We start from the raw sequence: 53,063 nt of genomic DNA, 5'->3' as shown, positions 1-53,063 counted from the left end.
TGGATGGTTTGATTTGCTACTGTTTTTCTGCCCGATTCCGAATCTGTGTTTCTTTCGATTTTGATATGTAGGTGTTCATTGTTACCTCGCATTTTGTTCACAAAAAAAAAAACTTGTCTAATATATGTTCGGTTTCATTGTTCTTTTTTATATGCTTTATAATATTAAAGTATTAAATTTATATTTTTTTAATTATGTTAAATTTAAATGAACAAAATGAATTTATTGAGTCAAACAAAATAATTTATTTCTTAAACAAGTTATTATAATCTTTTCATTTCAATGCATATGTAATATTTTTAATCAAAATAATTGATAATCCAATGGGAGAATCTAAATTTTGAAAACCCAAAACAAGCACACACTTAAAAAATAAATATGAAACATGCTTTAATTATTATTTAATTAAAATAAAATATAAATATATATCTTTCTCTCTTGTTGTTTCCCGGATTAGAATGGATTATTTCCTTTTGTTTAGTTTTTGGTACAAATATCCTTTTGTTTTTGTTAACTTAGCCAAAATACTTTCTTTACTGTTTATCATTTAATTTTATCCATATATAACAAGAAGAAAAAAATGCATGGGAACTACTTTTGAAGATAAAACATGAATTGAGCAGATAGCAAGCGTAAGAATCCTACATTGTCACCTAATTTAGAAGTATTTTATTAATACCGACCAAATAATAGCTGAATGTAACAATAGGGATAAATTTGGAAGCCGTCACACGAGTGTCACGATGGTCGAATGTCATCCTTTTTAAAATTTGACCTCATTTATCTCATGTACGTAATTTAATGCCACCACCAAGTTGCTTTCTACCAAATTCAGCTAATAATTAAATTCAATCAATTTTATTTTATAATTTTTTTCAGTGGTGTAAATTTATTAATTCAAGAAAAATAATAATAACATTCGTAGTAGATTCTGAAGAACAAACTCTATCAACACAACAAAGATTTTAGCCTTAACATTAATAGAATATTTAACATGTTGCAATTGGCTTTGTCACAACTCAAGTACGACATTTCTGGAGTAATTGCAAGTACTTAATACGATAAGAAAATCAGTTCTGGATAATCCAAAGCGACAACAAAAGAATTAAGCATTCGCTAAACTTGAGAGGATGATAATAAAATCATCCCTAAAATTACTTGCAAAATGAAACGTACTATAAGAGCAAACAAAAACTTCTAAAACTGGAGATTTATTAAACAATCGAGAAATAAATAATATATATACAAAACTTAAGACAATACGAGTCCAAATCGACTTGTGAAATCATTTATTATTCTGAAATACTTTCAAAACAGAAACAGATTAAAAAGTTGACGAAGAGTCACCCACATTTCTAGCCAATGAAATTTTAGCGAATGATAGACACCGTTATCTGTCCATCACAACTTGTGAAGACAATAAAGATACCCACAAAATAAATCTACCAACTGAAAAAATAGAAGATATGTGGAGTGAATAAAAAGAAGAAAGAAAGAAATGATTGATGGGAGGGAAAAAAAAGACAGACAATAACCAGCCCGAAAGATGGCACCGTCACTAGGTAAAACAAAATATAAGAAACAAATGATTTGGAGAAAAAATAATAATTTTTTTTAAGATTTTTAATTTTATATTTTACAATTTTAATTTTTGTCATAGTTGTTTCTCTTAAATAATAATCATAAAAAGTTTTAAAAGAATATAATTTATTGATGGTAAATATTGATATTATTTTAATTTAAATATTTTAATCATTATAAATATTAAATTTAATAAAAATATGAAATTAAAAGAATCAATTCAACAAACAGTTTAATTAATTTAAATATATAAATTCAAATAATAATTTTCAAATTTAATATTAAAAATAAATGAAGAGAGAGGTCACTCTCATTCATAAATACAGTTTGTGTTATATATTGCAGAGTGCAGCAGGCAAATTGTGTTGAAAACTGATGGAACCTTGTACTCGAAATCGACAAAGGCCTAACGAGTTCCATGAGGCCGGTGCCGACTTGGGATTGGGAGGCAAGCTGGTCCATAAACACTGCTTCATATTCATCCCCTATTCCTTTTAGCCCAGGAGGAAGCCAGAGCTCGTTAGTTTTGGCCCGTTAAAGTTGGGGTTTTCAAGTTAATATGCCGGACCAACGGAGCATGTTTTGTTTGTTTCGCTTCACCACCCACCAAGTCACCATTACTTTTTCGTGGTTCACGATAAAGGTAGGTATTATAACCAGCAATTGATAGAATTTTCTGACTTTCTGATATAGTTTTAATTGGTACAACAAACGTTGGAAACGTTTAGAATTTCTTTCAATATTTTCTCATCTTCTTCATTTTTACTTTATGTACCACAAAGCAGAGGCGAAATTAGAAAATATTTTAGGAGTCAAAATTAAATTTATAATTTTTACGATGATAAAAATATAATTTTATTATTTTAATAGCATATGTATTTATAATTTTAAATGAATAAATTAAATTTTTATCATTTTTAGAAGTGTCAAAATATAATTTTATCTTTGGACAATTTATACAAAAAAGCCCCTTTTTTTTGAAAAATTACCGAAATGGGCCCATTACTTAATTATTTACCGGAATGGTCCATTTTCCGGCAAATCACATCCACGTCACCGCGATGTCAGGGGACGCGCCAGCAAATCGCGGCCACGTCAGCAAAGCGTGCTGATGTGGCCACGATTTCATGCCACGTAGCGCGTTCCTGGGGACGCGATTTTGTCGTTTTTCCCACGTTAAATTTTTTTGGCTTTTAGGGTTTAGGGTTCAGGATTTTTAGGATTTTTAGGTCCTGGAAGAAATAATTTCGAGTTGACGTTTCTGATCAAATAGTATAAAATCGCTTCTAGCTAGATGCTATTTGAGAAGAATTTGTGAAATTGCGCCCTCTTGGACGCGCTTTTGCTACAGTAGGTCATGGAAGAAATAATTTTTTTTTGACATTTCTGAGGAAATAGTATAAAATCGCTTCTAGCTGGATGCTATTTAAGAAGAATTTGTGAAATCGCACCCTCGTGGACGCGCTTTTGCTACAGTAGGTCATGGAATAAATAATTTTTTTTGACGTTTCGGAGCAAATAGTATAAAATCGCTTCTAGCAGGATGCTATTTAAGAAGAATTTGTGAAATCGCGCCCTCGTGGACGCTCTTTTGCTACTGTAGCATGTTTGGGCTGAGGTTATAAATTAGGCAAAAAATGTTCTCAAAATGCATAAGTCACAGCAGAAACAATTTAGAGAGGCTATGAAGGTTAAAGTTTCGACTATGAGTGAACGTATTAGTGCTGTTATTTACTACGATGGTGAGGTTTGCCACACTGAGAATGGTGTTTTTGTCGAGAATACAAGTCTGATTGGTTTTAACGAACATAAATTTGACAGAACTTCGTAAAAGAATTAGGCGTAAAATTTTCGGAACGACGCCAATGAAAGTTCTGTCTATTACGTACCGATTATGTTCTTCTGTTGATCCGGTGACATATGACTCGTTCGACATAAAAGGTGCTCGTAGCTTGGAGGCAATGGTGCAGACTAGAGGTGCTCATGGGCCAGGCGGCCCGTCGGGCCGAAATATGGGAAGGTTTAGGTAAAAATATAGGCCCAAAATATGGGCTTGGGCAAAAAAACGAGGCCAGTTTAGAAAGTGGGTTGGGCCTCGGGCACCACTTTTTTGACTGCCCTACCAAACCGATATAATAAATATATTTATTTTAAATTTTTTTAATTTTAAAATATTTTAAAATACTTTTTATTTTAAATTTTAAAATATTTTTAATTTTAAAATATTTTAAAATATTTTTAAATTTTAAAATAAATTTTGGTATTTATTAAAATGGGTTAATGTAGGTGCCTGAAGCTTATGATTTTTTTCGGGCGGGCACAGGCAAAATTTCAGGCCCATATTTCGGGCCGAGCTAAAAAAATTTTATGGGCTCGGCCCGAACCCGGCCCGATCCGGCCCATGAGCACCTCTAGTGCAGACTCATCTTGCTAGTGGAGTACCTTATATTGAGTTATATGTACAATTTACATCGCCAAGTGATGTACTTGCGACCGGTGTTCGCGATGTATACAGGACCCCTGGCCGACATTCGGTTGGCGGGTTACAAAACACGGAACAACCCATGTTTGGTAGCGGTGTTGAATCCACATCCCCCGCAAGACACTCTGTCTGTGGATGGGACATGTACGTCGGTGGCTCGATGTTTGATGCTGGAAATACGTACTAGGGAATGGCATCAAGTTCTAGTGGTTGGCAATCTACATCCAATTGGGGACGTTATGAAATCCCAGAAGAAGGGATGATGTACTCCCTACGACGTCAACCGGTGAGGGGACCTCGTACGCTGCCGATGATTGTGGGTTAGAAGATGACTTCGATGTGGATCCACCTCGAGATCCCGGGCCCGATGGTGCAGAAGTTGGCTTATTTTTTGAACCGGAGCCTATTCCAACAGAACCTAAAGATGCTGAAATGAGTTCAGATGAAGAAGAAAATCTACGATTCAGAGCATACTCACCTCCAGCCCACATGCATAATGTCAATCTGTCAATAGATGATGCGTTAGAGTTTCCAGATCTACCACACCGGTTGCGCGATCGTACAAGTTCGGGGGGTAGATTTCGGTGAACTTGAAGTTGGTAATTAGTTTACCAACAATGATAGTTTTATTGGTGCTTTGAAACAACATAGCATCAAAAACGGCGTTAACTACCATGTCGTTAAATCCAAATCTGATAAGTTTGAGGCGAAGTGTGCGGTCCAATACAGCACCTGTTCATGGAAAATCTACGCCTCGTTAAGGAAAAGGACAGGGTTGTGGGAGATTAAAAAGTACAAAGGTCCACATACATGTGCTGCAGGTACAGTATTAACGGTTTTTAAATAATACTTTTATTATGCAATATTGCATTATTTAATGTACTCGGTTTATAGGTGTTTCACAAGATCATCCCAAGATGGATTCAGCTATGTTAGCTAGCTTGATACTGCCCACGGTTAAAGCAGATCCCAAGACTTCAGTGCCGGTATTAATTGCCAATATTCGTAGCCAAATGGGGTACACGCCCTCTTACTGCAAGGCTTATATAGCTAAGCAAAAGGCGTTGGAGAATATGCATAGTGGGTGGGACGCCTCATATAATGAAATATGGCAGTGGTGTCAGGTGCTAGAGAGATACGTCCCAAGTGCCATCACAGACCTTGAAACGGAACATGCGTACTACAACGGCCGATTGCTACGTGGATGCCAAGTGTTCAAACGCTTGTTTTGGACCTTTAAGTAATGCTAAGACGCATTTCCATACTGCGGACCAGTATCTCGGCCAATCCGTATTCAATTGCCGAAGGTTGACTTTGTGTTGATCGTCAAATACCTCAGGATCCACCGGAATTGGTTGTCTACATCCAAACTGTCGTAGCACTCTGTCTGACTGGTACGGCTCAACGGTTGCGTAGTTGATCAACACGACTTTCACATGCCAAGCTTGTGGGTTTTGTAAGAACTGTTTCAGAATTATTACCCGAATTGCCGGATCCTCGTATGGTGTCCATTGAAACTATATGAACATGATAGAAATATTAGTTATATACATAATACTAAATACTAAATACTAAATACTAAATACCAATCGACTAGCGAATGTATGGAAATATCTATTTTATTTAATACTTACTTGTGCTTCCGATCGTTGGTCCAATAGAAGCCGTATATCTTCAAGAGAGGTAGGTAATCAAGCATGACTTGCCGAATGGTTCCACCTAATTAAATAAATTTTTAGCATACTTTTATTTTTAAAAATCTACATAATAATTGTAAAATCTAATATAAAATTTACCTCGTTATGAGTGGGAATGTATATGGGTGGTCCACTCGAGGACGTATAAATAGAAAGCGAAACCGTGCCCATGACTGCAGTAGTGACAGGCAACCTCCGATTTTCACTCTCCTCGGTATCGTCGCCCCGTACATCTCCCGATATAACGTTGCCAAGACGGCAGACCCCCAACTCAATTCACCAGCTGCTATAAAATCAACGGGTTTCAGCAGCCATCTTAGATGTACGAGGCTCCGTGACGTGTCGGGCATCAGATAACCTCCAATTAATTGAAGAATGTATGCCTGAGCATATTAGATTCTTTTAATTTCGGTTGAATCTTCATCCGGATCAGGGAATGTGTCACGTAACCAGCCCATCTCGATCTTACCTCCCTCCATTTTCTCCGGAATAGCGCCCAAAAACTCGTAGCACACCGCCCCCAATCGCTAGATTGGGCAGAACCGGTGACTGGATACCCGTCCACCGGCAATCCCAATTGTAGACTGACATCTTCTAGAGTGATAGTGCACTCTCCACATGGAAGATGGAATGTGTGCGTCTCGGGTCTCCACCTCTCGATCAACGCACTAATTAGTTTCGGGTCCACCTTGCATCCCCGGCCTACCGTCGCCACGTGTCAAAAACCCACTTCCCGCAGGTAGTTCTCTACCAACGGTGATGGAGGAGCATGCATATTCCGGATATTGCATTCCAACACCCGATCTACAGACTTTTATAACAAATAATAAATTAATAATTATCTAAAAATGCATAAATAAAAAATTCTTAAATAATATTTAAAAATTATATTTAAAGCTTATCATTTTCATTTGTTCCACCGATATGTGATGATTATCAAGACGAGTCAATTCTCTGGCTATTGCTGAAATCGTACAAAATTTTACAGTATAAAAAAATTTTAAAAAATAATTTTTTTAAAAATTATTTAAAAATAGAGATTTAAGAGAAATTTAAGAAGAACTTGAGAGTAAATTGAAATTAAATATAGATTTGAGAGAAATTTTGAATGAATTTGAGAGGAAATTTGAGAGAGGATTAGTTTGTGAAAAAAAAAGGGTGGGGTATTTATAGTTTTTTTTTACGGTTGGGGGGCAACGGTCAAATTTTTTACCGTTGCAGCATTGTTCATGCGCGGGACAAATCACGGCCACGTCAGCATGTTTTGCTGACGTGGCACCAAAGCGCGTCCTAGAGGGAGCGATTTGTTGCCATGTCAGCATAGCGCGCTGATGTGGCTGCGATTTGTCTTGCGTCCCCTGACATCGTACTGACGTGGACGCGATTTGCTGGAAAATAGACCATTCCGGTAAATAATTAAATAATGGGTCTATTTCGGTAATTTTCAAAAAAAGGGCTTATATTGGTAAATTTCCCTTTATCATTATTAATTTAAAATTTTAAAAGTTTTAAAAGTCCTAATTTAAAATTTTAAAAGTTTTAAAATTCCTAAATAAGAAAAATCATTTTAAGAGAGGGTCGTGCCTGCAAACCACCCCTAACTAACCCTGCGACAGAGGAAGCAATTGCAATGGTGTTCTGAGTATGAAAATGATTAAATTGTTTGGTTTAAAATTGTGCATGATACGATTCTAACATTCTGTGAACCGGTGCAATTGTGAACAGAGCAAACATTGCCTCTATAGACTGAAAAAAAAAATTGAAGCGGATCACATAGTAGATAGTGGTGAGCAAAACTCGATTCGACTCGAAAAAATCGAAAAAAAATTTGAATTTCGAGTTATTCGAATCAACTCGAATTTTTTTTTCGAATTTCGAGTTCGAATCGAGTTGAATTTTCGAATTCGTATAACTCGAATAATTCGAATAATTCGAATATCAAACTATAATATTTTACATTTTTACCCTAAACTCCCAAACTTTTTTACTTTTCCCTCAAAACTTTTACTCCTTCCCACTTTCCCCCCAAAACTTTTACTCCCCTCCCCTCCCAATCTACCCAAAATTCATTTCCCACCAAAATTTTACTCTTCCATTTACTTTTGCTCAAAATTTTACTCCCAAAAACCCTCAAAACCTTTTATTTTCCCCCAAAATTTTTACTCCCTCCCACTTTTCCCCTAAAACTTTTATTCTCTTCCCATCTCACCTCCCATCTACCCCAAACCCTCCCCCATCTAATTTTTTATTATTATTTTCCCTCCAAAATTTTACTCTCCCTATTTACTTTCCCTCAAACTTTTATTCTCCAAAACTTTTTATTTTTCCCCTAAGCTTTTACTTCTCACCCTTTACTCTCAAATAAAAAAATCAAAATTATCCAAAAAAAATCACTAAAAATAAATAGTAATAATTTTATTTATATATAATATTTATATTATTAAATTAAATTTCACATTTTATATTATTTATATTATTGAATTGTTTAGTCATATTGAATATTTATATTAAAATTGAATTCTTAATTATGCCATAAAATATTCGTGTTAAAATTTTATATTGGTATCAATTTCACATTTTATTTTTAAAATAACTTTTATTAAAAATCATATTTTTATATTTAATATATTTTTAATTCCAAAATACATAGTGACAAGAATATTCGAAGATAATTGAAACAACTAAATAAACAAATAAGCTAACCAGTATATAAAAATTAATAAATAAATCATGAGGTAATGAAAGTTAATAAAAAAATTGATTAAGTTGGGCAAATTTTATTACGATGGGTGACAATGGTTATAATGACCCAAAATTATTTTTTAAAATTTAACTCGAACAAATATATTCGATTCGATTCAATTCGAATTCCATCTCACTCGACTCGATTCGAGAAAACTTCAAATAAAGTTAGGATGATAAAATGAGATTCGAAAACTCGATTAACTCGAAAATTTTTGATTCGATTCGATCGAATGCTCACCCCTAATAGTAGATGGTAGAATAACAAACTTTACAAACAACTTACTCCAGTTTTTTTATCAAATAAAAGAGAAGGATAATTTTGTATGAAAAAGTTAATTTTCTATCCTCCACTCCAAAACAAAAATTAAATTATTGGAGAAGTATCAATCTTGATTCAAATGAAGTTTTGATTAAAATTTTTGTCAGACACCCATTTAACATGAGTTCGAACCTTATTATTATCATTTAGACCTGTTTATGGGATGAGTTACCCCCGGGTCTAAAGGTTTGCCTTAAATTTGAGAGGATTTGACCAAAAAAATTAAACCCGTTTAAAATATGTGTTGAGCTCGAATTTGAACATTTAAGACCCGAGTTCGGCCTAGCTCGACCCGTTTTAAGCTCATAATACTTTATATTATGTAATTTAGAACACATTAAAAAAATAAACCTATACTAAATATGTAATACTACTCTAACGTAAACATTAAAATAATGTTAAGATGATTATATAAAAAATTATTAAATATTAAAATAAAACAATACAAATATTTAAAAAAAATAAAAATAATATGGCGAACCTAAAATGAGTTTAGGTTAATCTTTTACAAATATCGGCGGACATTTTAGGTCCAAATTTCGGACCGAGCCAGGCGTGAACAAATAATTCATACTTAGACCCAACCTATGAGCACCTCTATTCGCATCCCTCACCCTAATATTATATAAAAAAACATATCAAACTTTAAAAAATCCAATTAATTAAAATTAAAGACTTTTCATCTTATCAAAAGCGTCAGTGCTTTATAATTCCATCCATTCCTCGTGATGATCTCTATCCACTAAGCCCTTTAAGTAGCATAGTCATCAAAGCCTGCTTCGAAGATTCCTAGATTCCTTTTGACTTATACAGGATTCTGCGTATGTTCAGAGGCTATGATTTGACGAATTAAGGAAAAATGCTCACCTCTTTCCAACCTTAATTCGCCACCGCATGTTCATTGCTATGATCATAATTTGCGACCAACGGAGCCCATTTCTCCCAGATCCAACCGTGTGTCGTTGGATGGTAAAAGAAGTTCCTCGACTCCAGGAGCCAACCAGGCTGTATATCAACCGGACAATCCTTCCCTTCAATTCTCAACACTAAACAAGTGGAACACCCTATACAACATCATTACATTCATTTGACTAATTGACTTCAACATCATTCATTCCAGGAAATATAGATTTGATACGCCAATGGAAACTTACATCTACGGGTCCTCTTGGATCTCCGTGGGGCTTCAACCCTTGTGCACCTTTCTTTTACTGGTAAAAAAGCTTTGAAAATGCAGTGCGCACTGGGTCACCATCACTAGCACTTTTAGTAATGCCCAACATTGTCACTAAATATTGTCAGCAGATCTTCATTTTAATACTTTAACCATGATTTGGTCATCCTTAATTAATAACAATAATCAGAATATATCAAGCTTAACCCCACTGCCATAGTGGCTTAGAATTTGTGTCGGTTCAGACTATCCAGATTAAAACAATCAAAAAGCATTTTCCTTTTAGACTTGGCATAAGAGGAAATGTGCTAGAAAATGGATATATATATTCTTTTGTATAAACTGTAGTCCTTCGAATCTTTGACATATGTCTATCTATTCTATTCTGGATAATTTGGCTTTTGTTGGCCTTTGCTGTCAGCTTTTGCCTGATATTGCAAAAGCCTAATTGCAACTTTATTTACAGTTTCGTGACGCTTTAAAATGGAAGAAGAGCAATAACAAGGCAATAAGTTAACTTCAATAGGGCGGTTCTAGCTCAGAGAAAATTAATTGGCGCGGGTTTTTCCTGGCCAACTTTAGTGCTGGGTACAGTAAAACCTAGCCAGTAGTATTACAATTTGAAGTTAACATGGAAGAAGATTTTCCGGTCGGCAGTGCCCCACAAAATCCTTCTTTGATTCTTATCATAATAACCGACCCAATTGTACGAAATTGCCTGCCCTAGCTTGTCACGCAACCATGGTTAACTCTAAAATAGTAGAGACTGCAAAGTAAATATATTTATATATTCGTGTATTGCAGTAGAAAAAAAAAGAATAATACTTGGTACTTCGACCATCTAATGTTGAGCTGCCAATACTTAAGTCAAACAAGGTATGAAGTGATTGTTTGAAACTTTAAAGGCCGGCATCTATTGTTTGAAGGACACGAGAAACTTTGAAAGACACTTAGATAATGATTCACCACTTTATGTTCTTTGGAAAACAAAACAAAACTTGGTATCGATTTTGATACTAATTTCTTTTTTAAATGTTAGTCTCTTGTATGCTTTTGTTATGGCCATTGATTCCTGAGTAACTGCAGAAAGAATTGAACTTGGAAGTTAATTAATACAGCAGATTAGGATACTTGCAGAAAGCTTAAAAATCATGAACGTATACTTGTTTTAAAACTTCTAGTTGAAATGAAAATTAAAAGGCGGCTTGGCTGTAGCAGTAGTGCTTTCATGAGGAATTTCCTTTTTTTTTTCAGTGAATGAACAATGAAATTAGACGCATGCATTATTCCAACTTGTGATGCATGAACAGTAATTCCAAGAACTTATTGAAGGCAGATTGAAGGAGCAAATTAAAAGAAAGACAAGTGTGTGTATATATGTTGGTTTTATACCAGAAAAGTCTCATTCAGATAGTAAATGCGTGCAAGTTTCTTCCACCATATTCCATGTAATTTATGTTCCAATTCCAAAATATAATTGCATGGGACATGCAGAAATAGCAGTATAGGTACAGCTAGCACACCACTGAGCCTGTCCTTTCGAAGAAATTAGCCAAAGGGGGACAGAGACAGAGATCATAATAACCCATAAGACTCCATTCGGTAGCAGCCATTGTAAACGTTTAACGTTGACTAGTTGATAATCAACACCAGCATACGCCGGATTTGTTAGTCTATAAATACCCAATGAGGCAAAAGCTTTAAGGGCACCTCTCATCATTAGTCATCGCTCTAGTATAACAATTCCTTATTCACTTTGATTTTTCCTCTTAGAATTTTCTTATCCATTCTTAGTTTTCACTCACCCCAATGGCCCAAAACAACCTTATTTTAGCTGCTGCCCTTGTACTTTGGTTATTATTTTCTTATGGATTTGCAATTAGTGAAGGGATTAAGATTTCAAAAGCAGAAAATTTGGCTGAGTCCGGAAACTACGTAACAAAGGTGATGACAAGCGGCCATAAGAGAAGCTTCAATCGTGACATTTTAGAGGACGCCCCGGCCGACAATGTCAACGCTGCATATGGTACTAATGATGTCTATCCCACGCCTCGCGGTCACAGTCCCGGCGCGGGTCACTCTACTGGACATGCCGGTGATGATAATAACTAGGTTTACGGCAAGTAGTACTATATTTCTCCCAAGTATTATCATATATGTCCATACTGTGAAATAATGATAATTTATGTTGCTTTTCTAATCAATCTCATAGGTGGATCCTATGGTTATGTAATAACTTCCTTAATTGAAGGGCTCTGATGATTTGTGCTTACGCATCTAGATGTATGATAATGTATTAAACATGGAGGATAAAATAAGCCACGGCAACATGAATCAATAAAATAATAAAATTGATATTCCTAAATTTAGAAAATTATTTTACATCAACTTCAAAATATTCCTCAAAAACCTAAATCTTTAATGTATTGTTTACTTCTAATTTTGTGTTTCTAGAAAGTAAATTTATAATTAAATTTAATAATCTAGTTTGTGTTTAGGTGTTCTTTTCTTTTGCAAAACCTGAAAACCAATAAAAATAATAAATAATAAAATCCCACCAATATAATAAGAGGTTTGGAGTTGTCTTTTTAATTAATTTAAATGCCTCGTGCATCTTTAAAGGTTTTTTTTTGGATCTCTTTGCAACTTGAAGATAAGCTATGATTGTTGTTTTTAATTTTTATTCTATTTTTTCCTTCTTGTTTTGTGATCGGTGGCGACCATTGAATCCTTGACTATCATTCTCTGCACTTAACAATTGCTGATTAACACTTTCAGTTTTTCATTCATTTTTCACACCTTTATTAAACTATTTTGAAATATAGGTTAAATTTATAATCTCAAGTGTGTGTATACATATAACACCTACAAATTTAATATACTAAAACAGTAAGTGATGATATGTGAAAAATGCTCTTTTCATGTTATATATAACATGTTCTATTTCGTTTTTTAACGCAAAAAAGATTGCTATCTAAAGATGAAAGAAATTAGTTTATATATATTAAGATTCAATATTAGTTATCATTTTGATTGAACTCGGTGGCATGCTTTATTTGGTTTAGTGCTCCATTTTGCAAAATAAAAACAAAGCTTTATAGCTTCAGCTAGAGTCTGCACACGATGAAAGACATCTCGAAAGTCGAAACTAGGGAAACCATGAGAAACCAAAGATGCTATTAAGATGAATTTTATTACAGATCAAAGCCTACTTATTAAAACCCCACACGACGGAAGTAATCAACATTCTGGAAGCAGCAGATCATATTAACAAGACATACATACATATATGTATATATATATTCATAAGAGAGCTCATCTTATAGCATACGAGAACCCCGCAATACCAGCTTGCAGTAGATAATGATAATTATCTTACATACATGTGATGTAGATCTTGCTAACTAATATCTACTTATGGCCATTAGGTGGAGTTGAATGACCTGTCCCGGGACTGTGGCCAGGGGTTGTGGCGTGCAAATCCTTGGTATTGGATGCGGAAATGGTGGTAACAGCAGCAGCATCTGCTCCATGTATGCCCCGGCTATCTTCGATCTTATTACGGCTGCGAGTCAGGGTCTTTGTTACCAGTTCTCCCGAGTAGTACTCATCTTTGTCTAACTTGGAAAGTCTAACTTCCTCGGTAAATCTGATTCCATCAGCTAATATTAGCAAAGCAAAGAGAATGGCAAGTGTGAAAATGAGGTTGTTTTTTGCCATGAATAAACTAAACTAGATACGGGGAAGGGATATTATCTACAAGGGAAAAGAGAAACTGAATTGAAAAGTAAATGACGATCGAGCAATGATGAGATGCAAGGTACATACGGCTTTGCGTTGCTGGGTATTTATAGGCTGCCACATGACATTAACTTTGTTTCTTCTTTGATTTAAATAAGATTCAACTACTTAGTGGATGCAATTGCAGGTCCACGTTCTTAGACGAAATTATTGCTCCCCATTTCTATTTCTCGACATTGTGCAAAGAGTACTTAGAGCAGTCTAATTTTGTTTCAATAAATGTTGAATTGGGGTTTTTGGGCTTGGAACTGTCGGAGACCATTTCTTACGCACCGGTTTAGAGGCTCAAAATTGTAGCCTGGCAACTAGCCACCCGTAAGCCCACAACACCCTGCCTGTGTCACGGTCCGCACATAAAAAATTAGTGATCAAGGCACGCATAACACCCTAAAATGATTATTTGAGTAAATTAGGCTTACTTCATCAAGACTGGTCTAATTCTTGAAGCATTTTTGAAGGTACATCTACTTGAAACTTATATTGATTCAGTGAATTATAGTTAACAGATTAATTTGAACTCTAAAAACATGTAATAAACATAGGTTGATGTAAGGGGACTCAAAGACAAAAAGTGATGATAAGCAGCCATAAGAGAAACTTTAACCATGACATTTTAGAGGACACCTCGGCTGGCTATGTCAATGCTGTATATGGCACTAATGATGTCCATCCCATGCCTCGCAGTCACAATCCCGATGCGGGCCACTCTATTGAACTTGCCATTGATGATAATAACTGGGTTTATCGTACTACGTCTGTATTATATTTCTCCCAATTTTAATCATATGTGTACTATGAACTAATGATTCCATGAGTGAATATGAGGAAAGCAAAGAGAATGGAAGTGCAAAAATAAGGTTGCTTTTTAGCATGAATAAACTCAACCAAAATACGAGGAAGAGATTGGAACAATATATTATCTACAAGAGAAAAGAGAAATTGAATTGAAAAGTAAATGGTGAGTAATGATGGGTACATACGGTTTTGCATTGCCACATGGCATTAACATCGTTTCTTATTTGATTTACATAAGATCCAACTACTTATAGTAGTCTAATTTTGTTTGAATAAATGTTCGAATTGGGCTTTTTGGGCTCAGAATTATTGGAAACTTTTTCTTTTCGTACGGGTCTAGAGGCTCAAATTTGTAGCCTAGCAACTAGCCACAGGTAAGCCCACAACACCTGCCTGTGCACTAGTCCCACGTGTCACGGTCTGCGCACAAAAAGGCACGCATAACACATTAAAATGGTTATTTAAGTAAATTAGTTTACATAACTCAGCAAGAAGATTATAGTTACTATGTATCTTGAATTCTAAGGATATATAATCAAAGAGTTTAAATTTCCTTGTAGTTAGGTTGATGTAAGGAGACTCAGTATTATCAATTTGATTTGAAATTTCAAATCAGATAAATAAAAGATTAAATTCTTAAAATTAAATTTAAGAAGTCTTAAGAACATAGAGATCTATGTACATAATTAGAACTAAGAAGATTTCATTAAAATCCTTTCTTAAAACATGTGTTGAAAATAATGTAAGATTATATTTCATAATAGGATCATCGAATATAAAATTATAGGTTTAATGTCACATTACATTATTTAGTCCATTTTGCTAGAATGTAAGATCTAGATGTTTAGTTCACGAAATGTAATATTACTTAAAAAACATATTTTAAAAGCCATTCAACACCTTCTTAATTTCACTTTCATTAAATAGAGTAAATTTGTTTGCTGACATTCTTATTCAAGAAAAAAAAACATTTATGCATGGAAGATAAAAGAAAATTAGAAATTAAGTAGATTTTCAAAAATAATAAAAGATAAAATAAGGTTTCACGTAGAAAATAAAATAGGTTTTGAAATTTTATAGAGAGTATGGGGTTTTCAATTTCAAAGAGGAAGAAGGAGGAAGAAAGGGAGTAACATATAAGAAAATAGTGGTCAATGATAATGGATATTAGAGACAATATTAATGTAGCTGAGAGGAGTAGAAAAAAGTAAAAGTATATAAAAAATTAATTTACATTCAAATATTTATTAAAGGGTGATTTATTAAAAATAAATATCATTTAAGTAAATGTATTTAAAATAAATTGTTATTTTAGCACATTTTATTATTAAATATAGTTTATTTAGATTCTTTAAAATTCTATTTTAAAAGTAATATAAATAAAATACATTAATTAAAATTAAGGGTAAAATTTTTAATTTATACCTATATATCAATCATGTATTTATTAAAAACAATTTAACCGATCAAAACAATATAATACGTATTATATGACGATGCTTTTCAACCTAATCAAAATATTTATTCTATTCTATAAAATTAGTTCCACACCCTCATAATAACATTCCGTTATAAATCTATTCCATTCCAATAAGTTAAAATTGTGATTTATGATGTTTTAGATTTCTTCCTTAGGAATGAGTTTTAAAAGTTTTATTTTCAAAAAAATTCCACCTAAAATAAATTTAAATAAAAGGAAAACTTGAATCATTCTTCTGTTTATTTTATTATCTTCAATATTTTAAATAAAAATGTTAAAAATCTAATTACTATTAAATTAAATTATAAATTATAATATATTCTAATATAATTATATGTTTAAACATAAACATAATTTTCAATTAATATACGTAAGTTTTTCTTTGATAGTTATAACTATACTCATAATATCAATTACAAAATTACATTTGAATAATAAAATTAATCATTATAAAATCTGATCGGATGATGATCAAAATACATTCAAACCTATGTTAGAATAAATCTATATAAAGCCTACATATGGTGGAATATAAATTAGAATAAATATGGATTAATAACTCACACATGGTTTAAAGAGAATATCCTGTGCATATAGAGTTGGCAACCAGGCAGGTTTGGGTGAATTCGGGTTAAGTTATTTATGGTTTGGGTTTTTTCAGGTTCGAGTCTTTTTGTGTTTGACTTTTTTTAGATTCGAGTTTGGGCCTTTTCGGATTTGAGTTATTTTGAGTTCGGTCTCGAGTTTAGTTCAGTTTCGGGTTTGATTTACATTCAATGTAAGTATGTATATATCTACATAATTTAAATGTTTATATCTCAATATAAATTTATAATTTATTATATTTTAAATAATTTTTTATTGTAATATAATAATTTTAATTATATTTTAATTAAAATTATATAAAATAATCTATTACATAAAACTTAAATAACTTTATTATAAAAATATGACACATTACAAGTTAATTATATTGAATTTTTAAATAACTGATTAGAAAAACTTGACTATGAGATAATACATTAGAATTTATTTTAGTATTCAGTATTCACTATGAAATACAAAACTTTTAACAAATGAAACGAGTCTCTTAAAAAAATTTATTTTTATTGGTACAACAAAATAAACTAAAATAAAAACTTGACATTCTATTTTTTAATCAAAGACATTATAATTTGCATTCATATAAAATTTGAGAATATTTAATACTAAATAATAAAATATAATAATTATTTAAAATATATTACTTCAAATTCTAAAATACATGATACTTTCATGTATTAGCATTTGATGACATATATTATATGTTTTAAGTATAAAAAAATAAAATTAAAAATTTTAAGTATAAAATGTATTTGTCCTTAATTCTTAAAAGAAAACACCCTTTTTTTATTATTTGATGACACAAAAGTTTAAACCCTAATAGCTTTGATTTTTATATTTTCTCTAATTGTTTTATCAATAGTTGAAATAAAATATATTACTTGTATAATATATAAATGTTTATTAGATCTAAAACATCTAATTATGAATTAATTTATCTAATATAAATTTACATTCCAAAAATTAGAAGCTAAATACAAAAACAAATAATTGAAGAAAATAAGTTTAAAATTAGGTACTAATATCATATAGATTTTGGTGTTTGCGTAATAGCGGTAATCTCGTTTTCTCCAAAATTTTCTATTTCATTATACATAAAATAAAAAAAATATTTTTATTAATAAAATATTTGAATCAAACTAATAATTAAATTTTTTATAAAAATATTTAATCATAGTTAGATTATTTTCTTTTATTATTAAATTTGAGATTGGGTTAGTCTCAAGTTCGATTTTTTTAAGTTCGAGTTTTTTCGAGTTTAGCTTTTTTAAGTTCGGGCCTTTTAGAGTTTGAATTTTTAAAGTTTAAATTTTTAATTTTTTAATTAAATTGAGTTTAAAAAGAGTTCGGACTCGAGTTTTTCGAGTTCAATTCTCATGCTCGAGCCCATTTTGCCTCCTCTACATGCATATCACAAGTTTAAAAATAATCTTTAATTTTATCATTTAATAAATTTTGTAGTAAACATAATTTTTTTTAAGTGTAAATAAATGGGTGATTTATATGTATATGTTGAAAAAGAAAATTGGGAAAGTGTATTGAAATTTTTGAAATTTACCAATTTATATTGTTTTTTTAGAGAGAAATGAATATGCATCTTACAGAACGCGTTTTTACTACCACATAAATGAAAAAGCACCTTATAGGAAAGAGTTTTTAGGAGAGAGAATAAAAAAGCGTCCTACAGGACACATTTTCCTTTCAATGGTAATTATTCCTATATAAACCCCTCCAAACTTCATTCTTTTCAACTCAATACTCAATACTCAATACTCAATACTCAATATTCAATACTCAATCCTAAATCCTCAATTATTATTTTTAATTCGTTATAATTTTTAAATGGCAAATCAATTTATTCATTTAGATTACAAGCATATCTCCGGCGTTCAATTACAAATGATAAGAAAATATTATTAAATTATTTAATTTTAAATAGTTAATTATTGTGTTGTTTAGATTATTAATTTTTATGTTTATATACTCAGCTCGAAGATCGAATCTTGGAGACGTACATAAACAATTTAAGCAAAGGTGCATTGAAAATTATTTATGGACACTTGCGAGATGCAAGATTTTTATGTGGCTCGAATGCTCGGGGGACTAAATTGGATCATCCACTTATTAGTGCTTTGGTCACAAAAATGGAGACCGGAGACACACACATTCCATTTGCCCTGTGGTGAGTGTACAATTACACTCGAAGACATTAGTTTACAACTCAGTCTACCGGTTGATGGGGAAGTCGTTACAGGGCCAGTGATTAGTGCCGATTGGAGTGCAACATGCGAGCAACTACTAGAGAAGATGTCGAACAAGTTTAAGGGTAGTCAGATTGAGATGGGATGGTTGGAGGACAACTTCCAAAATATTGAAGCTTCCGTGAGTGACTTTGAAAAATAACAATTTGCGCGTGTATTCATCTTGAGACTAATTAGGGGTCTACTTATGCCAGATAAATCTCGAAATTTGGTATATTTAAGGTGGCTATTACTAATAGCCAACTTGAAAGCAGCAAGACGACTTAGTTGGGAATCAACAGTGTTGGCAACATTGTACTGGGAATTGTGTCGAATGACGGAACTAGAAAAAGCAAAAATCGATGGTTGCATGTGTTGGAAATAAATTCCGCTTGAAAATAATTTTCTTGCAAAGCGAAAAATTAAAATTTTGAAAATCGACCTGATTTGTGATATTTATAGCAATAAACATTAGATCGAAATCATATCTAAGTTTTTGGATAAGCAGATCCTTGATGTTTTTCAACTTTCAACCAAACTATTTTCTCCACTATTCTCGTACCATGAATTGCTTTAAATGTGAGCTCGGACCAATTAAATGGAAACATAGAACTAGAAAAAGTTTTCTCTCATCTTTTGGTGAAAATGAAAATTTTCTCTTCTGTAATAAAAACCGGTAAAATTGTTCTTTTGAAAAATATATTTATAAGTTGAGAATAAATTCTCTTTATTTTTCAGCAGAATAACAATCTTTCAAAACTTGTCTAAACAGCTCTACCGATGTCATCTATTTATAAGAAGAGAAAGTAAAACCCTTGTAGAGTTCTAAATGTTTATTTCCACTAGAAAAACAATATCTTAGCTTATCCAGGATATAGGGGGCGACAACCCTAGTTAATGATATTAGGGTTTTGTCGTCCCACCTCATTACATGAGGGGTTTTGGGCCTCTCTCACATCAGGTCCAATTACAAGTACTTATTAGGTCATTTTGACATTGTAATATGATTCAACCTGATTTAGCTTTTCTATTTTCTAAAATAAACTTTAATATCTACATATTAAATAATTTTCTCACCTCTAAAATTTTGACAATTTTACCTTGATAAAATTTCGAGAATATTTGTTCAATATGTCACAACTCAACATGTTCACTATGACCGAATAATTTATTTTTATTTTCGGCTTTAAAACAGTCAAAAATATAAACTCATTCTTTCATCATTTTTTAAATAATCCTATATAGGATTGCAAGTTTTCATTTCTATTTTGGGAAACCTACATTTATTTCAAAATGGTTTTATTTCTCCATTTCGAAGAAAATTATAATCATTCCTAAATGTTTCTCATTTCTCTTTTTCTGTTTATTCCTTTCATTTCTATTCAAATACGCAATTCATTTTCAATTTCAACGAGCTAGCGGAGTGACCGATTGAACATATGTGGTTAAGGCTCAAATAATTTATTATTAAGTTCCGACTTTTCACCTATTAATTAAAAACTCATTTAGTCTCAATGTTATTCCACTATAGTATCATGATTGAGCTCTCTTCAGCGACATACAATTACTAAAGCAACTAATCGGTGCTCGTCCAATAACCTTGTCATAAGTGTGTTACCCTCATAGGATATTATTGATCTTTTTGGGATAATATTCATTCTTTCAATATGATCCTATTTCATCTCATGGTAATGCCAACAAGAGGATATCATTTACCCATGTTTTGGGCTATGAATTTCACTGTTGTGAATGATGATATATACTACAGAAGTCATACACCCAATACACCAGTTTTTAGTTCTTTATCTATTTTAACTTAGGCTTTTACTTACATTAAAATATATGAGTCGCGCATACATAGTTCGGCATCCACTCAGGATTTAAGTATGTCGCACTATGAACGTCACAGGTGAATAAATTTATAAAGAGATTCAAGATCTATTTTGCTTAGGTCCTATCCGATGTATTGCCAGTCTTGTCCGATGTACTGTTATCCAGTCAGTCACATCTATCTCTCTATCTTCTGGGAGTAATTCGCTCCAATGCTCAAGACAAGACACCTCCTCAATTGGACTTGATAGATAACATATTAGTCTTTCAATTGGTTTGCTCATTTTTTTATTAGACTAATGACATGTTTATATTCGTCTACTGATATAAATTGTCTTTTTGTACAATGATCCGACCACGTAATACCTCTAAGTATTAGTCGAACATTTAGACAACCAATGAGCAACATTTGCTTCTATTTTACTTTGCGTGCAAAAACCATGTAAGGAAAATAATACAAAGTATATTAATTTAATTCATGAATAATTTTATTAATCAATCTGTTCGGAAAAATTACAAGTTTACAAACAAATATGCTACACTTAGGACACCAAATCCAACAGCATGCTCCTACTTTAATCGTGGCCATGGTATCGACTACCATTTTTATGCCATCGAGTGGAACTCCCTTACGAATTCCCACACGTAGTATGGTAAAATTCATTTGATAATATCATTATCATTTTTGTTTTTATTTTTATTTTTATATTTTTGAAATAACATATTATTTGAATATGTATAACAACCTTGCGAGACACAAAGGTATACTGATTGAGCTCGAGGATATTCAGGTAGCTTTAGATCAACAAACTAAATAGGAGGTGTAACACCCTCACTCGACCGGTCATTAGATTTTGGTACAGTGTCACAACTGAATCAGCTATTGCTTATACTAAGATTTCACCATAGCAAAACATATTATATTGCCTATTAAATAAACTTACAACCATGTTTAAGTTTTAAACAAAGTTGACTGTCCAAATTACAGGCTATGGGAAATCTAAATAAATACATCATAATTGCCCCTTAGCGAAGTTCCTAGAGGTGACCCCTATCTTATGTGCATGACATTTCTCTTTTATGCCTATTGACTCATTATAATCTAGCTTAGTCCCTCATCGAGTTCTTCATTCCACATATATTGCAATCACAGGTCAAAATTGTGTAAGTTTAAATGAACATAAAGAGTATCTATATTACTCGAAAACATACCCCGCCTCGCTGGGGTTTAATTAAATAATAAAATACTATTGAACTTCCTGTTCGTTTGGGAAAATATTTCTTAAATCGTTGTAGTGGACTTGATCCTATTCCCGCTTCTACCCGCTGGCGGATAAATTAGTGAGCTCTTTCCCTATGGCTACTCTACCAGCCTTCGATCTACCTTGATAGTTTTCCTGATTGTCTAGCCATCTCTGCAGTCTATCCTTCGTTTTACTTAATTTTTTTCTTTCACTTTATTCCCTTCGTGGATTTCTTCTTCCCACTAATATGTCTTATTAAGGCGGTCTTTCAACTTACTCTCTTAAAGGTTTTTAGTGAGTATTCTCGGTCTATTTAATCTATGACATAGTTTATCCTTATCTTAACCCCATATGTCTTGTTCACCTTCCTTCCATAGATATGACTATCAAGGTCCTACGACTCTCAGGCGTCCTAAACTCTGTTTAGTTTAAATAGTGATTGAATTACGCCCTTTTAATCCACATTAATCATGTTATTACCCTTAAGCAAAGCACAACCTTCTATTACAGACCACTATGGCCTATAATACTCAATTTCTATTGTTAAGTGTCCATTTGGTTTCCTAAGTTCTTTTTTTTACCGTATTTCCTCCTAACTACCCTTTTTGTTGACATTACCTTGTTGATTCTCCTTATTTTAAGAGGAATAGTCTTAACAGACATACATGTCACTTGTATCCTCACCCTTAGTTCTTTTCTAACTTGGGTCCCCAATTGACCCTTTTATTCCAACTATAGTCTTGACAGACGCACTTTGCAGAGGGTGTTTTCTCTCTGGCCTTTTCTACCTCTTAGCCTCTGCAACCGGAAATATCGGGATAAATTAAAAAATTTCCCTTTTACCCCACCCCATCCCCAGATAAATGATCGTTCTCATCCCCTACTCACACATATCTTAGTCAATGTATGAAACTGTTTTTCTTCTTCTTTTCTTTTGCGTGTTGAAATTTTCGGGTTTAAAGATTTATTTCTCTTTAGCTTTGAGGGAGACATAGTTATAATTTTAAGTTGTGTTTGGGTTTATGGTGATGTTGTGGAGCTCGATAACCTACAAATTTCACCTACCATATGAGTATGGAGCCATCATTTGAAAAACTGGGATTGTTTTACAACTCGAGGCTCGAGTTGGTGGTGATTATACTGTCTCGGGTTGAAGTGTAACTAGAACTTCAAGTTTACAAAGGTTATTTTATCAAAGGATAGAGCATAACTGGAGTCGTAGTTGACGGTGGTTATGCGGGCAAGAGAACGAGTTTTTCCTCGTCAGAGGAGCATGCTTTATAAAACCTATACACAAGTACAAGGAAGAAAATCAGATAGGCCTTCCAGTATAATTAAGTAATTTGTTTTATGCATCTCCACCAAAGGTTGTGACCCTGTTACACCCCAATTCTGTTATAGGTTATAGTAACGGGGTCACTGCCTTTGATGGAAATGGATAAAACAAATTACTTGATTACACTGAAACGCCATTGCGTTTTTCTTCCTCGTACTTGTGTATGAGTTTTATAAAGTATCCTCATCTGATAAGAGAAACTTGTTGTCGTGCCTGTATAACCACTGTCAACTACGACCCTAGTTATACTCAATCCTTTAAAAACATAACCTTTGTAAACTTGAAGACTTAGTTACACTGCAACCCCAGATCGTATAATCACCGTCAACTGGGACCTTGAGTTGCAAAGCGATTTGGCTTCCCGGTGATGGCTCTGTACTCAGATGATAGATAAAATTTGTAGGTCACCTAGCTCCACGACAGCACTGTAAATTCAAAATTCCTTAAACCTATAACAATACCTATCTCAAACACGAATAAAAATAAATTTACAAACTTCTAATTTCCAACTGAAAAAAAACAAAGAAATTTTTTTTTAGCAAAGTGAAAACACACCCCAAAAATAACATAAATCAGTAACTTTTAAAAAAACGACATAATTTTCCAAATAATTTTTTTTTCGTCGTATATGCAAAATTAACCTAAATAAATTCCTAATAAAGTAGGGACACTTACTAAATTTCTAATACCAAAATATTATTTGAAATACGATAGGAGTAAGCAGAAAACAGTGTCACATACAAAGTCTACCTAATATTGTCAATTTGATATATAAACGGTTGTGATGAAACCATCGAAGTAAATCATCCGTCTCATCCCATCACCCTTCGTTAAAGCCTCTGCTTAGACCCTAGCCGTACCTTTCTCTCTCTCTTCTATATTTTTCGTTTCCCTGAAAATAATTAGAAAGAATTCAATTCAAATAACCATTGGAGTCTTGTTTGTTTATTTATATTCTCTTAAACTGAAAATAGAGATAGCAATAATTGTAATAAAAAGATAAGGATGCAGCAAAACAACGGTTCGGATTCGCAATCACCAACACAACCTTCGCAGGAACAGAACCAGCGACAACAACAACCGCTACAATCGCATCCGCAGTGGGTGGCGATGCAGTATCCGACAACAGCTATGGTAATGCAGCATCAGATGATGCAACCGCAGCACTTTGTGGCGCCGCCACCTCCACCTCAGCACTACATGCCTTATCACCACCATCATCACCAATACCAGCACCACCATGGCAACGCGCAACACGCACAACAACAGCAAGGATCCAACGATGGCGGTGAGAACAAAACCATTTGGGTTGGTGATTTGCATCATTGGATGGACGAGAACTACCTTCATAGTTGTTTCGCTTCCATCGGCGAGGTTGAACTATATCTCGTGAATATATTTATTATAATTTGCTATTATTTCATGTTAATCTCTTTTTTATATGATATTGAATGATGAGTACTGCACATTGTCATTGTTGTGGTTTCTGCAGTCATAACACTAATATTATCCTAAAACAAAAGCTATCTGATATTAATATAGTCAGTATGAATTATTGATTAATGTTCTCTTGTACTCTTTAATCTTTAATCTATGTATATACACATAGGAGTGCTATTGGGACACTTGCTTAGTACTGTTTATGGAAATATTTTCAATTAAATGCATCTCCATTGACAATTAAGAAAATCATTATCGAATTTTATTGGATGGAGAATATTTCTTTAACTAGCAATCTTAACGAATACTTTAGGTCTTAGTTAGGAAAAGATAGGATTTGCACTATGATTAAGGCATTTGGATCCTTTTGCTGGCTGGCATGTAGTTGTATACTTGATTGCTAATCAAATACCACGAATGAGATGAGTCTGAACAAGTAATTGGCTGACAGGGTGAGATGAATTCCTCATTGGCTATTTAAGGCGATTAAAAGGAAATAATACCAAAAATAACTTAATTAAGTAAAGCCTAAAATAGGTTAAGAATTTGATTTTGACGTATGAAGATATAGTCTGGAATGTCAAAAAGTTGTTTAGAGAATAAATGTTGAGGTTAAATTTAACGTTAAGTTCAGGATAAATTAAAACCATCTTTTTTGAATGTTTGCCTTGAATCAATGTATCATGTATGCAAGAAATTTGTTGCATTTGGCTTCATGTGAGGTTAACACATAGTGATAGTGAGACTGCATAAGCTCAAACTTAGTATTATTGAATTGAGAAGGCATTGGAACTTGTATGAAAAGAAAGTTAAAGAAATGTTGGACTTTGCTTTTAAGAGTTTTAGTTTCATGTCAAACTAAATTGATAATTGGAAATTGTTTGAGCAGATTTCATCAATTAAGGTCATTCGCAATAAGCAGACTGGTCTGTCAGAAGGATATGGATTTGTGGAATTTTTTTCGCATGCAACAGCAGAGAAAGTTCTCCAAAATTATAGTGGCATTTTGATGCCTAATATGGAACAACCTTTCCGTCTGAACTGGGCAACTTTTAGCATGGGAGATAAGCACTCAGAAAATGGTCCTGATCTTTCTATTTTTGTAGGAGATTTAGCTGCAGATGTTACTGATAGCCTATTGCATGAAACCTTTGCTAGTAAATATCCTTCTGTTAAAGCTGTAAAAGTCGTAATTGATGCTAATACTGGTCGATCAAAGGGTTACGGTTTTGTGAGGTTTGGGGATGATACTGAGAGGTCACTTGCCATGACGGAAATGAATGGTGTATATTGTTCAAGCAGGCCTATGCGTATTGGTGCTGCAACTCCCAGGAAATCATCTAGCTATCAGCAACAGTATTCTTTACAAGGTATTTGATTAACTTGCTTTTTCTTTATGCACATTTTGTTTAAGTTTACAAGCATTGGTATTTTAATTTCTTAAACTTTATTGCTAAAGTTCCTACATTTACCTCTTTACTGAGTTGTTACCAGTACTTCTATGTCTGAATGTACATGTGTATACACACATGTATATATATATATGCTCTTTGAGGATCCTCTGCAATTTTTGATGAAAAAGTTGACTATTTTTGCCCCACCCACTTTGACTTAATTTTGCACCAAGGAAATCAATGATTCCGTATCAGACAATTTATAATTGTCTAACTTGGCTCTCTCTTCTTGTTGTTTGACTGCCTCTTTTCTGATTATAGAATGTGTTGGTGTAGAATAGTTGGTTTGTTGGGAAATAAAGTGCTACTTTTCTGTTTGAGGAAGAAAGTGTTTACAAATCCCACTTTACCCTTCTATTGGGCAACTAGGTATAGCCTCTTTTAATAGGGGCTTTTTAAGCTTGTTTTTTATGACCATTGTCATTTTATCATACAATCATGAAAATTATTTTCTTCCTTTGGGTGGTTTTCATAGGATAGGAATTGTTAGAAGGTGCTAAGGATAGTTCAACTATTTCTTGTTGTTACAACTAGTATAATGAAGAAACTGGTACTATGAAGTGCAGATTTGAGAAAATTTAAGTATTTAACGGTATTCATCTACATGAATTTTGTCAATTGAAACCACCACAGGATTGTGGTTTATACAAGAAGTTAATTGGGTTATCTCAAGTTTATATTATATGTGATCGAGAATTTATGTCCTTGTTTCCAATATACTATTTGTGGTTTCTATTCATTCTTTTCCATCTATTATCTCTTTTTATGGTTTTAAGCTTTTAGGATTTTGCTTGATATTTGCTTCCTTTTATTCTTGGTAGGTGGTTATGCATCAAATAGTGCTTCATCCCAATCTGATGGAGATTCGTCAAACACAACAGTGAGTTTAAGTTCTTCCAACTTTACCTCTTAGGATTATCATCTTTTGTGCCTCTTGGCTGATCAAAAGTTATTTTAGATATTTGTTGGAGGGCTTGACCCTAATGTGACTGAAGAAGATCTTAGGCAACCTTTCTCTCAATATGGTGAAATAGTCTCTGTTAAAATACCTGTTGGAAAAGGATGCGGGTTTGTACAATTCGCCGGGAGGTAAATTTTGTAGTTATTTTTCTGGTTTTGCCATTAATTTGCAGTGCTAGATTAGAGGTGTCATTTAGTTACTACCTTGATGTGAATTCTTGAGTCTTGACAGGAACAATGCTGAGGAGGCATTGCAAAAGTTGAATGGGACTATAATTGGCAAGCAAACAGTGAGACTCTCTTGGGGACGCAATCCTACAAATAAGCAGGTATCTATTTTTTATCGATAGTTCCCCCACTTTACCCTCCCTTGCATTGTTGATTGCAGCATTAAGATAGCTGTCACTACATGCTTCGACAGAAATGGATGAGAGGTACTGAAGAGTAGAGTGGAATTTTATTTTCATAAAGATTACTAATTTGTGATGACATTTTCTGAAACAAACCTTTGAAAAGTCATGATATCTATCACTTAAATATAAACTACCTCTATTTTATCTCACTAATATTTTGGGATAATGCAGTTTAGAGCAGATTATGGTAACCAATGGGGTGGAGCTTACTATGGAGGAGCGGTGTATGATGGCTATGGATATGCTTTTCCACCACCTCATAACCCGGGTATATATACGGCTGCGTATGGAGTTTATCCATTCTATGGCAGTTACCAGCAACAAGTAAACTGAGATAATAATAATAATAATAATAATAATAATAATAATAATAATAATAATAATAATAGGAGAGAAGTAGCTCTAGTAAGTAGACAACTCACACTAGAGGAGAGGCGTAGCTCTCTTGGTTGGGTAGAATTCTTATATAAATCCCTCCAGGTGTGGAGCGGAACTGAATTTTGACCCCCCCCCCCAAGTAGTTTTTTGTAGGGTTTGGATTCATTATTGGTTTAATCTTTTGTGAGTGAAAAGGGACACTCGGTGATTCGAATATATGACATAGCTAAGGTTTGAGGTCGTGTGCTCCATGAATAAATATGAACTACGGCTACTAGTCGATCAGTTCGTTCGTCGGGTCAGTCCAAATTTAATAATTATGATTCATATTTAGTTGGAAGAAACTATTGTTAACTTGGATTACGTTTCAGCTTCGTATAGAATATTATTTATATCTTCCTCATTTGAAAATTTGTGGCTGCTATTCAATCTTGACTCTTAGGTGAAGATGAGCTTTCCTTTTCTCAAACGATACATTTTACAGGATAGTTTAAAAGATTTAGAACTAGAAAATAAATATTTGGTTGCCTTAATCAATGTGGACAACTCAAGTTACATCCTCACCTCTTCTCATGTTGCCCTTGACCTTTTGTATTGTTTTTAAAATGGGCATTGCATTGGTAAAACAGGTTTCTGTGGAAGATAGGAAAATAATTTTGCAATGGGATAAATCTCATAACTATTAATATTTTGGTTTAATGTTCAAAAATGAATATTGGTTTTTGTATAATTTTATACATTAAATTTTGATTTGATTCAATTTTCATAGATTTGGTAAGTTTCTTTAATAATCCTTTAAAGAAAAAGGTAAGAAAATAACTTTAAAACGGTCTTGAGTTAGATAAATGAAATGTAAATCAACTTCAAGTTTCTCAAGATAAATTTAAAATCATACATAAATTTTGATTTTGTATAATTTTATAAATAAAAATTTGGTTTGATTTAAATTTTATAAATCATTGACACAATTATTGACAAAGTACCATTTTAAGTTTACATATAACATACATATATAATTATATTTATTTAATATAAAAATAAATCGACGTAACTTTTTTTAAATGTGTACAATTCAATTAAAATTAAAGTTTTACATATACATTTGAAACATAATTAAATTTTATATGTTTAACTATACCAAATCAAAATTCATATCTTAAATTGTACATTTGATCGAAATTCACGTGTTGTTTTGAGATTTTTCCTAAACTAGTCCAGATAAAAATATTTTGGATGAAAATAAAAATAAAAAATATTTTTGAATAATTTCATTATAAATTTTGATCAGATTCATTATTTTTGACACAATATCTAAAATTATCCACAATCTTTCTCCACCCATATATTCAAACCCACACAATGTCTATATCAATTAAATTAAAACTCAATTAGTATAAAAAATGTTTAAATGCAAGAATTAACTAATTATAAAGATAAAATTTAAAAATAAATTATTTTAGTCAAAACCCCACCATCAAATAACATAATTAGTGTAAAAAAAAACCCTTCTTTGCCGGTCTTGAAGTATTTACTTTGCTTTTCTCCAACATTGCTTCCCTGCCCAGTGTCCCTGCAGTCAAGCCTCATTCGCCAAACATTGGGCGTCGCGCCTTATCCCTGAAACAACCCTATTCGTCGTCTGTTATCTTATTCCATTGTTGCCGTCCACCACCGGCATCGCTTGAAGGGCACTACTAGTGCTCCTTTCCTTATGTCATCTCCTATGGTTCAAATCCCTTCCTTTTAAAATATCACCATTCTCCCTGTTCTGTGTTTCAAGTTTTGGAGGTGTCTAAGTAGACCCAATGTCGATCAATATTTACCTCGAGAATTGAGCCACTTGTTCCTCTTATTCAGCCAAAGAGCACTGACTGTTCAAATTCTTCGATCAAAGATGTCGAACAATAGATTCTGAAAAGGAGGTTTGGAGTTCTCCACGGCTATTGTGGCGGTCAACCATTGGCTGCTAAGCAATCAATTTTGTCATAGCATCAGTCAGTCACTGACCAGTTTTTCCGACGTGATGAGAATTGCTTGTAGAATAATAAGTTTTGGGCTCAAAATAATCCTCTACCTTCCTCTGTAAAGGCTGTTGTTTTTGACGCCGACTCTTCGCTCGTCTATTTTCAGGATTGTGTCTTTCTCTCGAGTCTCGAGCACAAAGACAAGTTCCTTCGATGTGCCGTCTTTGATGGCTTTTGTTCTGTTCAGAGGCGAATCTAAGGGTGCCTCGTCGGAACTTAAAATAAAAAATTACTATTTAAATTTTTTAATTTTTAATTAATAAAAATAAAATTATATTTTTAATTTTTTAAATTATAAAAATTTAATTTAATCTTTTAAAAATTATAAAAACACTATAAAAAAAAGTTAAAATTTCATTAGTCAATTTTGCCTCTTGAATTTTTTGGTCTTTTCTGAGATTCCATATATTTGTTTATTTAGGTTTCGAAGCCATAACTCCATTATTATAGGAGTCACACCATTCGAAATGGATTCACCACATCAGGGTGATTATTCGATGGTAGTTTGTCATTGCTAAAGCTTTAAATCCTCATTAGCTCCTATTTGTGTTCAGTGATGGAGACCTATATTAAGTGTAAGATCATGTTGGGCTGCTTCACTCAAGCGTTATTAGGTTTATAGGCTTTTAGAGCTTTGTTTCATATTACAGAAAGTTTTGTTTTATTCAGAGCTGTTACTCTTAATCTCTTATATCTAGCTTGAATATTGTTGCTTGTAAAACTTTTCATATGATAAGTTTTCATTAAAAAGAACACTAAGCACATAATCATGAGCATATGAAAGAAAGCTACATTCCGATTATATTATTATAATTTAGGTGATATTTTATAAGGTGCAAAAAAATGATAATGACGACCATGTCCATTAGATGCGCGTAAATAATCACACCCAACATTACTACAATGATGATGGGGGGTTCGGTGACATTGCGTCTCTTGGAGCCCTATGATGAAGCGAAGAGCTAAAACCCGACAACCTCCACGTGGCCCTGAACCATACAATTATAATGGCCAACAGATATGGAGACTGAAACAAGAGCCAGGAATATCAACGGTCTTTTCAGTATCATCCATGGAGAATGATGGAGCCTCAGGGAAGTCTGCACCGTCTCATTATCTGAAACCCCAGTCGATTATGATGGACCCGGCTTAGAATAAAGTGAAAAATGTGGGATGCTGTTGTGTCGGCGGGAATTAGAACTAGGCTCTCTTGCCCGCCACAAAAAAGTTACACGTGTCATCCAGTATGTTCTACAGGTTACCGACCGGAAACGTAGGCATTATTTAAAGGCGGGAAAACAATTAGGGGCTATTAGATATTTTTGGTTTGCGAAAAAAAAATAATTAATTTATCATGGTTTAGTAGTTACTTAATTCGGCAACAGCTGGCCCCTTTTGGCCCAATCCTCCATCGTCTGCCCAACACGTTTCAATGGCGTTACTTTCTCTCTCCTCTCTCAGTCCTCTCGCTCCGCCATGTCCGTCTTTTCCTCTGCAACTTCAAACGCGAATCTCTTTCTCTCGTGCCAGAATCGGAGCGTCTTCGACTTCGTCTCCGTCGACTTCGCAAGTGATTCAGCATGCTTCTTCAAATCCGAAAGTCGTCGTCACCAGGGAACGAGGCAAAAACACCAAGCTTATTGACGCTCTGGTTGTTACTCTCTCTTTCGCACCTTCTTTGATTTTTTTTCTGTCTTTTATATCTTTTTGATGATTTTGTTGAGCTCTTTAGAGTTAAGCTTTTTCTCATTTTTTATTGGAACTTGAAAGGAAAAGATTAATATTTTACAATATGTGAACAATCATCCCCTGCATTCTGAATTTAGGATCGGTTTATCATCTGTTTGATTAAATGCTGAAACTAAAGCAACATCTAAGTCATTCTTAATTGATTTAAGCTGTGCCTAAGTCATTTTTAATGTTTTTTCCCCTCATATTTTATTTTTTATTTTACTTTTGTTAAAGGTAAATACAATGGTATGAACTTCTTGAACTTCGAGCCTGGTTCGTACCAAAGAAAAAAAAAACTAGAAACTAAGAAAGGATTAAAGAATCTAGAGCACATGCCGTTAGTATTTCGAAGGATCTAGCTGTAAAAGCAAAAAAGAAAAACAAACAAAAAAAAAACCAGCTAACTTTAGAATAAATGCTGACGGATATATAGGTTCAATGTTTGTTTGGAATAAATAAATTCTGAAAAACTTTATGGAAATAATTTCTATTCGCAGTTTTTGGAATGAAAATCAATTGGGCTTGCTGCTGTATCAGCTGAACATTTTTTTAATGCAAGTATATATTTAAATTAAGATTTAACTAAACTGCAGGCCGAACATGGGATCAATTGCTTGGAACTTCCCCTTATTCAGCATTTACAAGGGCCTGACTCGGATAGGCTTGCTTCTGTTTTAAGTGGTAAGTTTGAGAACTTAATCTCAATTGATGGTTGTGCATTGTTAGTACAGTGGATGGATTATCACTGAATTTACATGGATCATAGGCAGTCTCTCTTTGGAAATATAAGTCTTGTTAGTTTTAAGATGCTGTTCTTCTTTTATGCGTGCTAGATATAATAAACATTTTTAAATTCATTGTTTGCCAAGCTGTTGCTTGTCAAGCCATGTTCAGTTTTGACCTACGAACCAAAACCATGATATTTGGGGTTTGAGCTTGATTGTACTGCTCCTTCACCGTGTCAACTGGTGGAATTTCTTGGGAGTGGTTATATGTTTATAGGGTTCTTGTAGTCAGTGGTTATATTTTATTTTATTGTGTTATAATATATCTTTATTGTGGCAGCAGAAACGGCGTTTGACTGGATTGTCATAACTTCACCTGAAGCTGGTTCGGTCTTTCTTGAGGCTTGGAAGTAAGGATTAGAACTTGCAAGCAAGAAACCGTCTACTTTTTGCGTTAAAATCTTTATTAGCATTTCTTGTCTGGCTTTAGGAATCTTTAGTGCTCAAATGAAGATTCATGTGTTTGCTTCAAATGTCTCTCAAGTTTCATCTGTATCATTCTTTTCTTGCTGACATGGACTATTTATCTTGGCCATGCAATATTCATACTTTTATTAGCAATGCCTAAAAGTTATTTACTTGTGTGTGTGTATTTTAAATGTGGGTGTGTCTAAAGGACATCTTTATTTTTCTCTCCTATTTGCAATTTTTCTTTTGATTTACATTGTTTATAACTGGGCGCATGGGTTTAAATTGTTTCTTTAGGGCAGCAGGAACACCAAATGTTAGGATTGGTGTTGTTGGAGCTGGTACTGCAAGTATATTTGAGAATCTAAAGCAACCATCAAAGCAATCACTTCATGTTGCATTTGCACCATCAAAAGGTACTGATCATTATCCGCACGACTTCATTTGTGTCATCTTTGTTTGTTTTAGCATATAGATGTGTATAAGTTAATGGATGTATTCATTTTTTTTAATATTTAGAGGAAAATAGTGTTACATATTCTTTGCGCGAGATTCTTGCAACCCATAAAGGAAGCACATGGCATAATTGTTTTTGTCCTATATGTTTCAATCCATTTACGAGTTTGTAGTATTTTTAGTTTAGAACATATCTGGATGTCCATAAGTGCTCCTCCTTCTGTGAGATATTTTTCCTACGTTAGCTTGTTGGTGCTGCTATAACATAATCGACCCCTTTTGTGTGACTGACATGTATTAAAGGTTACAATCAAAATCATGATGCTAATTGCATTCTATTATGTGTTTAAATTCCACCAGCAACAGGCAAAGTTTTGGCTTCAGAGCTTCCAATGGATGGGAATAAGAGATGCACTGTCTTATATCCAGCTTCAGTGAAGGCTAGCAATGAGATTGGTATGATAATTGTTTTGGTTTTCTGATTTCATATTATTTTTGAGTTATTTTGGCCCTTGTTGATTTTTATAATCTTGTTATTTGAGAATATCTTTTCTCCTTCTGATGCATTAACATCTTACCGGAGGAATTGCAAGCTAAAAACTTGACCTTATCAGTAAACTAATATGTGCATTTGATTTGATATTTATGGAGATGTAGGAATCACTTGTGGATTAAGGCATAGCATAAGCCTCACGTTTAATCCTTAAACTGTAAATTTTAAAATTAAAAAAGAGAAGAGAAGAAGAAAACATTACCTCAATGCTGGAAGAGAAAGAAAAAAAGAAAAGGAGTTGTGGAAAAATGCATAGGTTGAGTCAGTTTAAAGCCACAACCTACCGAACAAAGGAATCTATTCTCTTTGTTAAATGCACTTAAAGTTGTGGTGGCATCCTTTATGATGAAGCATTTATTAACACCACAATTTTTGGTTTTATACTTTTGTTCTTCGTACTGTTTGATTATTACTTACCTGAAACTTTTGTTTTTCCCCTTTAACATGGCTAAGCTTTTTCTTATATTAACTGTATTCAGTATCATGCTTGAAGTTTAATAATTATACTAGGAAACAGTGAGAATGTATCCTTACCTTTGGTTTTGAATCTATGTTCCAGAAGAAGGCTTGTCTCATCGTGGATTTCAGGTTTTGAGGCTAAATACTTACACAACTGTGAGTATCTCTGTATTGTTACTTTTAGTTCCAGTTTCTTCTTTAGATGTCATTCCATTAATGGTTACATTTTTTCACCTTATCTACCTCATTTGAAGTTGAATTAGATTTTTGTTTAGCTTAATAGAAACTTTAGCAATGCCAGCAGAACAATCTATTGTGTTGTTGAGAGCAACACGAGCATAATCCAAAAATTCATTTTGTAAAGTCTGGGCAACTCGGCAGATGTATGAGATATTTAGAATAAGCATCTGCTGCAGAATGCTGTTGGAGTCTGCTACAAAGTTTGTTGTCCTTCTTGGTTCTTGGGGAGCAAGATTTGTTCCTAATTCAAGATAGTAACTTGTAGTCGATGATGGTTTATGACTGCCAACTCAGCATACTCTAGTAGTCCTTGATGTTTAGTCATTCCTTTCAGGTACCTGTTGATCATGTTGACCATATTGTCTTGGAGAAGGCCCAATCTGCGCCGGTTGTTACTGTTGCTTCACCTTCTGCGGTTCGGTATATAGTTGATTCTTTTCTCTGCACCAGTAGGCTGTCTTAAAAGTTTTTCCATCTGTTAATGATTCTGCAAGCACATTGTCCATCCTGTAGACTTGTTGCTGCATATAATTTGAATTATCATGGTAGTTGGACCTTAATCGTCACCCTTCAACATGGTCTGCTTGGGATGCCTGATTTGCCAAGTCTTTCGTTGGGACAGTTTTTCTTTCTCTTTTGGTAAACTTAGTTTCTCCACTTCTATTGCCACAGATCTTGGGTCAATCTCATTTCAGAGCCTGATTCTTGGAGCAATGCAGTGGCCTGTATTGGAGAGACAACTGCCTCCGCTGCAAAAAGATTAGGATTGAGAAATGTGTATTTCCCGATGCAGCCTGGACTTGATGGGTAATCCTCTTTCTTTAATCCAGCTTTCTGCTTGAGCTACGTTAGGTAGCAGTAAGTTGCATTTGAATTTAGTCCGACTGTTGAAGCAACCATAAAGTTTCACCGCAATCAAGGTCCTGCAATCGTTTTTTGCTTCAATAGCCAAGTCTCTCCTAGGAGAACCTATATTTATCGATTGTTTAGGAAAATTCTATTTGAGCTGAGCTTCCTTGACTTAGCAAAAAAAGTTCTTCCTTTAATTACATTCGCCTTTTGTCTCTTCAAACCTTTGTACTTTTCAAAGTGGAAGTTCTTTTGGGTTTTGACTAAATTAAAGATTCTGACTCCTCAGTTTTATGTGGATTTCCAGATGGGTTGGTAGCATCCTTGAAGCCTTAAGGGCTCATGACAAATTTTAGGATTGAAAGATATCAAGGTATCCATTTTTGCCTCTTTTCTCTAATTATTCCTGGGAGTAATCTGTTTTTTACTCAATAGAATAAATGAGTTGTTCTATTAGGTCCCTGTGGAAACTTAAGCACGGAGTGAAGCAGAACCACAAGCATTTCTAATTCTTTGTGAACCACAGGCCATTAAGTGAAGAAAGTTTTTCCAAGTTAAAGGGTTGGAATTTGTAGAAATTTAACATTTTGAAGGTACATATCCATTTGGAGGCTGCAGCACTGTATTTTGAGGTCAGTCGAGAGGCTATTCAATTCATGTTATCAGAACTTGTACATGCATTTTCTCACCGTTGCCCATTCATTTGACTCAATGTCAGTTGTGTTGAAATTGAATTGGGAGCATTTCCACTCCATGAAATCTGATAAGCAGTTAGGAGCGTTTATCAATTGAAATTGTAATCATATTTACTCTGCCTTCTAAGTTGTATGGCATTTTTTGTGCATTCTTTTATGATAATAATAAAAATCTCTTCAACTTAAAAACCTTGCTGAAATATGTTACGTGTTGCTGTCAAACCATGCGTTATTACAAATTTGATGACCTGATAAGGTTTATACTGAGTTTGTGCGTGTGAGGGAGGAAATCTATGAAATTTCACACGAAGGGAGAAATATCTCAAGTTGCAATTGAGGGGCTTTCACGCTCTTTATGCAAGCTTTATGCGCTTTTTGCCTAATTTGTGCATGGATTATGCACTATAATGATTTTATCTTTCTTACAAAATTAAAGATAGAAACAGAATAATACATTGTCCATACATTGCCGTATCTTTTAAAGAAATTCCATCTTCAGAGTAGTGGTTCAGTTTCCTTAGCATCCATTCTATAGATATTCCTCCTCCTTCCATTTAACTTCTGCATGAAATTATATAAAGAGAGCATGTCAGCTTGGAAATAAATTTCTGGGATTTAGAATAAGATGATTCCCATGCTGAAGTACCTTGAGGGTTCTTAATGGTTTTTTAAGAGGGAGGAGGGCCTGGAGGCAGTTTCCCCTGGAGGAAAGATGCGATCATGGTAAGTGCTCTCGCTGGCTGGTAGCTTGGAACTGTGTGTCCAGCTCCCCTAACTGTAGTAAAAACCACTCCCTTATAGCCAACGACATATCCTCCAACCTGCCACCATTAGACATAGAATATGCATAAAAGGGTATGGCTTTGGATTCATCAAATAGCAGGAAAAATCCATATTACCTCACTATCAGAATACCATGGCTGCCAAGCAGTCTCTACTGGAAGCTGCAGGGTCTTGATGGCATACCTAGAGGATGTCACTGGAACTCGACCATCTGTGTCCCCGCTGGCAGCAGATTTTATTTTAAAGGAAAATAAAACAGCTTATACATCTTATAGGTCGGTATCTTTTCTTATGCTTGCAGTAATGCTGTATTATCGAGAATCAAGTTAGGCAACTTTTTAATTTATACCTGTATATCCACACCCTAATCACTTTTGCCAAGTCCCGTATTTCAGGGAGAGTAGACGTTGGGCTGTCTGTCCATCCAACACCACTGAACATGGTATAGAAGAGAGTCGGTCAGAAATATTTGTTTCACCCTCTAGAAGGTTCTTTTGACTTGAGATAAACAATTTCTTTCAATTTGCATGCATACAATATAGAATTGGTGGAGTATTTTACAAATGCATTTGAAAGGAATAAGCGGTGGTCTTGCTTTACCTGCAAGCTGACCATTTTGTAGCTTTGGCATGAAGGGCTGCTTGTACCTTGGCAAGATTTAGGTAGGACTTAACGTGGACGTCAGAGCAGGGATCAAAATTCAACACCTAACAATTCAACACCATCACAGAATTAGGTAGGTCCCTGCCATAAGGTGCTTTTCCTTTGAGAAATGTTTTGTTTCAGATTTTAGTTTCTCTAATCCCTACTCCATGGTTATAAATAGCTCTCATCTCATCCACGGCCAATCCTTTTTACGTTGCTTTTGTTATATATGCATAAAAGTATGAATCTATAGGACAAGTGGGTAAAAGTTTTTTGTGTCTGAGAACCGAAATTTCTTTCCTACTCACTTCTTCATTGTCTTGGTAAAAGACTTTGTTATGAAGCATGGTGATACTTACATTACCATCTGAGCCAGGTTTTATTGCCGATGAATTGCATAAAGGGGAGTAAATGCCGTATAAGTCAATGTCTCCCATCTCTGTTAGTGCCCGACTTTGATACTGATCACACTGGTCTGTAGCGTTTTTTGCAACTGCCTTGTTGGTAACTAAATCTTGACTAGCAAAGTCGCAGTACTTGTTAACCCCTTCATTGGTTTCATCAGAGTTGAGAGCGTGTGTCCATAAATAATCAAACAGTCCCTTTGTACAAATGTTATCATCTATCCAAGCATTTCCAATCTGCAGTATATATCCATTACAAATCTTAGCTTTAGGCCTTTATGTTCGCCCATTTAGCATACATAAAGACAAGGTTCATGGTGGTAGAAGAGTGAACTTTTGTCAGTAAACTCACTGCAATTCCCTTGAGATTGACGACGGTCTGATTGGTGTTCTTGTTTCTTGAGAGAATATAAGAAGCAAGCTGAGGAACGTAATGACCAGCATAGCTCTCACCGGTTATAAAGAGATCTCGGGTCTTATACTGGGGAAATCTTTCAAGCCAGTTGAGGAGAAAAACATAGGAGTCCTCTGCTGTTCTCTTGTCACCTACTTGGGTATAGTCTGAGGAATTTTTGGAATAAGAAAATCCAACTCCGGCTGGTGATTCCAGGAATATCACGTTTGCAACTGCAAATGTTGTAGGATGTTTCAGTAGGAATCATAGAGAATTTGAGATATGAAGGTACCGCCATGCAGAAAAGGGGAGTTCAGGTACCAGTACCATTGTTCCATGCATATTCATTTCTGTAAAGCGTTTTTCCGTCACTGTTAACTCTGAAAGGTCCAAGTTCTTGCATGGCTCCATATCCTAAAGACGAGCATCCTGGACCTGTACAACATCATATTTTTATTCCTATCTTCAAATAATATAACATACAAATATTTTAAAAAGACAGAAGAGTCGACCAATATAAATTTACGACGGTCATGATGTAAATGCTGGTCCTGTGACCCAGGGTAAGAAGCAAATTTATTCAAGAATCCACCAAGGGAGCTCGGTTGTTTGCTCTAATTTTTTCATTAATGTACATATTTCAAGTCATTTAAAAAATATGTACAATTGTAGCAAGTCTCAACAATTTCATGGATGGAGGTAAGAAGTAACGACAAATTCTATCAAGTTGCCTGAGCAGATGAATGGAGCATTGGATCTTATTATTATAATAATAAGATTATTATTACAGTTCGATAAGGATTTATTCGATGAAGCTCTCTATGTACAAATATAAATAAACCACCCCAAAATCTTGGTAAGGATTTGATCAATCAGTGGTGGGATCCCACCGAATTAGGTGTCTGAATGATGTTTTGTTCATGATTAAGCTTTCGGGAAAACGACAATCATTAGTTGGTGTTGCTTGTGGGATATCTTTTGCTAATTGCTTGAAAATAAGAGTCGGATGGGATATCATTGTTTCAGACCAACGGACGACACTATTCCAATCTTGAAATGATCAATCAAGGGCTGATTTGTGTGCCTAATCATAATATGAACACTATGTTGTGCAGCAAACAAGAGATGCAACGGCATGCTCAGGTATAATGCTGTATGATATTTTCTATAACCATGCGAAACAAAACTTAAAAAGGTATATATCTATTGATGTAGAGTCTATTACTTGTTTGAATTTGAGAAGTTGAATTACCTCCATTTAACCATAAAACCAGAGGCTTATTCGGAGAATTAACCGGTGATTCCACGAAAAAATAGAACAATGCTCGATCAGCCACCGGATCTACTGTTACATAGCCTGCATATTGATCAAAATCCACCCCTTCAGGCTGACCCGGCAGTTTGTCGATCTTGTCAGCTTGCATCAACCCTTTCTGAGATCCTACAAACACTGGAGAGCTATGACTATTTCCTTGATCATCTAGCTGAGCCCATGACTCTGGGCGAGGAGGGTTCGAGGATCTGCGTGATGCAACCAACCTGTTGAGGTAGTCAATCTGGTTTCCCATGCATGATGAAATGAGGAAATTAGGAAAGGAGCAAGGCAATAGCAGCAGCAACCATATTGCAGTAACTTCCATTGCTGCTAATTCTAGTTCAGTGCAGAGTTTGTTGCGTCTGAACGAAAGGAGCTTTTGCCAACTTCTAGTGGTACCCAAGTGTTTTATATATAAATATGCAAGCCAATGATATTATATTTGACGTTGCTCTCTTCCATTTTGTGGGCAAGTGGCGGTTTGCAGCACTGTCCAGGAATCTATTGGGGCCGACTTGATATTGCCACTTATGGATGAATTTTAACGCACTTTTGAATCTGGAAATATTCTTTTTCCTTTTTAACCTTGTGCATTCTATCGCTTAAGGCTCATAGAATGGCTGCAATTTGAGTTGCGGGTGAGTGCGTTGTTCAACTCCAATCATGACCCATGAAAATGCTAGTTGCATAATTGGTCCCTAGAATTCTTATATCCAATCTTTCTAAAATTGATGAGTGCGATCTATTGGTATTTGAATGTCATTACTTCCCAAATTTACTTTTTCTCGACCTTTCTATTTTTCACATGGGATACTGTCATCGCCCTTATCTGTATTTGTTTATGGTATACACGCAGCATTGTACAGGCAAGGCACCATTCGTTTGTCACCACTGCAATAATGTCATTAAACTTGACCAGAAAGCACTTAGTCTTGACTCTTATCCATGTAAGTGGGTATCTCTGTATCTCCAAGGTTGAAATAGGATTGGAAACTAACGGTGAAACCCTTTCTCATTTGATGTATATTTTATTATTAACCCACTGGTCGTTTCCTAATCAAACAAACAGCATAGAGAAAGGTCGGCCATCTTTTCAAAACTCTGAATGGGCCAAGTTTCATCATAGTTCGAACAACCAGGCCCTGCCCACCGAATATAAATGTTTAAAATTGAGAAGCCCAATCATAAGGCAGCCGTAAAAAAGCCCGTAAGCCTCTGCTTCTTTCACAATGCCAAAATCCATATTACCCTGACCGGCCTATGACTCGGATTTCAGCGTAGCAGTTGGGTTCTGTAGTGATCGATCCAAGTTGCTTGCCATGGTGAAAACTATGCGCTTGCATGTTTCTCGTTCGTAAGTTTAACCGAGTCGGTAAGTTGTTTTATTATGATATTTAGTTTCATCTTTGACTTGTAATCGTGTATTACTCAAAATTGAAGCTAAGTATAGCTGTGGCAAACCCTTACTAGTCAAGGCATTTAAGCTAGTACCCACTTGGGCCTGTATAAATTGATGAATGGGCGTTCAATTATTCCTTCAAATGTTAAATAAAGCTCCTCCATGCCGCTTTAATGAGCTCTACATCCATTACTTCAAATTTACGGCTTTCTTGGGACATTATCAGATCCCAAGAATGACCTTATAGTTTGTTGGTTGGCATGTTTCAACCATCATTAACTGTCCTGGATTTTGCTATGCCTTTGAATGATAACATTGAACACCGGCGCCGCAGAGAAGAAACAGAAAATTTTGGCTCTCAAATTCATGGCCTCTGTGCTTTAAAGTTTAAATGCCTCCTGTAAATAAATACCCCCTTTGATGATTATTCTAACTAAAGTGTACATTCGGATTTGGGGACTATATGTATACGATGTAGAAAAGCTGTTGGTGTGCCTGCCCATTCTCATGTCTTTGTCATAATCCTTACAGACTAAAGCTACACGCATTTCAACATCATCTGCCATTGATAGAGAGGCTACACGTCACAAGCAACCAAATTAAAAAAAGTTGTAGCAAAAAGAAAGATACTTTTAGCTTTCGAACTCCCAACCTTTGCCTTAAATAAGGATTCATTAATTGATGCTACCATTAGAAGTCGATCATCGTTTTAGTTTGTGTGTTCCTAACGGCAACAACTATCGGAAAAAGTGCTTGTCTCATTTGCATTCAATGGAAATATTAGAGCTATCTAACGTTTCTGTCATTGGACATAATAGGGGTAAAACAAGACACATTCAAGAAAGGGTTTGTTTCTTGGGAATTGTATTGTCTTAAGAGTGGAAAATGAATCTCTGGGTGTTACGAAATGGTTAAGGAACAAAAGCTAAAAAGTCAACTAGATAGGAAGACCGACCGGTTCTTCTCAAAGAGTTGGCACCAAAACCATATCTTAGCTGACGAGTTGACTTGTTTAGGTACGGTATAGCCAGCTTTCTAATAGTCTTTATCTAGACCTTTTGTCTTTTTTCTTGGCTTTATTATTGAGATTCACCCTGGTGGTGGAAAACAGGCAAAATTAATTACCAAGGTAGATCTCTTAAAGAATATTGCAAATGCAAAATTTAATCCAGTATCAATGATATTGGGTTGATCTCAGGTTTTTTTTTTCTTGTGGTTAAACTTTTTCCTTGGACCACCAATATGAAGAATGAGGCTTGGCTTCTGTTTGAGATCTAAAACAGTGGATCCAAATGTGAAAACCTTTCAACCATGTTTTGTATTAAACAAATAATGCGCATGGATTGGAGGCATAGATTTTTAAAGCCATAGATTTGCTGTCTTTTGATCAGAAGACAAGCCCTCAAAGGAAAGATAGTGATGACCAGATAGGCCAGCTGGCTTTCGCTAACTTTCCACTTTTTATGTGAAGGGCCCCCCTGATGGGACACAAGTGATGGTTGTTTTTTTTTTTTAATTAGAGCGAACAAAAAAATAATAGCAATGCTTCTGATTGCACAATGAAATCACGTTTGACATCAAAGAAAGCATTTAAGCTCCATGATTCTGTAATGGAGATCAGTGATTTGTGGTTGTGTATCCAAATGATGAAATTACCGAAAACCAAAGCTGGGGCAAAAGCAATGGTAGTAAAGCTGACTTGGAGCCCCAAGCCGAAGTGGGTTTTGATTCATGCCACTTATTAAAGATACGCCTTTTAGCATCTACCTACCTTTTTTCCTTTTGATACTGAATAAAAATTCCATTGTCTCTTTTTTTTTTTTTTTTTCTTTTGGCCTGGCTTTCCCACTTTAAAAGCTCCAGGAACCCATGGATAAACATAAATTGATCTCAAAGCTACAATAGATAGTAGGACCACCAACCACTAATAAGGATCAATGGCTTGGAGCCCATGGTGCATTGCCATTCACCACCGACTCTGATTCCTATTCCTTAGATATGCATTTACTTGAATATATGTTTTTTAATTTCAATCTCCAATCATTTATAAGTATTTTCATTCTATTATTAAAATTTTCTCAACCCCAGGGCTTGTTAGTGCAATGATTGTTGTTTTTTTATGGGAGTTAGTGATGCTCTTTAGCTGAAAAGAAAAAGGAACATATTGGAATGAAGGTAAATAAAGAGGGAAAAAAAACAGATGTTGATTAAAGAAAGGAAGATGACAGCTTTAGTGACAGGTACAATGATTTTAGAGGCATGGGAGTTGATGCCATTTCAATTTTATCATCACAAAAAGGAAATGCCCTCCCTGAAAAGTTTTAAAGCCATATAAAATGTGAATTTTTTTGGAAGACATGTTTTAATATACATAGAGGCAGGTGTTTTCGTGGGGCAAGGTCCTTATGGATTTTGGATTTATGGCACGCATTGTTAAATATGATTTTAGTTTTGGTATTTGCATTTATATTTATATGAATTATGAAATAATTGTGTAAAAGAAAAGAATAAAAACTATTAATGGTTCCCGTTGTCCGGCAATTGACATATTTCTCTTCTGGGGGCTCATCACAGGGACCTACCTACTACACTTTCACTTTGCTCCTAGTTCTTCTAGCTTTTACACAAATACTATTTTTTTTACCACATCAACTATTCGTGAGCAAATTTTTTTAATTAACACTGTTCTGAGTTAAGAATCTACGACCGGGAATCCCACTTATCATTGTCTAGCTCCAACATGGAATTGTTAATAAAAAAATAAGCATCCAAGAATTGGTAAACTTCCCAACTAGAAATGGCACAAATCCCATTCTTCCAAGAGGCTTAGTTATGGAGGAAAGGAAGTTGGCACTTGGTAGTAGGTCCCAGTGTTTTTGTTTTATAATGAAAAAGGAAAAGAAGGATGTGTTGAAGAAGAAGCCTATTTAAAGTTTGGAGCATGGCCCCCCATTCTGGGGGTGGAAATCAATCATCTCCAATCACTGCTAAACAATGCCAGCATCTGCTTCTGAAAGAGTTGCTTAGACTACCCAAAGTAACAATGCCAGTTCCGTGTTGGATTTAGGATGGATTATTCAGTTTCAGAGGTAGCTACGGATATTTTTTACATGTTGAGATCCAAATCCACCCCCTCAATCTCTGAGGAAGGAGCTCATTAACCCATATGCTCTCTTTTTAATCTTTATTAAAGCTAACATATGTTCAGTCGGGGTGTACGCTGACATGATTGCAGTGTGAGTTGGTTTTTAATTACTTAAATCATGATTGTTTGATTTCGTTTGCAGTTGAATCAAATATTATACAAATCAGATTAGCTTTCTTGAGATTGACATCTCATTATCTAATCAAGGGAGAATGGTCAGCCCTTTTTTATTACTACCAATTAGAGACAGACTTGAATCAATTTTAAAATTTTAAGTTTGATTATTATAAGATGGAATTTCAATAGTTAAATATTTTGTATATTTTTAACAAATGTATTTTTATTATATACTAATACTATTACTGATTTTTTAATTCGACGATGATGAAAATTGAATTAATCATTTATTAGATTATTAATTTTAATCAAGTTCGATTAAGTAATTATTATTATTTGGATAATTGAATTGAATTTCATTACTCATGTTACAAACAAAGTCTTGCAAATCATAAATTATTTTATGGACCTTTCTATTGCATCCTCTTTAATTACACAAAACCATAAATAATGCGGTGGAAAGAATTTATAAAATACTTTCTCCATACCAACATAAAATTTAATATATATATATTTATCACTGCCATTCAAATTAATGGGTTATACCTATTAAATTTGGAAGTAGGGCAAAGAAAATAACTCTGGAAAATTGCACCCAGCCATTTTGGAAATTTTATAGAATGTAAATTATTACTTAAAATTGAATTTTATTTTATGGTATAAAATAAATATTTATATTTAAATTTGGGAAAATAACTTAAAAGTTCTATAAAAAAATACCATATAAAAGTTATTGATTAATTTTATTTATTTAACAATTATTAACTTTTATAAATATTTATGAAAAGACTTTGAAACATTGTCAAATAATATTCAAAACCCTAAAACAAAATTTATTTTGTAAAATAAATCAAAAATTTAAACAAAAATTAATATAAAAAACTAAGAATCGAATCGAATCAATTACAATGAACGGATTAAAAAATTTATAAAAACCCAACCGAACGAAACTGATATCACCCCTTTATGAAATTTAAAATATTAACTCTCCTCTAATATTTTTTGTATTTATTTTTTTATTTTAATATGATTAGTAGGTTTATGTATACAAATGTTGATGAATTTATTAAAATATTAATGGAAGAAGGATAGTGAACCGGATCGGAAGCAGTTCCTGGCAGTCGGCGACCTCTTTTCTTTCTTTAAATTATTAGAAAATGAAAGGCTTGATAAAATAAAATATTCTATATCTATTATGGAGCGGTGGTCGTTGACTACCGCTATGCAGCATGAGAAGTGAGAACGGTAGATTTTGTCCTTCACGATTTTGCTTAGGCTACCAAAAAACAAAAGAAAATGGATTTTTTTTTTCTTTCACTTCATAGTCATACTTGCTTATGGGATTATATGTTTAGATAAAAATTTGAAAAATACTGTTAATTATATTTTTTCTCTCCTTATTTTGAATTCTTAATATTGAAGATGGGATTTATTTTAATACCAAAACTTATATTCGCTTATTTTAATATTGAAAATAAGGGTTTGTTTTAATGGGAAGTTTGAGTTAGAATTTGTTTTAGAGAAGATGAATGGAGAGAGATTGAGAAATATTTTATTTTTAATTTTAATTAAAAATGACATAGTGTCACTTGGTTAAGAGGTTTTTTTTAAGGGGAATCAACAGTTGGTATCTAAAGTAGTAATAAAATAAAACTTTATGTACCTATTTTGGTTATAGAAAAAAAATAGGTATTTAAATGAAAAAAATTACATAATTTAGATACTTCTTTTTTAAATAAAAATAATAATTAAAAAACAATAAGAGGCATTGGTTCAAGTTAAAGGTGTCAATAGGTCGGGTTGGACCCAACCAAAATCTTAGGCCCATTTGTTAGGCCCAGGTTTGGCTCAAAAAACGGGCTTAAAATTTTGTCTACGCTTGACTCGGATAAAAATACTAAATTCTAGGCCCGACCCGGCCATATTAAAATTTTGTTATATTATTTTTATATAATTTTAAAAAATATATATAATATATCAAAAATACTAAATATATTAAAATAAATGTTTCCCAACTAAACAAATTGAAAATAAATTAAAAAAAATGCTTAAATAACACTAAGATATGTGCAACTTAACAAGCAAATACCTTAAAAATAGTAACAAAATTAACAATAAAATAAGAGTTGTATAATACTCAAATAATAACAACATAACGGTGAAATAATAACAAAATAGTGAGAAAACAACGAGAAAATAACAGTAAAACAAAAAAGCAAACCCATTTTCTAAACAAGTTTTATTTTATTCCTAGACATATATTTTATTCAAACCGTCTCATTTTTCGAATGGACCTAACCGAGTAGAAATTATCTTATATTCTTAGAAGTAATGATATTAGCGAGAAATCTAACATTCCCAAAATTGCAAAAATTTTGATTTTATCACGTTTTTACCGTTTCTTTTTATAATTCTATTAAGTAAATATATTTGAAATTAGTATAATATAATAAGTTATATTAAAAGAGAAATGATAATAGCATCATCGGTAATAACAAGATTGCACTAAAATACAGGAGTGATAGTATAAAATAAATCATTAAATGCGTGTGGTAAATTTTATAATACCAATGTGTACGAAAAACAAGAAATAAGAAGAGTACAGCTTTTATGAACTTTGGTCAATATCGTTGTAAGTAACTAAATCTATATTTATTAAAAAGAGTTTTGAAGTAATTTATTCTGTGAATCAAATAATCCTAGCTTTAGGTTGTGTGAACCAAACATATATATTATTCTTCCAAATTACGAGTGAGATGCACTTGAACAAATGAACAAGAATGGGAAAGTAGAGTTGAAGATATATATATACCAGCAAATTTTCCAGAAAACCAAAAAATGTTTAGTTGGCAAACATGTGATCTGCGCAGCTTTTGCCTGCAAAACAGCTACTTATTTATTTCCAAATACCTCATTTCCACCCATTATTGTTAAATTCTTTTCCCGACCCCCTAAAGAAAGAAAAATCCTTTTCACCCATTAAATTATTATTAGTTTTCCCTTTTTTTCCTTAAGAAAAAAAGGATAGACTCAACCCCCAATAAGGCAAATAAACCCATCATTACCCATTGTCTTTTATAATAACCAAAAAAAGAACAGAAATGAAATCATGCAGTCTGTTATTTTGAAATTTATTTACTTGCATGATTTACAGGTTAAAAAGAGAAGTGAAGAATGTATTCGTAGTTAGTGAAGCAGAAAAAGGGAAGATGCACGTTGATTCATGATGACTCTGGCAAGGGAGTGTTTGTGCGTCGAGTTTATGTACACCTCTATCTACCTAGATGCACCTTTTCTGGCTTTGCAATCCACTCTCTTTCTCAACTTTTTCCACTTCACCTGCCACTATTTATACTGCTTCTCTGCTTTAAATTATATAATAATAATCTTCCAAACAAGCCAAGACGACACTGCTGCAAACCTAGTAACCTACTCTCCTGTTCTAGTTAGAATTGGTGTTGGGGTGTTTGCTTCATTTTAAAATAAGAAAGCTTTGTCATTTAGTCTTTACTCGTTTGGAGGGAGGCATTGAAGTTTGTCTGTTTTGTTATGGAAAGTTGAACTCTTTTTTTCTTTCTTTTTTCTGTTAAGGGTCTGAATCTGATCATTCTTCTTCTTTTTTATAATTTCTTGGTGAAGATTTAAATTTGGTTTTGTTGTGTGTGAGTGTGAAGTTTGTTTGAATTGGGGTTTTGCAGATTTGGTAGTGGAGTGTTGGAAAGATGAATAGCAGAGGCAGGAATTCTCTTCAGTCTAAGAAAGTTCCAGGGAAGCATGAAAAAGTAATCACTTATCACAGTTATTAAGAATTTTAATCAATGGCGAAACTGAGGGTCCCCTGGATTACTGATTATTTTATTACTATTTGTTTTGAAAAACGGTTTGTACTGTAGTCTGTAATATATAGGAATTGTAATTATTCCTTAATTATCTTCAATTTCAAGATGACGCTCTCAGCCCCTGGAAAGTTTTCGTAAAGTAAGCATCTTTGATTGGAATCCAATGTGGGTTTTTTTCCAATTTAAATCTCGAATGAAACAAGGCCTTTCTATTATTCCTTTGGATTGTGAAATTTCTAGCAACTGTGGCGGTTCCAAATATTATCAATTATTCCTTGATTCTTCCAAGTTTTTATTCGTATACACCTGATAAATCTAACTGTTTGAGACGCTTTTTTCTCATTGAAGGAGGAGGCTGAAATGCAGGGGATCAAGCCAACAATTGCAACAAAGACAATGAAGAATCGACGAGCCTCAAGCAAAGAGAGAAAAAAGGCTTTACAACAAGATGTATGGATACACTTGTTTTTCCAACCAAAGTTACTATAAGTTTTTGGATTTGTTACGATGAATTTGCTCTAGTTATTTTGATTGTATTGCAACCCCAATTCTCGTCAGGTTGATAAACTGAAGAAGAAGCTTAGGCAGGAAGAGAACATTCACAGGGCTCTGGAGAGAGCTTTTAACCGACCTTTGGGAGCTTTACCTCGTCTTCCTCCCTATCTCCCTCCTCCTGTTAGTAATCCACCATCTCATTTGACTCTTTCTCTGCTTGTTATTTTTCACTCTATTATCGATATTAAAGAATCGGTCCATTAGTTTGATGGATCCCATATTGGTAATGGCGCCTGAAGTGATCGAATTGCACGTTTTGACATTTTCAAACAGGAATTCTAATGTTGGATTATGGTTTTGTAGACGTTGGAGCTTTTAGCAGAAGTGGCAGTACTGGAAGAGGAGATTGTTCGGCTGGAAGAACAGGTGGTGCACTTCAGACAGGATTTGTATCAAGAAGCTGTGTATACATCTACATCAAAAAGGAACATGGAGAGTTCAGCTGATTCGAGTGAGCCTTGCCTGGACAATAGTCCTAAAAGTCCTCAACCCAGAACTTCAACTAGAAATACATCCATGGCAAGTCATTTGCAAACTTTATCGGGTAAGGTTTTTTTTTTTTTTTTTTCAAATCCTCTCGTCATGCCATAAACTAGGCTCCAAAACTTTACTCATTATTTTTTTATTTTTCAGATGAAGGGAGGGGAAAAGAGAACCAATCTTGTACTAATTCCACAAAGAGCAATAAGGGATCCTTGGTAGATAAAAGCCCAACAGTGAAAACTCCTGTGAAGAGACCTTTGATTGATTCAAAGCCTGTAGAGAAACGTTTAGACCCTCAAAAATTGCAGGCATGAAACAACAATATCATTTCCATCAAGTTACAGTAGACTTATTACCTGTTAAATTAGTATTGACTTGTTTTACATGTTCAGTTAGAATGCAGAGTGAGAGACTTAGATAGTGCAAAAGCGCGGAATCTTAGCACTTCAGAAGAGAGACCGCTGGCAAACGATGGCCCTAATAAAGTTTCCGAGGAACTTGTCAAATGTCTGTCCACCATATTCTTAAGAATGAGCTCAAAAAAGAGAAACTCTGCTGCTGACAGTTTTCCTTCATTATCAATGTTAGGCTCCCAAGAAAGTAGTGATGTAACAAAATTTCAGGACCCGTATGGTATTTGTTCGAATTTTGGAAGGAGAGATATTGGTCCTTATAAGCATTTGTTTCCAATTGATGCTGGCTCAATCAATCTGAATCGAACTTCAAATTCTTTATTTCTGCTGCGAAGGCTCAAGTAAGTCGTTATATTTTTTCTTCTTATTTTAATATAGAATATAATAATGTGTGTCAAAATTCTAAGGACTTATGATCATTTTGTATGTTGAATTCTCAGACTACTCCTTGAAAGACTTGCCGCCTCCAACTTGCAGAACCTAAATCATCAGGAGAAGCTTGCCTTTTGGATAAATATCTACAATTCCTGCATGATGAATGTATGTATTGAGAAGGATTCTGTCAATATAAACAGAAAATATTTAGGCTTTTATCACATATTAACTGTTGGTTTAAAATGTATCAAAATCCAAACTAAGTATTTCATACTAATTTCCTTCACATGGGTACTTTAGCATTTAATGCATTTGATTTCTGTTTCCATGACTGGTTTATTCTAGTAGATGGCATCATTTATTACATGATGTTGTTTCAGGCATTCTTAGAACATGGAGTACCTGAGAGTCCGGAGATGGTTGTGGAATTGATGAGAAAGGTACCAGAACACATGATTTCCTCAGAATATTGTTGAAATTCATGCATTCTTAGTTAGGATAGTGTTCTGTTTCATATTCAGCCATGTTGGTTTAACAGCAATTCAATCTATTAGATGTAACCAGTAGTTTTATAAGAAATTTTGATGAAACAGGCAACTATAAATGTTGGGCGACGCCTGCTAAATGCAATAACTATTGAACATTTCATTCTCAGATTGCCTTACCACTCCAAATTTGTAAGTGGCACCACATTTAAGTTTAGTGCAAACATTAGTCAGCTTGATAGTCAATTCTTCTTTGTCATGTTTCTTATACTTTATTTCTGATCAGACCTTTTCAAAGGGTGCCAAGAGCGATGAAATGACTGCCAGGAGCATGTTTGGATTGGAACTATCTGAACCATTGGTGACATTTGCCCTCTCATGTGGAAGCTGGTCCTCTCCTGCTGTAAGTTTTCAATGGTTTGACTCCTGAGTTGAATGTCACTTTAAAGTTGACTATAGCTTTCCTCTTATCAACATCAAATAATACTGGTTATTGATTCGTCAAATGAAATTAAGGTGCGAGTATATACTGCTTCTCACGTTGAGGCCGAACTGGAAGTTGCTAAGAAGGAGTACTTACAGGCTACAGTTGGAATTTCGTCAACAAAGTTTGCAATCCCTAAACTGTTGGACTGGTACTTGCTCGACTTTGCTAAGGACTTGGATTCATTGCTCGATTGGATTTGCCTTCAACTACCTAGTGAAGTTGGAAAAGAAACAATTAAGTATCTTGAAAGAGCTAAAAGCGAGTCTCTTCTACAGTTTGTTCAAATTATACCTTATGACTTCAGCTTTAGGTACCTTTTATGCACATAATAAATTTATTTGCTCCACTTCAAATTTTGCTTACGCGGTTCTAAGGGTGTAATCTGGGAGAAATGCTTTCATACACAATCTTAGAGTAGATAATATATAAAAATAAAGGTGTAATCTAGTCTCTTATCTTTGATTGTAAGTATTGTGAGGGAATGTTCACCAGGGATTTCTGCATGTAATTAATAAGTACGTTTTCACTAGTGGAAAAAGAATAGAATTCTTTTCCAATATTTGCCTCAATATTACAGGATGATAATTCCCCAATTGAGCAATTATAATGGACAGCATATCCAGGTTTTCATTTATCATCACCATGAACTACAAGGGATGATGTCCTTAATTTTGCTGGAAGGGTTGCCAACTAGCTGACAATGATAATTCAATAAGAGTCTGAAGTTTCATTCAAGAACATTAGATGTATGCATTGACAACCCCGATATTATGTCTGACATGTTATTAGATTAGTAGTATGCATTAATGCCCCCATGGAATCCCAAATTAAAACTTATGAAGCCCTTCATTCAAGGAAACCTACTGATATCTGATGCAAGGAAATCCCTGTTAATACCAACCGCTATCTCTTGTGGTCCATAAGATACAGACCAACTCTTCGCCTTTGTAATTTAATCAATGCTCGGCACGCTAAGGGCCCATTTGTAACCCTACTCATGCTGCACCGTTGATTATGTCCTGTTTAGACAATCAGTCAAGAGTAATACCAACTTTGACAACAAATCAACATTTATTTGCACAGCAGTCAGTCCAAACTACTCTGATTCTTCATTTTCATAATGTTTCCACGTAGAGTTCACATTAAACACGTCATTGTACGTAAGAATGCAAGGTATGAATTGAATAATCCAGCTGGTATATATTCATACTTGTTGGTTATGCTGAAGTACCAAAGATATTTAAGTACGAATTCTATTGAAAAAGCCATAAAACTACTTGAGGGATTTAATTACCCTGGCTCAATAAAACCAGTGCTGTCCAACTGTTGTGAAACCCTGGAATGAAAAGTTTGTCTTAAGCTTAAGCAAATTTAATGCCAAAGATGGTTTCTGACTTTTGTGTCCCCTCATATGGTACGACCATGTGAATTATATGCGTCAGCTTTACACGGGATCAAAGAACATTCGAGCTTTAATGGGAACCGATTGGCACGCCTCACCCCAAAGCTGAAGCGAGAAAGCCTTTAGTTTCTTTTTGGTGGTTACTAGTACAATTACTGTTAATTTACCCTTGTAGCACATGTGCCGTGATGAAAAATTGAAAACGAACCGACTTAAGCCGCCAGCCATGCCTGCCAGGGCAGCAGTGGCCCTAAAAAATATACGGTCCTTCTGAAGTTGTACGAATGTGAAACACTAAAATCTTTTCTCCTTTGGTGCTGATTGCTGAACCACATACAAACGCTAGATGATGAACTGGAGAAAGTTGTTATTGGCGTTTGTGTATATTGGATGGAAGTGAAGGCTTCTCAGTTCTCACCTGTGAACCGTAGGCTAGACAGTGTGAGGTTCACCAACATGGTCCTGGCCCTGCTGTGATTTTCAGGTCAAGCAAATTTTTAAGGAACATGGACTCGTCACCTTTCTTTTCCATTGAAAGCCTTTGAAAGTTGAATTTCGTCAAAAAAATGTCAACAGAGTGGTAGTAAATTAGTAATATAATATTTAAGGAAAAAAATGACACAGAATAAATAGTTAAAAGAGTTTGGGAT

At 34.1% G+C, this 53,063-nt stretch overlaps 4 protein-coding genes across 13 annotated transcripts; 3 read left to right on the top strand and 1 right to left on the bottom strand.

The window, feature by feature from the left end:
* The first annotated feature begins 24,146 nt into the window (after positions 1–24,146).
* Positions 24,147–28,383, top strand: LOC105769177 (polyadenylate-binding protein RBP47). 4 transcript variants are annotated; one of them, XR_008195887.1, is made up of 6 exons: positions 24,147–24,701; positions 25,657–26,137; positions 27,043–27,101; positions 27,180–27,310; positions 27,414–27,615; positions 27,766–27,981. XR_008195887.1 is itself a non-coding variant. In XM_052630706.1 (6 exons), exons 1-6 carry the CDS (start codon positions 24,333–24,335, stop codon positions 27,925–27,927), a joined length of 1,299 nt encoding a protein of 432 aa, XP_052486666.1. In that variant the 5' UTR covers positions 24,147–24,332; the 3' UTR covers positions 27,928–28,383. The 4 variants fall into 4 exon arrangements, 2 of the variants coding, with proteins under 2 accessions (XP_052486666.1, XP_052486667.1); XM_052630706.1 differs by having other exon boundaries at positions 27,414–27,510; positions 27,766–28,383; XR_008195888.1 differs by having other exon boundaries at positions 27,180–27,510; positions 27,766–27,818.
* Positions 28,384–30,911: 2,528 nt separating this feature from the next.
* LOC105769179 (uroporphyrinogen-III synthase, chloroplastic) lies at positions 30,912–36,361 on the top strand. 3 transcript variants are annotated; one of them, XM_012589648.2, is made up of 10 exons: positions 30,912–31,647; positions 32,321–32,408; positions 32,793–32,862; positions 33,218–33,336; positions 33,737–33,832; positions 34,492–34,544; positions 34,963–35,048; positions 35,301–35,435; positions 35,785–35,850; positions 35,935–36,361. In XM_012589648.2, exons 1-9 carry the CDS (start codon positions 31,429–31,431, stop codon positions 35,831–35,833), a joined length of 915 nt encoding a protein of 304 aa, XP_012445102.1. In that variant the 5' UTR covers positions 30,912–31,428; the 3' UTR covers positions 35,834–35,850; positions 35,935–36,361. The 3 variants fall into 3 exon arrangements, with proteins under 3 accessions (XP_012445102.1, XP_012445099.1, XP_012445101.1); XM_012589645.2 differs by having other exon boundaries at positions 30,948–31,647; positions 34,489–34,544; XM_012589647.2 differs by having other exon boundaries at positions 30,975–31,647; positions 32,796–32,862; positions 34,489–34,544.
* A 163-nt stretch (positions 36,362–36,524) lies between these two features.
* Positions 36,525–40,118, bottom strand: LOC105769176 (serine carboxypeptidase 1). 2 transcript variants are annotated; one of them, XM_052631146.1, is made up of 9 exons: positions 39,651–40,118; positions 38,726–38,833; positions 38,357–38,631; positions 37,960–38,241; positions 37,556–37,662; positions 37,305–37,388; positions 37,072–37,177; positions 36,819–36,993; positions 36,525–36,730 (listed from the first exon to the last, which is right to left on the bottom strand). In XM_052631146.1, exons 1-8 carry the CDS (start codon positions 40,036–40,038, stop codon positions 36,841–36,843), a joined length of 1,503 nt encoding a protein of 500 aa, XP_052487106.1. In that variant the 5' UTR covers positions 40,039–40,118; the 3' UTR covers positions 36,525–36,730; positions 36,819–36,840. The 2 variants fall into 2 exon arrangements, with proteins under 2 accessions (XP_052487106.1, XP_012445093.1); XM_012589639.2 differs by having other exon boundaries at positions 36,525–36,733; positions 39,651–40,117.
* A 7,119-nt stretch (positions 40,119–47,237) lies between these two features.
* LOC105769174 (uncharacterized) lies at positions 47,238–51,580 on the top strand. Of its 4 annotated transcripts, none has more exons than XM_012589633.2 (12): positions 47,238–47,638; positions 48,073–48,156; positions 48,562–48,663; positions 48,772–48,888; positions 49,072–49,312; positions 49,402–49,559; positions 49,644–50,005; positions 50,105–50,204; positions 50,420–50,479; positions 50,633–50,716; positions 50,811–50,927; positions 51,041–51,580. In XM_012589633.2, exons 2-12 carry the CDS (start codon positions 48,097–48,099, stop codon positions 51,338–51,340), a joined length of 1,701 nt encoding a protein of 566 aa, XP_012445087.2. In that variant the 5' UTR covers positions 47,238–47,638; positions 48,073–48,096; the 3' UTR covers positions 51,341–51,580. The 4 variants fall into 4 exon arrangements, with proteins under 4 accessions (XP_012445087.2, XP_012445090.2, XP_012445088.2 ...); XM_012589636.2 differs by lacking the exon at positions 47,238–47,638 and adding an exon at positions 47,663–47,798; XM_012589634.2 differs by lacking the exon at positions 47,238–47,638 and adding an exon at positions 47,763–47,926.
* The last annotated feature ends 1,483 nt before the right edge of the window (positions 51,581–53,063 follow it).

This window comes from Gossypium raimondii, chromosome 5 (genome assembly GCF_025698545.1).
Source record: "Gossypium raimondii isolate GPD5lz chromosome 5, ASM2569854v1, whole genome shotgun sequence".
In the NCBI taxonomy this organism is placed as follows: Eukaryota; Viridiplantae; Streptophyta; class Magnoliopsida; order Malvales; family Malvaceae; genus Gossypium; species Gossypium raimondii.
The sequence above is the reverse complement of the archived record's forward strand: the minus strand, read 5'-3'. Positions and strand labels throughout refer to the sequence as shown.

What these genes read in the sequence shown, in the direction of transcription:
- LOC105769174 (XM_012589633.2), top strand. Translation starts at nt 48,097, where the DNA reads ATGAATAGCAGAGGCAGGAATTCTCTTCAGTCTAAGAAAGTTCCAGGG. An exon ending in AAAAGGCTTTACAACAAGAT is followed by an intron (nt 48,664 to 48,771) that starts GTATGGATACAC and finishes AATTCTCGTCAG; the next exon opens with GTTGATAAACTGAAGAAGAA. An exon ending in TTTCTGCTGCGAAGGCTCAA is followed by an intron (nt 50,006 to 50,104) that starts GTAAGTCGTTAT and finishes TTGAATTCTCAG; the next exon opens with ACTACTCCTTGAAAGACTTG.
- LOC105769177 (XM_052630706.1), top strand. Translation starts at nt 24,333, where the DNA reads ATGCAGCAAAACAACGGTTCGGATTCGCAATCACCAACACAACCTTCG. An exon ending in GTTTCGCTTCCATCGGCGAG is followed by an intron (nt 24,702 to 25,656) that starts GTTGAACTATAT and finishes TTGTTTGAGCAG; the next exon opens with ATTTCATCAATTAAGGTCAT. An exon ending in GAGATTCGTCAAACACAACA is followed by an intron (nt 27,102 to 27,179) that starts GTGAGTTTAAGT and finishes AAGTTATTTTAG; the next exon opens with ATATTTGTTGGAGGGCTTGA.
- LOC105769176 (XM_052631146.1), bottom strand. Translation starts at nt 40,038, where the DNA reads ATGGAAGTTACTGCAATATGGTTGCTGCTGCTATTGCCTTGCTCCTTT. An exon ending in GGTTTTATGGTTAAATGGAG is followed by an intron (nt 38,834 to 39,650) that starts GTAATTCAACTT and finishes GATGTTGTACAG; the next exon opens with GTCCAGGATGCTCGTCTTTA. An exon ending in TGAATATGCATGGAACAATG is followed by an intron (nt 38,632 to 38,725) that starts GTACTGGTACCT and finishes CAACATTTGCAG; the next exon opens with TTGCAAACGTGATATTCCTG.
- LOC105769179 (XM_012589645.2), top strand. Translation starts at nt 31,429, where the DNA reads ATGGCGTTACTTTCTCTCTCCTCTCTCAGTCCTCTCGCTCCGCCATGT. An exon ending in TGCATTTGCACCATCAAAAG is followed by an intron (nt 33,337 to 33,736) that starts GTACTGATCATT and finishes AAATTCCACCAG; the next exon opens with CAACAGGCAAAGTTTTGGCT. An exon ending in GAAGGCTAGCAATGAGATTG is followed by an intron (nt 33,833 to 34,488) that starts GTATGATAATTG and finishes TCTATGTTCCAG; the next exon opens with AAGAAGGCTTGTCTCATCGT.